The 58,038-nt window shown below is 44.2% G+C and overlaps 1 pseudogene; it reads right to left on the bottom strand.

The window, feature by feature from the left end:
• Positions 1-3,676: 3,676 nt before the first annotated feature.
• LOC127921789 (dynein axonemal assembly factor 9-like) lies at positions 3,677-57,971 on the bottom strand (annotated as a pseudogene).
• Positions 57,972-58,038: the final 67 nt, after the last annotated feature.

Below are 58,038 nucleotides of genomic sequence, written 5' to 3'. Positions count from 1 at the left end.
CTCTATGGTCTATTTATTGCCTTACCTCTCTAATCTTACTACAGTTGCACACACTGTACATAGATTATTCTATTGTGTTGTTGAATGTACGTTTGTTTATTCCATGTGTAACTCTGTTTTTGTTTGTGTCACACTGCTTTGCTTTATCTTGGCCAGGTCTCAGTTGTAAATGAGAAGTTGTTCTCACCTGGTCTAAATAAAGGTGAAATAAAATACAATAAATGAATAAAGAAGGCCCATCTCCCCCGATAGCTCAGTTTGGCTGTGTGGCCAGCTCTCGGTAGAGTCTTGGTGGCTCCATAGTGTTCTTGGGGACCTTCACTGCTGCAGACATTTTTTGGTACCTTTCCTCAGATCTGTGCCATGAAACAATCCTGTCTCGGTGCTCTACGGAGAATTCATGACCTCATGGTTTATGCTCTGACATGCACTGTCAACTGTGGGACCTTATATAGACAGGTGTGTGCCATTCCATATCATGTCAATCAATTGAAATTAGCACAGGTGGTTTCCATCAAGTTGTAGACATCTCAAGGATGATCAGTACCTCCCCAGTGGAGTAGCGGTCTGAGGTTTGGCCGCCCGGGATGTCCTTGTCCATCGTCGCTAGCGACCCCTGTGGCGGGCAGGCGCATGCATGCTGACTTCGGTCGCCAGCTGTACAGTGGTTTTTCCCCGACACATTGGTGCGGCTGGCTTCCGGGTTAAAGCAAGCAGTGTGTCTAGAAGAAGTGCGACTTAGCAGGGTCGTGATTTGGAGGATGCATGGCTCTCGACCTTAGCCTCTCCCGAGTCCGCAGGGGAGTTGCAGCGATGGGACAAGACTGTAACTAATAATTGAATACCATTAAATTGGGGAGAAAAAGGGGTAACCCCCCCCGTAAAAAACAAGGATGATCAAATCATGTCCAATCAATTGTATTTACAGGTGGACTCCAATCAAGTCATAGAAGCATCTCAAGGATGACCAATGGAAACAGGAAGCACCTGAGCTCAATATTGAGTCGCATAGCAAAGGGTCTGAATACTTATGTAAATACATTTTTTAATTTTTTTTATTTTTTATTACATTTTGAAAAACCTGTTTTCGCTTTGTCATTATGGGGTATTGTGTGTAGATAGATGTGGAAAAAATAATTGTTTAAATTTTAGAATAAGGCTGTAATGTACATTTTTCAGAAAAAGTCAAGGGGTCTGAATACTTTCCAAATGCCTGTATATATTGTATTATACAGGGCACTTTTGAAAACAGACCTAGATCGCAATATGTCTACAGTGCTTTGCAACAGTATTCACCCCTATTTTGTTGCATTACTACCCGTCATTTAAATGGATATTTATTGTTATTTAATGTAATGGACATACACAAAATAGTCCAAATTGGTGAAGTGAAATGAAAAAAAATGACTTGTTTCAAAAAAATTATAAAATTACAAACAATAAAAAAACAGAAAAGTGGTGGGTACATATGTATTCACCCCCTTTACTATGAAGCCCCTAACTAAGATCTGGTGCAACCAATTACCTTCAGAAGACACATAATTAGATAAATAAAAAGTCCACCTGTGTACAATCTAAGTGTCACACGATCTGTCACAGGATCTCAGTAAATATATCTATATCTATAAATATATTCAAACACACACCTATTCTGGAAGGCCCCAGAGTCTGCAACACCACTAAGCAAGGGGCACCACCAAGCAAGCGGCACCATGAAGACCAAGGAGCTCTCCAAACAGGTCAGGGACAAAGTTGTGGAGAAGTACAGATCAGTGTTGGGTTATAAAAAAATATCCAAAACTTTGAACATCCCACGGAGCACTCTGGGCTAGGGGGCAGTATTTTGAAGTTTGCATGACAAGCGTGCCCAAAGTAAACTGCCTGTTACTCAGGCCCAGAAGCTAGAATATGCATATGCATGTAGTATTGGATAGAAAACACTCTAAAGTTTCTAAAACTGTTAAAATAGTGTCTGTGAGTATAACAGAACTGATATGGCAGGCGAAACCCAGAGGACAAACCATAAAAATAAAATCAGCCTACCACTGTTTCCAATGGCTGTCATGTTTATTATGAGGCAAAATCCTCCCAGATTGCAGTTCCTAGGGCTTCCACTAGATGTCAACAGTCTTTAGAAAGAGTTTCAGGCTTGTTTTTGGAAAAATTAGCTAGAATTTGTAGTTTTTCTAAGTGGCTCCCATTTAGGCTGTAGTGTTTTCATGCGCGTGGACGAGAGTGCGTTCTTTGTTGTTTATCAATGGTAAGGCAATAACGATTCTCAGTCTTAAATTTGATCATTTATTTACGTTTTAGGGTTTGATTATTAACGTTGTTTGACTTGTTTGGAGAAGTTTATTGGTAACGTTTGGGATTCATTTTGTATGCATTTTGGAGGAGGGAAACCGGTGGATTATTGAATGAAGCGTGCCAGTTAACTGATTTTTGGTGATATAAAGAAGGACACTAGATGTGCCAAGCTTATAGAGACATACCCCAAGAGACTTGCAGCTGTAATTGTTGCAAAAGGTGGCTCTACAAAGTATTGACTTGGGGGTGAATAGTTATGCACGCTCAAGTTTTCTGTATTTTTGGTATTATTTCATGTTTGTTTCACATTAAAACATATTTTGCATCTTTAAAGTGGTAGGCATGTTGTGTAAATCAAATGATACAAACCCCACAAAATGTTTTATTCCAGGTTGTAGGATAACAAAATAGGAAAAATGCCAAGGGGGTGAATCCTTTCACAAGCCACTGTAGATCACATAAATATAAAACACATAAATGGAGGGGAGATGGAGAGGAGAGAGAGAGGTGGAAGAGAGGGAGAGGAGAGAAGGAGAGGAGAGAGAGGTGGAAGAGAGGGAGAGGAGAGAAGGAGAGGAGAGAGAGGTGGAAGAGAGGGAGAGGAGAGAAGGAGAGGAGAGAGAGGTGGAAGAGAGGGAGAGGAGAGAAGGAGAGGAGAGAGAGGTGGAAGAGAGGGAGATGGAGAGAAGGAGAGGAGAGAGAGTGGTGGAAGAGAGGGAGAGGAGAGAAGGAGAGGAGAGAGAGGTGGAAGAGAGGGAGAGGAGGGAAGGAGAGGAGAGAGAGGCGGAAGAGAGGGAGAGGAGAGAGAGGAGAGGAGAGAGAGGTGGAAGAGAGGGAGAGGAGAGAAGGAGAGGAGAGAGAAGTGGAAGAGAGGGAGAGGAGAGAAGGAGAGGAGAGAGAGGTGGAAGAGAGGGAGAGGAGAGAAGGAGAGGAGAGAGAGGCGGAAGAGAGGGAGAGGAGAGAGAAGGAGAGGAGAGAGAGGTGGAAGAGAGGGAGAGGAGAGAAGGAGAGGAGAGAGAAGTGGAAGAGAGGGAGAGGAGAGAAGGAGAGGAGAGAGAGGTGGAAGAGAGGGAGAGGAGAGAAGGAGAGGAGAGAGAGGTGGAAGAGAGGGAGAGGAGAGAAGGAGAGGAGGAGAGAGGCGGAAGAGAGGGAGAGGAGAGAAGGAGAGGAGAGAGAGGTGGAAGAGAGGGAGAGGAGAGAAGGAGAGGAGAGAGAAGTGGAAGAGAGGGAGAGGAGAGAAGGAGAGGAGAGAGAGAGAGTGGAAGAGGGGAGAGGAGAGAAGGAGAGGAGAAATCAAGGGGAAGGAGAGAGAGGGGAAGGAGCGAGAGATAGAGGTGGAGAGGGAGAGGAGAAGAAGAGATCATCTTACCAGCCAGGGGTAGAGCAGGTAGCGTGCTCTCATCATCTGCGCCTCAGAGAAGCTGCTCTCAGACAAAATCATCTTCACATCCTCATTCCTATAGAAGGGAATGATGCATTGTTACGCAAGGAACCAAGAGAATTACTGAAAGATTAAGACAGAAATGAGTTTAGACTTCATTAGGCTAATCTACCTGGTAACGGCTCCTCTCTCTGCCAGGATGAAGACAGCGTTGGGATTGGCTGACCGGATCAGCTGCTGTACGGTTTGGAGGAGAGGGTTCTTCTGTTCTGCTGCCGGTCCAGTGAAGACGACCGTACTCACTATCCCTTGGCTGCACTGCTCCACCAGCTTCGGGAAGACAAATCTATAAGGTACAATCAGATATACACTCACAACGGCTACCTCACTTTAATATTATCAGTTATGGCACAGAGTGGTTTAGCTCAGAGAGTGGGGGCCCACAGTCCCTGTTAGTGGGCCACGTCGGTGGCACTGTATTATCCTCAAAGCGGGCAAAGAAGGTGTTTAGTTAGTCTGATTTTATTTTTGTAGTCCGTAATTGCCTGTAGACACTGCCACATAAGTCTCTTGTCTGAGCCGTTGAATTACAACTCCACTTTGACCCTATAATGACATTTCGCTTGTTTGATTGCTTGCGGATCGGTTATAAGAAATGATAGCGGATTCATTCAGTTAAATAATAATTGGGTTGGAGTCATGCAGTACGGCGCTATCTTTTATACATTTAAGGAATGAATCTGAGCCTCACGCTTATCACCTGTGGAAGGAGGTGCTTCCAGCGAGGAAGGAGGGGCTTCCACCTCACCTGGCCTAGGCCATAGGCCTATATGTTTTGATAAGGTTTGTATCACAACTAAAGTAGCCAAATAACTTCTTAAAATGAAGCACATTAATCTGCTTTACAAGGGGTGTAGAGCCTAACTACATACATAAACACCGTGTGAGTTTCAAGTTTGGGGAAGATAATGTTCACCATAGAAATGCACCTTTATAATAAAAGCATTACATGCATAACCGCATTTGTGGTTACTTTTGATAATGGTGTTTTCCGCTAATGGAACATTTGCGCTTATAGCCTACTACCATGTGCAAATCACTGTGGTTATAATGTGAAGAAATAGCCTAATACATTATTCACGTTTTCAGCTAAACGTTCTGATCTGTTGCGTCAGCCACATTGCGGAATTTTTCATTTATTTTTATTCTAGTGGTTGTATTAATTTGGGATCTATCGCATCCCACAACTGTCCCAGACTATGTCTGGAATATTTATTTCTCGCACAGAATAGGTCAACTTTTGTACAATGGGGATAGTAGATTGACATAGTTAGTGCTTTTGCTGTTCGTTAGGACTACGCATCTTGTTGGCTGACGAAAAGTAAATGTGGACAGTTCTTCCGATATCTTACGTCACTTCCGGGTTGGAGCGCGGTCGCATTCGCACTTCGCTCTGCAGGTTGTATAACTTTTTCATTACATTTCATTATAGTACAACGGTTTGATTTGTCTAATCTTAGCAATTCTTCTTAGCTAGCTACATAGCCGTCCTTGTATCAGAGATAATTGCATAATTATCGTATTTCGATCGCCCTACCGTAGCCTTCACTGCTATTCGCCCAGGAGCTAGCTAACGCTAGCTAACGCCCACAGATTAGCATCACTGTAGTGCTATTCACTCAACGACTTGATTAGTTTAGTGTTAGCTAGCTACACAGCTGTCTTTGTTTCCAAGATAATTGTGTAGTTTAGAGTGTGTAGTCTTGGAGTGATTATCTTAATTCACTGAGGTTCGCTAGCCAGCTATTTGTCGTCCTTAACGTAGGAGACTCTGCTAGCTAGCCAACAGCTAACAGCTAGCCAACGTCACCACACACACGTTACTGAATCGAATTCAACAACCCGGTCAGGTAGTATCACATTTTCATTTCATTTCATTACAGTACAACGGTTTGATTTGTTTGATCGTAGCTAGCTACATAGCTAGTTACATAGCCGTCTTTGTTTCAAAGATAATTGTGTAGTCTAGAGCGATTTCCTAGGTTAGCTAGCCAGCTATTGTCGTTCTTTTAACGCAACGTAACGTAAACAACACTGCTAGCTAGCCAGCTAGCCCCGAATAGTAGCACTGTAGAAACTATTACACTCAACGGAACGACTTGATTAGTGTAGTGTCAACAACGCAGCTACTGCCAGCTAGCCTACTTCAGCAGTACTGTATCATTTTAATCATTTTAGTCAATAAGATTCTTGCTATGTAAGCTTAACTTTCTGAACATTCGAGACGTGTAGTCCACTTGTCATTCAATCTCCTTGCATTAGCGTAGCCTTTTCTGTAGCCTGTCAACTATGTGTCTGTCTATCCCTGTTCTCTCCTCTCTGCACAGATCATACAAACGCTCCACACCGCGTGGCCGCGTCACCCTAATCTGGTGGTCCCAGCGCGTGACCCACGTGGAGTTCCAGGTCTCCGGTAGCCTCTGGAACTGCCGATCTGCGGCCAACAAGGCAGAGTTCATCTCAGCCTATGCCTCCATCCAGTCCCTCGACTTCTTGGCACTGACGGAAACATGGATCACCACAGATAACACTGCTACTCCTACTGCTCTCTCCTCGTCCGCCCACGTGTTCCTCGCACACCCCGAGAGCTTCTGGTCAGCGGGGTGGTGGCACCGGGATCCTCATCTCTCCCAAGTGGTCTTTCTCTCTTTCTCCCCTTACCCATCTGTCTATCGCCTCCTTTGAATTCCATGCTGTCACAGTTACCAGCCCTTTCAAGCTTAACATCCTTATCATTTATCGCCCTCCAGGTTCCCTTGGAGAGTTCATCAATGAGCTTGATGCCTTGATAAGCTCCTTTCCTGAGGACGGCTCACCTCTCACAGTTCTGGGCGACTTTAACCTCCCCACGTCTACCTTTGACTCATTCCTCTCTGCCTCCTTTCCACTCCTCTCCTCTTTTGACCTCACCCTCTCACCTTCCCCCTACTCACAAGGCAGGCAATACGCTTGACCTCATCTTTACTAGATGCTGCTCTTCTACTAACCTCATTGCAACTCCCCTCCAAGTCTCCGACCACTACCTTGTATCCTTTTCCCTCTCGCTCTCATCCAACACTTCCCACACTGCCCCTACTCGGGTGGTATCGCGCCGTCCCAAACTTCGCTCTCTGTCCCCCGCTACTCTCTCCTCTTCCATCCTATCATCTCTTCCCTCTGCTCAAACTTTCTCCAACCTATCTCCTGATTCTGCCTCCTCAACCCTCCTCTCCTCCCTTTCTGCATCCTTTGACTCTCTATGTCCCCTATCCTCCAGGCCGGCTCGGTCCTCCCCTCCCGCTCCGTGGCTCGACGACTCATTGAGAGCTCACAGAACAGGGCTCCGGGCAGCCGAGCGGAAATGGAGGAAAACTCGCCTCCCTGCGGACCTGGCATCCTTTCACTCCCTCCTCTCTACATTTTCCTCCTCTGTCTCTGCTGCTAAAGCCACTTTCTACCATTCTAAATTCCAAGCATCTGCCTCTAACCCTAGGGAAGCTCTTTGCCACCTTCTCCTCCCTCCTGAATCCTCCCCCCTCCTCCTCCCTCTCTGCAGATGACTTCGTCAACCATTTTGAAAAGAAGGTCGACGACATCCGATCCTCGTTTGCTAAGTCAAACGACACCGCTGGTTCTGCTCACACTGCCCTACCCTATGCTCTGACCTCTCTCTCCTCTCTCTCCAGATGAAATCTCGCGTCTTGTGACGGCCGGCCGCCCAACAACCTGCCCGCTTGACCCTATCCCCTCCTCTCTTCTCAGACCATTTCCGGAGACCTTCTCCCTTACCTCACCTCGCTCATCAACTCATCCCTGACCGCTGGCTACGTCCCTCCCGTCTTCAAGAGAGCGAGAGTTGCACCCCTTCTGAAAAAACCTACACTCGATCCCTCCGATGTCAACAACTACAGACCAGTATCCCTTCTCTCTTTTCTCTCCAAAACTCTTGAGCGTGCCGTCCTTGGCCAGCTCTACCGCTATCTCTCTCAGAATGACCTTCTTGATCCAAATCAGTCAGGTTTCAAGACTAGTCATTCAACTGAGACTGCTCTTCTCTGTATCACGGAGGCGCTCCGCACTGCTAAAGCTAACTCTCTCTCCTCTGCTCTCATCCTTCTAGACCTATCGGCTGCCTTCGATACTGTGAACCATCAGATCCTCCTCTCCACCCTCTCCGAGTTGGGCATCTCCGGCGCGGCCCACGCTTGGATTGCGTCCTACCTGACAGGTCGCTCCTACCAGGTGGCGTGGCGAGAATCTGTCTCCTCACCACGCTCTCACCACTGGTGTCCCCCAGGGCTCTGTTCTAGGCCCTCTCTTATTCTCGCTATACACCAAGTCACTTGGCTCTGTCATAACCTCACATGGTCTCTCCTATCATTGCTATGCAGACGACACACAATTAATCTTCTCCTTTCCCCCTTCTGATGACCAGGTGGCGAATCGCATCTCTGCATGTCTGGCAGACATATCAGTGTGGATGACGGATCACCACCTCAAGCTGAACCTCAGCAAGACGGAGCTCCTCTTCCTCCCGGGGAAGGACTGCCCGTTCCATGATCTCGCCATCACGGTTGACAACTCCATTGTGTCCTCCTCCCAGAGCGCTAAGAACTTTGGCGTGATCCTGGACAACACCCTGTCGTTCTCAACTAACATCAAGGCGGTGTCCCGTTCCTGTAGGTTCATGCTCTACAACATCCGCAGAGTACGACCCTGCCTCACACAGGAAGCGGCGCAGGTCCTAATCCAGGCACTTGTCATCTCCCGTCTTGACTACTGCAACTCGCTGTTGGCTGGGCTCCCTGCCTGTGCCATTAAACCCCTACAACTCATCCAGAACGCCGCAGCCCGTCTGGTGTTCAACCTTCCCAAGTTCTCTCACGTCACCCCGCTCCTCCGCTCTCTCCACTGGCTTCCAGTTGAAGCTCGCATCCGCTACAAGACCATGGTGCTTGCCTACGGAGCTGTGAGGGGAACGGCACCTCAGTACCTCCAGGCTCTGATCAGGCCCTACACCCAAACAAGGGCACTGCGTTCATCCACCTCTGGCCTGCTCGCCTCCCTACCACTGAGGAAGTACAGTTCCCGCTCAGCCCAGTCAAAACTGTTCGCTGCTCTGGCCCCCCAATGGTGGAACAAACTCCCTCACGACGCCAGGACAGCGGAGTCAATCACCACCTTCCGGAGACACCTGAAACCCCACCTCTTCAAGGAATACCTAGGATAGGGTAAGTAATCCTTCTCACCCCCCCCCTAAAAAGATTTAGATGCACTATTGTAAGTGGCTGTTCCACTGGATGTCATAAGGTGTATGCACCAATTTGTAAGTCGCTCTGGATAAGAGCGTCTGCTAAATGACTTAAATGTAAATGTAAATGTAATCTTCAATATGCACCTTGGAATTGGATAAGGAGGTGTGCAGTTGCGTCCCTGATGTGTCGGTCTTCACTTGTAGCCTGTGAGAAAGACCCGATCACATGATGGAGAGCCGTGTGAGTGAGAGGTGCTTCGAAGTGCTCAGGGAGAAGGGCACAGCAGCCACTAGCCACAAAGTAATGTCTTTTTTTTAGGGTGCATTACGGTCGGTCCCAAAGGGGATGCCACCGTGAAATTCGAGGCATAATCAAGTGCTTGTCAAACTATGACTGATGTAGTATGTACAGCTTGGCAAAATAACTAAGCAGAGCTCATGCATTTCAAGCAACTTTTTTCAAATCATCATTAGAGTCCCATCATGTAGCCTTACAATGTATTAAACATCTAAACATATGGCCCAACTTTTGTAGAACAACTGAAGTTACATTAATGACTCTAAATTAAGCATCTAGCAGGACCTGTTTCTTTGTTGACCTATCAACACAGAATAGCCACCTATTATCGTTTTTGATAATGTATCCTTTCTATTTTATTAAGCTTTGTTCAATGGTAGTATTTAAACTATAAACCATAAATAACGGCACGACATTCTAAGTAAATCTTGCCTGCTAAATGAACTAGTGTAGCCCACAGCCATATGTCACAGCCAGATCAGGACCTAACATAAGGACAACTCAGAGTAAACTATTCTGTTCTTCTGAAAAAAAAAAACGACATTTCCTTTATATCATGTTTCTTTAGACCTGTATAAAATAAATAATGGATTTATTGTGAAGGTGTAGGATATATTAAATGGATTTATTGTAAAGGTGTAGGATATATTACATGGATTTATTGTGAAGGTGTAGGATATATTAAATGTATTTATTGTGAAGGTGTAGGATATATTAAATGGATTTATTGTAAAGGTGTAGGATATATTAAATGGATTTATTGTGAAGGTGTAGGATATATTAAATGGATTTATTGTAAAGGTGTAGGATATATTAAATGGATTTATTGTAAAGGTGTAGGATATATTAAATGGATTTATTGTAAAGGTGTAGGATATATTAAATGGATTTATTGTAAAGGTGTAGTATATATTAAATGGATTTATTGTAAAGGTGTAGGATATATTAAATGGATTTATTGTGAAGGTGTAGGATATATTACATGGATTTATTGTGAAGGTGTAGGATATATTAAATGGATTTATTGTGAAGGTGTAGGATATATTAAATGGATTTATTGTGAAGGTGTAGGATATATTACATAGATGTATTGTGAAGGTGTAGGATATATTACATGGATTTATTGTGAAGGTGTAGGATATATTACATGGATTTATTGTGAAGGTGTAGGATATATTACATGGATTTATTGTGAAGGTGTAGGATATATTAAATGGATTTATTGTGAAGGTGTAGGATATATTACATGGATTTATTGTGAAGGTGTAGGATATATTAAATGGATTTATTGTGAAGGTGTAGGATATATTACATGGATTTATTGTGAAGGTGTAGGATATATTACATGGATTTATTGTGAAGGTGTAGGATATATTACATGGATTTATTGTGAAGGTGTAGGATATATTACATGGATTTATTGTGAAGGTGTAGGATATATTACATGGATTTATTGTGAAGGTGTAGGATATATTAAATTGATTTAAAAAAAATTTAAATGTAGATGTTTCAAAGGTCTGCATCAGTGGCTTGTAGGCTAAATTATTTTACGTTAATTAACGGTCAATTACCGTGAGAACGGCAGTTATTTGCTTGACAATCACTGTCTTGATCAAATTTCCGCCACAGCCTCATGTGTGACCAGTGGAAAGTGTGCTGACCTGTGTTCCATGTATGAGCTGAGAGGGTCCACACAGGCTGTGACCGCCCCGATGGTGAAACAGGCCTGGACCACAGCATCTGGATGGGACAGGACCGCCTGGACCACGTCTAATACATCTGTACATCTAGAGACAGAGAGATAGTCAGGGTTAAGCCATCTAGAGATAGAGATAATCTACACAGACACAGGAAAGAGATTTAAACAGTGGATTATAAACAGAAAGATCATCAGTGACACCAGCAGCTAATGGAGGATATATCTGTCTGGTTGACTTCTTTAAGCTACATGCTACTATAACAGAGCTAATGGAGGGTATATCTGTCTGGTTGACTTCTTTAAGCAACATGCTACTATAACAGATGATCTTAGAGACCGGTACACAGCTTAATGTGTACATACCCAGGGGTGAGCAGCAGTAGTCGGGGCTTCCCTCCAGGTGCTCTCTGTGTTTCCAGGAAGCAGGACAGGTAGCGCTGGAAGTGGGAGGTGGAGAAACAATCACTGCAGTCTGGTCCTGGACGGTAGACAACCCACCTACACATCAACACACACAGGGGAAACACTTCAGTTAGACACAATCACTGCAGTCTGGTCACCACAGTGGGGAACACCACAGTTAGGAACACCACAGTTAGGAACACCACAGTTAGGAACACCACAGTGGGGAACACCACAGTGGGGAACACCACAGTGGGGAACACCACAGTGGGGAACACCACAGTTGGGAACACCACAGTGGGGAACACCACAGTGGGGAACACCACAGTGGGGAACACCACAGTTGGGAACACCACAGTTGGGAACACCACAGTGGGGAACACCACAGTGGGGAACACCACAGTTAGGAACACCACAGTTGGGAACACCACAGTTGGGAACACCACAGTTAGGAACACCACAGTGGGGAACACCACAGTTAGGAACACCACAGTGGGAACACCACAGTGGGGAACACCACAGTGGGGAACACCACAGTGGGGAACACCACAGTGGGAACACCACAGTGGGGAACACCACAGTGGGGAACACCACAGTGGGGAACACCACAGTGGGGAACACCACAGGGGGAACACCACAGGGGGAACACCACAGTTAGGAACACCACAGTTAGGAACACCACAGTTAGGAACACCACAGTTAGGAACACCACAGTTGGGAACACCACAGTGGGGAACACCACAGGGGGAACACCACAGGGGGAACACCACAGGGGGAACACCACAGGGGGAACACCACAGTTAGGAACACCACAGTTAGGAACACCACAGTGGGGAACACCACAGTGGGGAACACCACAGTTAGGAACACCACAGTTAGGAACACCACAGGGGGAACACCACAGGGGGGAACACCACAGGGGGAACACCACAGGGGAACACCACAGGGGGAACACCACAGTTAGGAACACCACAGTGGGGAACACCACAGTGGGGAACACCACAGTTAGGAACACCACAGTGGGGAACACCACAGTTAGGAACACCACAGGGGGAACACCACAGGGGGAACACCACAGGGGGAACACCACAGGGGGAACACCACAGTTAGGAACACCACAGTTAGAAACACCACAGTGGGGAACACCACAGGGGGAACACCACAGGGGGAACACCACAGTTAGGAACACCACAGTGGGGAACACCACAGTTAGGAACACCACAGGGGGAACACCACAGGGGGAACACCACAGGGGAACACCACAGGGGGAACACCACAGGGGGAACACCACAGTGGGGAACACCACAGGGGAACACCACAGTTAGGAACACCACAGGGGGAACACCACAGGGGGAACACCTGAGTTAGGAACACCACAGTTAGGAACACCACAGTGGGGAACACCACAGTTAGGAACACCACAGTTAGGAACACCACAGTGGGGAACACCACAGTGGGGAACACCACAGTTAGGAACACCACAGTTAGGAACACCACAGGGGGAACACCACAGGGGGAACACCACAGGGGGGAACACCACAGGGGGAACACCACAGTTAGGAACACCACAGTTAGAAACACCACAGTTAGAAACACCACAGTGGGGAACACCACAGTGGGGAACACCACAGTGGGGAACACCACAGTGGGGAACACCACAGTGGGGAAACACCACAGGGGGAAACACCACAGGGGAAACACCACAGTGGGGAACACCACAGTGGGGAACACCACAGTGGGGAACACCACAGTTAGGAACACCACAGTGGGGAACACCACAGTTAGGAACACCACAGTGGGGAACACCACAGTTAGGAACACCACAGTGGGGAACACCACAGTGGGGAACACCACAGTTAGGAACACCACAGTTAGGAACACCACAGTTAGGAACACCACAGTTAGGAACACCACAGTTAGGAACACCACAGTTAGGAACACCACAGTGGGGAACACCACAGTGGGGAACACCACAGTGGGGAACACCACAGTGAGGAACACCACAGTGGGGAACACCACAGTGGGGAACACCACAGTGGGGAACACCACAGTTAGGAACACCACAGGGGGAACACCACAGGGGGAACACCACAGGGGGAACACCACAGGGGAACACCACAGGGGAACACCACAGGGGGAACACCACAGTTAGGAACACCACAGTGGGGAACACCACAGTGGGGAACACCACAGTTAGGAACACCACAGTTAGGAACACCACAGTTAGGAACACCACAGTGGGGAACACCACAGTGGGGAACACCACAGTTAGGAACACCACAGTTAGGAACACCACAGGGGGAACACCACAGGGGGAACACCACAGGGGAACACCACAGGGGGAACACCACAGGGGGAACACCACAGTTAGGAACACCACAGTGGGGAACACCACAGGGGGAACACCACAGTTAGGAACACCACAGTGGGGAACACCACAGGGGGAACACCACAGGGGGAACACCACAGGGGGAACACCACAGGGGGAACACCACAGGGGGAACACCACAGGGGAACACCACAGGGGGAACACCACAGGGGGAACACCACAGTGGGGAACACCACAGTTAGGAACACCACAGTGGGGAACACCACAGTTAGGAACACCACAGTTAGGAACACCACAGTGGGGAACACCACAGTGGGGAACACCACAGTGGGGAACACCACAGTTAGGAACACCACAGTTAGGAACACCACAGGGGGAACACCACAGGGGGAACACCACAGGGGGAACACCACAGGGGAACACCACAGTTAGGAACACCACAGTTAGAAACACCACAGTTAGAAACACCACAGTTAGAAACACCACAGTGGGGAACACCACAGTGGGGAACACCACAGTGGGGAACACCACAGTGGGGAAACACCACAGGGGGAAACACCACAGGGGAAACACCACAGTGGGGAACACCACAGTGGGGAACACCACAGTTAGGAACACCACAGTGGGGAACACCACAGTGGGGAACACCACAGTGGGGAACACCACAGTGGGGAACACCACAGTTAGGAACACCACAGTGGGGAACACCACAGTGGGGAACACCACAGTTAGGAACACCACAGTTAGGAACACCACAGTTAGGAACACCACAGTTAGGAACACCACAGTTGGGAACACCACAGGGGGGAACACCACAGGGGGAACACCACAGTGGGGAACACCACAGGGGAACACCACAGGGGGAACACCACAGGGGGAACACCACAGGGGGAACACCACAGTTGGGAACACCACAGGGGAACACCACAGTTAGGAACACCACAGGGGGAACACCACAGTTAGGAACACCACAGGGGGGAACACCACAGGGGGAACACCACAGTTAGGAACACCACAGTTAGGAACACCACAGTTAGGAACACCACAGGGGGGAACACCACAGGGGGGAACACCACAGGGGGGAACACCACAGGGGGAACACCACAGGGGGAACACCACAGGGGGGGAACACCACAGGGGGAACACCACAGGGGGAACACCACAGTGGGGAACACCACAGTGGGGAACACCACAGTGGGGAACACCACAGTTAGGAACACCACAGTGGGGAACACCACAGTGGGGAACACCACAGTTAGGAACACCACAGTGGGGAACACCACAGTGGGGAACACCACAGTGGGGAACACCACAGTGGGGAACACCACAGTGGGGAACACCACAGTGGGGAACACCACAGTTGGGAACACCACAGTGGGGAACACCACAGTTAGGAACACCACAGTTAGGAACACCACAGTGGGGAACACCACAGTGGGGAACACCACAGTTAGGAACACCACAGTGGGGAACACCACAGTGGGGAACACCACAGTGGGGAACACCACAGTGGGGAACACCACAGTTGGGAACACCACAGTTGGGAACACCACAGTTAGGAACACCACAGTGGGGAACACCACAGTGGGGAACACCACAGTTAGGAACACCACAGTTAGGAACACCACAGTGGGGAACACCACAGTGGGGAACACCACAGTTAGGAACACCACAGTTAGGAACACCACAGTTGGGAACACCACAGTGGGGAACACCACAGTGGGGAACACCACAGTGGGGAACACCACAGTGGGGAACACCACAGTGGGGAACACCACAGGGGGAACACCACAGGGGGAACACCACAGTTAGGAACACCACAGTCAGGAACACCACAGGGGGGAACACCACAGTTAGGAACACCACAGTGAGGAACACCACAGTGGGGAACACCACAGTGGGGAACACCACAGTTAGGAACACCACAGTGGGGAACACCACAGTTAGGAACACCACAGTGGGGAACACCACAGTCAGGAACACCACAGTGGGGAACACCACAGTGGGGAACACCACAGTTAGGAACACCACAGTTAGGAACACCACAGTTAGGAACACCACAGTGGGGAACACCACAGTGGGGAACACCACAGTCAGGAACACCACAGTGGGGAACACCACAGTTAGGAACACCACAGTCAGGAACACCACAGTGGGGAACACCACAGTGGGGAACACCACAGTCAGGAACACCACAGTGGGGAACACCACAGTGGGGAACACCACAGTGGGGAACACCACAGGGGGAACACCACAGTTAGGAACACCACAGTTAGGAACACCACAGTGGAGAACACCACAGTGGAGAACACCACAGTTAGGAACACCACAGTTAGGAACACCACAGTTAGGAACACCACAGTTAGGAACACCACAGTGGGGAACACCACAGTGGGGAACACCACAGTGGGGAACACCACAGTGGGGAACACCACAGTCAGACACATACTGTACTGTGGGTCAGAGTTATAGTTCTTATTGTCTCACCTTCCTCCTTCTCTATTCAGCTGGACCAGGAAGTTAACCAGTCTGTTCTTGTGGCTGCCCGGTAGTCCAGAGATGATGGTTATAACCACCTGTTATCATACAAACACACAGGTACATCAGACTCCTGGACAATCAACAACATGTGGTAAGTAGTGGGAGCTGGGAAGACAGAATAGTCATCTGTATTAGTCACCTTGTCAGTCTGTCCTGTGAGAGGGTTGGTTACCTTGTTAGTCAACTGTCCTGTGAGAGGTTGGTTACCTTGTCAGTCTGTCCTGTGAGACGGTTGGTTACCTTGTTAGTCAACTGTCCTGTGAGAGGGTTGGTTACCTTGTCAGTCTGTCCTGTGAGACGGTTGGTTACCTTGTTAGTCAGTCTGTCCTGTGAGACGGTTGGTTACCTTGTTAGTCAACTGTCCTGTGAGAGGGTTGGTTACCTTGTCAACTGTCCTGTGAGAGGGTTGGTTACCTTGTCAGTCTGTCCTGTGAGAGGGTTGGTTACCTTGTCAACTGTCCTGTGAGAGGGTTGGTTACCTTGTCAACTGTCCTGTGAGAGGGTTGGTTACCTTGTCAGTCTGTCCTGTGAGAGGGTTGGTTACCTTGTCAGTCTGTCCTGTGAGAGGGTTGGTTACCTTGTCAGTCTGTCCTGTGAGAGGGTTGGTTACCTTGTCAGTCTGTCCTGTGAGAGGGTTGGTTACCTTGTCAGTCTGTCCTGTGAGAGGGTTGGTTACCTTGTCAGTGCGTCCTGCCAGAGGGTTCCTGGTGTCTGGCGTGGAGAACAGTGCCCCCAGGTGGTCATCCTGGATGGGCTCCTGACCCACACTGCTCAGAGCAAAGTGCTGCAGGAACCTGTTGGAACACAGCAGCATTAGGAAGCATGTTGTGGTGGTTCAATGGGAGAACACTTGGGCTATTGGCAGGCAGGGTGGGACATCTACACATATACACTACTGGTCAAAAGATTGAGGTCACTTAGAAATGTCCTTGTTTTTTAAAGAAAATCTCATTTTTTTGTCCATTGCAATAACATCAAATTGATCAGAAATATACTGTAGACATTGTTAATGTGGTAAATTACTATTGTAGCTACATGTAGCTACATCTACATAGGTGTACAGTGGCCTGTTATCAGCAACCATCACTCATGTGTCCCAATGGCACGTTGTGTTAGCTAATCCAAGTTTATCATTTTAAAAGTCTTAGAAAACCCTTTTGAAATTATGTTAGCACAGCTAAAAACCGTCGTCCAGATTAAAGAAGCAATAAAACTGGCCTTCTTTAGACTAGTTGAGTATCTGGAGCATCAGAATTTGTGGGTTCGATTACAGGCTCAAAATGTCCAGAAACAAAGAACTTTATTCTGAAACTCGTCAGTCTATTCTTGTTCTGAAAAATGAAGGCTATTCCATGAGAGAAATTGCCAAGAAACTGAAGACCTCGTACAACGTTGTGTGCTACTCCCTTCACAGAACAGCGCAAACTGGCTCTAACCATAATAGAAAGAGGAGTGGGAGGCCCTGGTGTACAACTGAGCAAGAGGACAAGTACATTAGCGCCTCACAAGTCCTCAAATGGCTGCTTCATTAAATAGTACCCGCAAACACCAGTCTCAACGTCAACAGTGAAGAGGTGACTGAAGGATGCTGGCCTTCTAGGCAGAGTTCCTCTGTCCAGTCTCAACGTCAACAGTGAAGAAAGAGGTGACTGAAGGATGCTGGCCTTCCAGGCAGAGTTCCTCTGTCCAGTCTCAACGTCAACAGTGAAGAAAGAGGTGACTGAAGGATGCTGGCCTTCCAGGCAGAGTTCTTCTGTCCAGTCTCAACGTCAACAGTGAAGAGGTGACTGAAGGATGCTGGCCTTCTAGGCAGAGTTCCTCTGTCCAGTCTCAACGTCAACAGTGAAGAGGTGACTCCAGGATGCTGGCCTTCTAGGCAGAGTTCCTCTGTCCAGTCTCAACGTCAACAGTGAAGAGGAGACTCCAGGATGCTGGCCTTCTAGGCAGAGTTCCTCTGTCCAGTCTCAACGTCAACAGTGAAGAGGAGACTCCAGGATGCTGGCCTTCTAGGCAGAGTTCCTCTGTCCAGTCTCAACGTCAACAGTGAAGAGGCGACTGAAGGATGCTGGCCTTCTAGGCAGAGTTCCTCTGTCCAGTCTCAACGTCAACAGTGAAGAGGCGACTGAAGGATGCTGGCCTTCTAGGCAGAGTTCCTCTGTCCAGTCTCAACGTCAACAGTGAAGAGGTGACTGAAGGATGCTGGCCTTCTAGGCAGAGTTCCTCTGTCCAGTCTCAACGTCAACAGTGAAGAGGAGACTCCGGGATGCTGGCCTTCTAGGCAGAGTTCCTCTGTCCAGTCTCAACGTCGACAGTGAAGAGGCGACTGAAGGATGCTGGCCTTCTTGGCAGAGTTCCTCTGTCCAGTCTCAACGTCAACAGTGAAGAGGAGACTCCGGGATGCTGGCCTTCTAGGCAGAGTTCCTCTGTCCAGTCTCAACAGTGAAGAGGTGACTGAAGGATGCTGCCCTTCTAGGCAGAGTTCCTCTGTCCAGTCTCAACGTCAACAGTGAAGAGGTGACTGAAGGATGCTGGCCTTCTAGGCAGAGTTCCTCTGTCCAGTCTCAACGTCAACAGTGAAGAGGTGACTGAAGGATGCTGGCCTTCTAGGCAGAGTTCCTCTGTCCAGTCTCAATGTCAACAGTGAAGAGGTGACTGAAGGATGCTGGCCTTCTAGGCAGAGTTCCTCTGTCCAGTCTCAACGTCAACAGTGAAGAGGTGACTGAAGGATGCTGGCCTTCTAGGCAGAGTTCTTCTGTCCAGTCTCAACGTCAACAGTGAAGAGGTGACTGAAGGATGCTGGCCTTCTAGGCAGAGTTCCTCTGTCCAGTCTCAACGTCAACAGTGAAGAGGTGACTGAAGGATGCTGGCCTTCTAGGCAGAGTTCTTCTGTCCAGTCTCAATGTCAACAGTGAAGAGGTGACTGAAGGATGCTGGCCTTCTAGGCAGAGTTCCTCTGTCCAGTCTCAACGTCAACAGTTAAGAGGCGACTCCGGGATGCTGGCCTTCTAGGCAGAGTTCCTCTGTCCAGTCTCAACGTCAACAGTGAAGAGGAGACTCCGGGATGCTGGCCTTCTAGGCAGAGTTCCTCTGTCCAGTCTCAACGTCAACAGTGAAGAGGTGACTGAAGGATGCTGGCCTTCTAGGCAGAGTTCTTCTGTCCAGTCTCAACATCAACAGTGAAAAGGCGACTGAAGGATGCTGGTCTTCTAGGCAGAGTTTCTCTGTCCAGTGTCTGTGTTCTTTGCCCATCTTAATATTTTATTTTTATTGGCCAGTCTGAGATATGGCTTTTTCTTTGCAACTCTGCCTAGAAGGCCAGCATCCCGGAGTCAGTCGCCTCTTCACTGTTGACGTCGAGACTGATAAACTGAGAATGATAAACTTGCATTAGCTAACACAACATGCCATTGGAACATAGGAGTGATGGTTGCTGATAATGGGCCTCTGTACACATATGTAGATATTCCATAAAAAATCTGCCATTTCCAAGTACAATAGCCATTTACAACATTAACAATGTCTACACTGTATTTCTGATCAATTTGAAGTCATTTTAATGAACAGAAAATGTGCTCTTCTTTCATCAACATGGACATTTCTAAGTGATCTCAAACTTTTGAGCGGTAGTGTGTGTATATATATATATATATATATATATATTAGAGGTCGACCGATTAATCGGAATGGCCGATTAATTAGGTCCGATTTCAAGTTTTCATAACAATCTGCATTTTTGGACACCGATTATGGCCGATTACATTGCACTCCATGAGGAGACTGTATGGCAGACTGACTACCTGTTATGCGAGTGCAGCAAGGAGCCAAGGTAAGTTGCTAGCTAGCATTAAACTTATCTTGACATAATCACTTGTTAACTACACATGGTTGATGATATTACTAGTTTAACTAGCTTGTCCTGCTTTGAATATAATCAATGCGGTGTCTGTTAATTGATAAATCACAGCCTACTTCGCCAAACGGGTGATGATTTAACAAGCACATTCGTGAAAAAAGAACTGTGGTTGCACCAATGTGTACCTAACCATAAACATCAATGCCTTTCTTAAGATCAATACACAAGCACATTTTTTTAAACCTGCGTATTTAGTTAATATTGCCTGCTAACATGAATTTATTTTAACTAGGGTAATTGCGTTCTGTGCAAGCAGAGTCAAGGTATTATGCAGCAGATTGGGCCGCCTGGCTCGTTGCGAACTGCGTGAAGACCAATTCTTCCTAACAAAGACCAAAATTAATTTGCCAGAATTGTACATAATTATGACATAACATTGAAGGTTGTGCACTGTAACAGCAATATTTAGACTTAGGGTTGCCGCCCGTTAGATAAAATACGTAACGGTTCCATATTTCACTTCCAGCATGAGTGAAGGATGCTTTGTTGCGAAATAGGAAGCCAATTCTAGATTTAACTTTGGATTGGAGGTTTGACGCAAGTCTGGAAGGAGAGTTTACAGTCTAACCAGACACCCAGGTATTTATAGTTGTCCACATATTTTAAGTCAGAACCATCCAGAGTAGTGATGCTGGACGGGCGGGCAGATTCAGGCAGCGATCAGGTTGAAGAGCATGCATTTAATTTTACTTGTATTTAAGAGCACTTGGAGGCCACAGAAGGAGAGTTGTATGGCATTGAAGCTCGTCTAGGGGGTTGTTATCACAGTGTCCAAAGAAGGGCCAGAAGTATACAGAATGGTGTCGTCTGCGTAGAGGTGGATCAGAGACTCACCAGCAGCAAGAGCGACATCATTGATGTATACAGAGAACAGAGTATTTTTAAAAATGTTTTATATATATGTCCATGTCCTGTTCTGGTAGCTGGGAGTATGAGGCCTTCAGGCTGCCTCTATGTGGTAGGTAGTGTATACTAAGTAGTGTATACTAGGTCATGTATACTAGGTAGTGTATACTAAGTAGTGTATACTAGGTCATGTATACTAGGTAGTGTATACTAAGTAGTGTATACTAGGTCATGTATACTAGGTAGTGTATACTAGGTAGTGTATACTAAGTAGTGTATACTAGGTAGTGTATACTAGGTAGTGTATACTAGGTAGTGTATACATACATCTCCTGTTCTGGTAGCTGGGAGTATGAGGCCTTCAGGCTGCCTCTATGTGGTAGGTAGTGTATACTAGGTAGTGTATACTCGGTAGTGTATACTAGGTAGTGTATACATACATCTCCTGTTCTGGTAGCTGGGAGTATGAGGCCTTCAGGCTGCCTCTGCGTTTGGCCACAGGGGGCGTGGCAGTCATGCAACCACTGCAGTCTGGAGTGCCTTGAGGGACAACATGGATCAACAACATTACTCCTAATATTGAAATTTCTGACAGATCAAAGTCAGATCACTTTACGTAGAAGTTGTAGACTAAGTGCCAGTTCGTTACTGTGACTCACATGTTCCTCTGATCCCAGGTCAGCTGTTCTCTGTCCACCAGCTGCAGAGAGAGTCCAGAGTCTGACCCCTGCCACACTGGTAACACCTGCAACAACAATACAACACCTAAACAACCACAATACAACCACAATACAACACCTAAACAACCACAATACAACACCTAAACAACCACAATACAACACCTAAACAACCACAATACAACACCTAAACAACCACAATACAACACCTAAACAACCACAATACAACACCTAAACAACCACAATACAACACATAAACAACCACAATACAACACATAAACAACCACAATACAACACATAAACAACCACAATACAATACAACCACAATACAACACCTAAACAACCACAATACAACACCTAAACAACCACAATACAACACAACCACAATACAACACAACCACAATACAACACCTAAACAACCACAATACAATACATAAACAACCACAATACAACACCTAAACAACCACAATACAACACCTAAACAACCACAATACAATACAATCACAATACAACACATAAACAACCACAATACAATACAATACAACCACAATACAACACATAAACAACCACAATACAACACAAACAACCACAATACAACACAAACAACCACAATACAACACCTAAACAACCCCAATACAATACAACACAACCACAATACAATACATAAACAACCACAATACAACACAAACAACCACAATACAACACATAAACAACCACAATACAACACATAAACAACCACAATACAACACCTAAACAACCACAATACAATACATAAACAACCACAATACAATACAACACAACCACAATACAGCACATAAACAACCACAATACAACATAAACAACCACAATACAACACAAACAACCACAATACAATACATAAACAACCACAATACAACACAACCACAATACAATACATAAACAACCACAATACAACACAACCACAATACAATACATAAACAACCACAATACAACACCTAAACAACCACAATACAGCACATAAACAACCACAATACAACACAAACAACCACAATACAACACCTAAACAACCACAATACAACCACAATACAACACAACCACAATACAACACAACCACAATACAACACCTAAACAACCACAATACAACACAACCACAATACAACACCTAAACAACCACAATACAACACCTAAACAACCACAATACAACACAACCACAATACAATACCTAAACAACCACAATACAACACAACCACAATACAACACAACCACAATACAACACCTAAACAACCACAATACAACACAACCACAATACAACACAACCACAATACAACACCTAAACAACCACAATACAACACCTAAACAACCACAATACAACACAACCACAATACAACCACAATACAACACCTAAACAACCACAATACAACACCTAAACAACCACAATACAACACCTAAACAACCACAATACAACACCTAAACAACCACAATACAACACCCAAACAACCACAATACAACACCTAAACAACCACAATACAACACAACCACAATACAACACAACCACAATACAACACAACCACAATACAACACAACCACAATACAACACAACCACAATACAACACAACCACAATACAACACAACCACAATACAACACAACCACAATACAACACAACCACAATACAACACAACCACAATACAACACCTAAACAACCACAATACAACACCTAAACAACCACAATACAGCACATAAACAACCACAATACAACACAAACAACCACAATACAACACCTAAACAACCACAATACAACCACAATACAACACAACCACAATACAACACAACCACAATAAAACACCTAAACAACCACAATACAACACAACCACAATACAACACCTAAACAACCACAATACAACACCTAAACAACCACAATACAACACAACCACAATACAATACCTAAACAACCACAATACAACACAACCACAATACAACACAACCACAATACAACACCTAAACAACCACAATACAACACAACCACAATACAACACAACCACAATACAACACCTAAACAACCACAATACAACACCTAAACAACCACAATACAACACAACCACAATACAACCACAATACAACACCTAAACAACCACAATACAACACCTAAACAACCACAATACAACACCTAAACAACCACAATACAACACCCAAACAACCACAATACAACACCCAAACAACCACAATACAACACCTAAACAACCACAATACAACACCTAAACAACCACAATACAACACAACCACAATACAACACAACCACAATACAACACAACCACAATACAACACAACCACAATACAACACAACCACAATACAACACAACCACAATACAACACAACCACAATACAACACAACCACAATACAACACCTAAACAACCACAATACAACACCTAAACAACCACAATACAACACAACCACAATACAACACAACCACAATACAACACCTAAACAACCACAATACAATACATAAACAACCACAATACAACACCTAAACAACCACAATACAACACCTAAACAACCACAATACAACCACAATACAATACAATCACAATACAACACATAAACAACCACAATACAATACAATACAACCACAATACAACACATAAACAACCACAATACAACACAAACAACCACAATACAACACCTAAACAACCCCAATACAATACAACACAACCACAATACAATACATAAACAACCACAATACAACACCTAAACAACCACAATACAACACCTAAACAACCACAATACAACACATAAACAACCACAATACAACACCTAAACAACCACAATACAATACATAAACAACCACAATACAATACAACACAACCACAATACAGCACATAAACAACCACAATACAACACAAACAACCACAATACAACACAACCACAATACAATACATAAACAACCACAATACAACACAACCACAATACAATACATAAACAACCACAATACAACACAACCACAATACAATACATAAACAACCACAATACAACACCTAAACAACCACAATACAGCACATAAACAACCACAATACAACACAAACAACCACAATACAACACCTAAACAACCACAATACAACACCTAAACAACCACAATACAACCACAATACAACACAACCACAATACAACACAACCACAATACAACACCTAAACAACCACAATACAACACAACCACAATACAACACCTAAACAACCACAATACAACACCTAAACAACCACAATACAACACAACCACAATACAATACCTAAACAACCACAATACAACACAACCACAATACAACACAACCACAATACAACACCTAAACAACCACAATACAACACAACCACAATACAACACAACCACAATACAACACCTAAACAACCACAATACAACACCTAAACAACCACAATACAACACAACCACAATACAACCACAATACAACACCTAAACAACCACAATACAACACCTAAACAACCACAATACAACACCTAAACAACCACAATACAACACAAACAACCACAATACAACACCTAAACAACCACAATACAACACCTAAACAACCACAATACAACACAACCACAATACAACACAACCACAATACAACACAACCACAATACAACACAACCACAATACAACACAACCACAATACAACACAACCACAATACAACACAACCACAATACAACACCTAAACAACCACAATACAACACCTAAACAACCACAATACAACACCTAAACAACCACAATACAACACCTAAACAACCACAATACAACACCTAAACAACCACAATACAACACCTAAACAACCACAATACAACACCTAAACAACCACAATACAACACCTAAACAACCACAATACAACACCTAAACAACCACAATACAATACAACCACAATACAATACAACCACAATACAATACAACCACAATACAACACCTAAACAACCACAATACAACACAAACAACCACAATACAACACCTAAACAACCACAATACAATACAACCACAATACAACACCTAAACAACCACAATACAACACAAACAACCACAATACAACACAAACAACCACAATACAATACCTAAACAACCACAATACAACACAAACAACCACAATACAACACAAACAACCACAATACAACACAACCACAATACAACACAACCACAATACAACACAAACAACCACAATACAACACCTAAACAACCACAATACAACACAACCACAATACAACACATAAACAACCACAATACAACACAACCACAATACAACACAACCACAATACAACACAACCACAATACAACACATAAACAACCACAATACAACACCTAAACAACCACAATACAACACCTAAACAACCACAATACAACACCTAAACAACCACAATACAACACAACCACAATACAACACAACCACAATACAACACCTAAACAACCACAATACAACATTAAAACTGCTACAGCTCCCTGTAAGTAGAAGGCTCTGTGACTGACTGACCTGTTAGTAGAAGGTTCTGTGACTGACCTGTGAGTAGAAGGCTCTGTGACTGACTGACCTGTTAGTAGAAGGTTCTGTGACTGACTGACTGACCTGTTAGTAGAAGGCTCTGTGACTGACTGACCTGTTAGTAGAAGGTTCTGTGACTGACCGACCTGTTAGTAGAAGGTTCTGTGACTGACCTGTGAGTAGAAGGCTCTGTGACTGACTGACCTGTTAGTAGAAGGTTCTGTGACTGACCTGTTAGTAGAAGGTTCTGTGACTGACTGACCTGTTAGTGTTGGAGCAAACCATTGAGAGGCTGAAGTAGCAAGCACATGCACATTAAGAGAAGATGATATCCAGGCCATATGACACCCAGACCATACTCTATTTATGTAGGAATACATTAACCAAGACCATACGTGCATTCATGACAGCTGAACATGCTGTGGTCAGCAGGGTGCAGGAATAAAGATGTAGGCAGGATGACTGATGACTAACATGTAAAACATAGGCATGCAGTATATACATTATTTTTAGAACATGGAAAGAGTTCTGCCATCGTTGTGACCAAAAGCAGATACTAAGGGGAGTGACTTTGTGTACATATGTGATGTACACCAATACTATGTATGTATAAAAGCAGAGCCAGTGCTAGAAGCGGCGGCTTTCCCGCGGACCAGCACGGCTTTAATAACTTGCATTAAAGTCTACATTGAATTCAACAGTTTCTTCTGAGAGTATTATATTTCTATAGACAGTATTATATTTCTGTAACGATTATCTACGACATATTTGGCGAGCTTTTCCAGGAGATCAAAGGGGCCTGGGACGTTCCAGGCTGGTGACAGTGTCTTTGGACAAAATTACAAACGGGTGGCCACCCAGCTATTTGAAAAGGTAAGCTTGGTCTTACATAGTTGATTGTTTGTATAAATTGGTTCAGAGATACTGTCCCAGCAAGAGGGGCGTCAAGTAGGTCTCTATTTAAATTTCCTAAAAACCCAGTAAATGCTAAGGGCTTGTTGAATTCAATGAACTGCATGCATGTGTGATTTTGGGGGTTGTTAAAAGTGAATTTATGTATGCATGTGTAGTGACTAATTGGGGGCGGTGATCCTTGCCGGTGCCGGGTGTTTAGCGGAGGGGGCTTGCACCTGTTCTGGTCGGATGACTGGTGCGGCTGTTCGCTCTCTCTGGCTGAACTGCCTGGCCTGGTGAGGGCTGCTGCTGTCTACCCATATGGTCAAAATAGATCAATAAGTAGGTAGAAAAGTCCACGAATACCGCCCTTAAGGTGAAAAAGGGGTCTGCTTAGGTGGCATTCATGGTTACCGCCCCAATAGATTAGAAAGGGGTCTGCTCGGATGAATAGAGTGCAGAAAAACGTTGACCCGATTTGGCAAGGTTAAACTGCAAAACAAATCCTGCGAGTAGAACGCTCCGTCTGTCTGAACGGAGGTCTCTAAATGAGCAGGTCACGCCATAATACAGCTCTGAGAAAAAATATATATAAAATAAATAAATAAAAACAACAGAGGTCTGCGTTGGATGGGTGAAAAGGGTAGGAAGACACGCTGATCCGATTTGACAGTAGTAGTGTCATACCCTGAGAAAACCTATAGGATATAAACCGGTTTAAGAGGCCATAGGTCGTTTTAGGTAAAACGGAGTGTGTGAATGAACAAATGTGAATTCAACGTCTGAATGGAAGTAAGAACGTGTGTGTGTGTGTGCCAACTGATCAGGGAAAGGAATGCGCAAGCCCCTCTGTGACAGTTGACTGAGTGTAATTTCAGAAGGAGAGTGCATTTAACTCACTGAGAGGGGGATAGAATCAATGGATATTGGAAAAATAAGGATAAGATAGAAACTACGTAAAGATAGATATATATATATATATACACTGACATAATAAATGTGTTAATAACTATTCTGGAACGTGTTAAAAAGTATTAAACGGTTATAACGGTCTGTGAAGTAGAGAGAAAGAACACACAGGTAAAGCACAAATTATACTATATGGTAAAAATTCACCTAGACTGTCTCGAAGAAATAGTAAAAACAAACACATAAAGTAAGGGATATGGCCTAGGTATATACATTACAGCACCGTGAAGGACGGTAGGAGGAAGCAGGGCTCTGCACCAGGAGAGCCTGCAGGATAATAATAGCCTGAAGGAAAGGCAGAGGTGTCAGGTTACAGGAGCCAGAAGAGAGTGGGATTGGATAAGATTATCAAAATAGTATAAATTAGGAATAAAAACAATAAGAAACAGTAGAATAGAATATAATAAGTAAGAACCAATAAGTAAAAAGTGTAGATATTATAAATAATTAATTTAAAAGGAAAAGTATCAGATAGGATTAAAAACACCTGGTAAAGTTAAGAGACAGAGTAGACAACTGAAAAAATGAATAGAACACCAGTAGAGATCTTAGGGGTGAGGCACCTCCCGAGAAAAAATAAATAAATAGTGGCATGAAAACAAACAGACTGTTTCTCCCTGGAATATAGAGAGCCAAATTTAATAAATCCACGGAGTCCCTGAAAGAAGAGCACGTTAATTCTAACAATTCGGCTTTAATATGAAAGAGCAAACTGGATAATGTAGGGCAACATTACCCGGTAAACAGGATAAATAAAATAAACAATTAAGGGAGGCAATTATGAATTTAAACGATCACATAAAACCATAATAACAAGCTCAATTTAATAATAATAATAATATATGCCATTTAGCAGACGCTTTTGTCCAGAGCGACTTGCAGTCATGTGTGCATACATTCTACGTGTGGGTGGTCCCGGGAATCGAGCCCACTGCCCTGGCGTTACAAGCGCCATGCTCTACCAACTGTGCTACAGAAGGGGTAATTTACCAGCGTTTTGATGTTAACATTCTACCATCAGAAAATACATTACGATGGGGGACAGATATGAATCTGCTTGCCCTCGCAGACGTGCGAGTGGTCAGCAGAGCTAGAGAATATCTCAGCGTAAGAAATAGCTCCCTGTTTTAGATGAGGAGCTAATGGGTATGGGAAGAATGAGTGTGAGGTGACCCTGAAACTTAGTAGAGCAGAGAATACAGCTACACAGGAGTTTGCATCTTTTTTAAAAAAGCAACAACTAATCGTTTTGAGTAAGAATTACATTTTCATCAAGCGGTGTATAAGTCTTTGATCAATCAATAAGTGGTTCATGGAAATTACAGTTGATATGTGATGAAATACGTACTAGATCACGTTTACCTAACCTTAAGTAATATACCGATGGGATTTACTAACGGTCTCACTTGGAATCATGTTGCATTGAAACAATAGTCTCAGGGGTGATAAAATACGTGGTGGATTTGTTATTAGCGTCAAAAGACGGGGAAATAAACGTATATGAAAAATCACCACCTTGGTAAAATTAGCTGGAGGAAAAGAAAAATGTAACATATTTGGTGTTTTTCAATTTCTAAGGGAAAAAAAACCTGGGATCAGGAAGAAACTATGCATTCTGTGCATGGCTAAACTAATCTCGCATGTTCAGAAAAACGTAAGGGGTTTTCAGTTTTGATAGACATTCTATACCGTCATTCTCTGAAACTGCTAATACGCTTATAGAATTAAATAATTGTATAAGTAATACTATTGGCTTGCTGATTAAAAGGTAACATTGTGAATGCTAATGAAATGTACACTTTCTTTTCCAGAAAAAGGGGTTTCATTTTCTCTGGTCAAAATGCCCTTGGAGACTGCGATACTGAGGAAAGCAGTTAGTAATAGTCAGCCGCTTTAAAAGTAAACGTATCTGGATACGGCTATAAATGGAGTTCCGGATAAGTGAGGCTAGTTCCCATGTGTTCTTAACCTATGGTTCACTCTAGTAGGTGCACGCACACCTTATACCGCGAACAATATGTGTTAGTGGATTTAATTTGAAAGGGTCATTTTCAATTCAGTTTCAAATTGGGTGAGCAGAAGGATTGAAATATTTATTTTTCTGAAAATGTTTTAAAACGTTTCTTAAGAAAAAGGGAGTGTCAAATGCCCTTGAACCCTAAGAATTTCCCGTGAAGACTGATCAACTTCACTGGAAATTGTTGGAACAGGTGGGATGTCATTATAAAATGACTAAGAAACACCAGTCTCTACTCAAAGTGTACAATTACTTTGAGACTCTATTATTTCCTTAGGAAAATTATGAAGGGATGTAATCTTAAATTGACTAGTTACTCAAATAGGGTTATTTTTATTTAACATGTGGTCATAGGCAAAATTATCAGTTCCCTGGGGTTATGGTCTTTGGGTAAATACACACATGTGCTTTGTTCATTCTGCATATAGAAGGGAAGTATATGTTAACAGGGGATGACAGTTACTCCAAATGGTTTATGATATAGGTACTGGGATAATTTCATTTTGGGTTTCAACACAAAATTTGCAACATTGGAATATTGGAGTGTGGGTGTCTGCTAGGGTTATGTTGATAATTACATAATCTGAAACTCGTCTGAGAGATTGCCAGTAGAATAAGGAAGTTATCATGGAAGGTGACGTCAGAATGCTTTAATGCATGGGAGAGATATTTTTATCACAACAAGTGTGTGAGATGCTCAAACGCACCCTACTGGCTGAAAAGTGAGGGATAACTGTGTCTGATGGCCTGTGAACTATATCTGAAATAGACATGCTGGAATGATGTGTGTTGAATTAAGAAGATGGAATTTGAGTTAAAGTAAGCAATAGGGACTGTTATTCTGAATTTGGGTTGGACAATTTATACAACTTTTTAGTTATGATTTGGATATAGAACTGTTTAAATTTACTAGGCCTAGGAAAGCTCTGGAAACTAATCCTGAGACAGGGAGGTTGACAGAATTGACAGAATATTAGATTAAGGGTTTTGTTTATTTTGTTTATTATGTCATTAGAACTTTAATGTTAAGTTGTATTGATATAATTAATTGAAAAGGTTTATAGTCTGTTTCGCGATAACACCAAGGATGGAGAAGAGACCAGGTTTAATTACATTAGGAGCAGTGGTAATTTTTTGCAATTATGCAGTTATCATTTATTTATTTGTATTTATTTATTTAAAAAAAAAAATATATATATATATATCAATCTCTTGGTTGGTCAATTTATTTTTGTTTTGAGGAACATAAATGTATATTGTTCCTAAGGAGGGATATAGATATAAATTGACTAAAATTGAGTTGAGAATGTTTTAGGAAATTAGAGTAGTAACTTATATGACATGGGAACTGCATTGGGGATCTGAGGGGGATCATAAATTAAGGTTATGATAGTGGAGGGGTGTTATTTCTAGAAACGATGTATATTATTAGAGAAGATACCTCACAGAAAAGGAAGGACAGCTGGCTGTGAAAAATGTAGAAATATAAAATATAGAGACAATTCTAAAAGAAAATGTAACATTATACAGATTATGGTAAAAGTAATAAGTGATGGAATTCTGAACATTATAGCAAAAGTTTAAGAAACTTATAACTGAGTTTTGTTAGGATTGGATATTCTTCCAACTGGAAGAGACTTGACTGATTACATGTTATTCTTACAGCAGTTGCTGTAGGGACCATAATTTGGCTATCATTATGTATAACTATATCAATGGCAGGAGGCAGGGTATTTGAGACAGAATGTTTACTACAGAGGGCTGTTATTTAGATATTACAAATCCGTGATCTTGCTATAAGAAGAAGGTCTGTTGTCAGGAAATAACCCATGTGTTAGTGTGTATGTCCTCAGAAAAAGAAAACAGCACTCAAGAGGCCAGATGGAAGGGCATGGGCTGAATTCTGGAGACTGAGTGTACACAAAGATACACCAGGCTGGAGGTATACCATACAGCACCTGCAATGGTACAGATCGCTATATGGCTCTCTTCGGTGGGTGAATAATTCTCACAAAAAGTAAGGTCCAGCTGAATAATGGGTGAGCTTGAAAACACCATGACAGAGGAACCAAGTTAGAGAGAAAGACTAGATTCCACTGTAAACATACTGGGTTTGGTTTGGGAGCTACTTGTTTTATTTGTTAATGCATCATGATGTGAAAAAGGATAGATGTTAGGGTACTCTAGACAACATGTTGAAGTCATTGATGTGAAAGCATATACAGAGTTAAATGACTTCAAAAAGAGAAATTATTGATTAAGGATATGCATATGCTTATCAGTTGAAATGGAGCAGATGGAAACAAAATAAAAAAAATAAATAAATAAAATAAAAATGACATGATTTGGGAACACCTCTCAGAACCTGGGGCCGAAAGAGGAAGACTGGGTAAAAGCAAGAGGAAGCTTATTAGAGCTTTTATTTTTGTGGAGTCCAGCAGAAAAGCATCCTGGAGGCATAGAGTCAGGTGAAGAGAGAGTGGGAATTGTCATGGTCTCAGATTTCGCTATTCGTGAATATATTTATGCAAAACACATAACATTGTCAATACTGTTATGTTTTGTACTTTGCCTTCCAAGTCGTATGTTTAGGAACCTGAACCAGGACGAGAGGTTCCACGTCTGATGATCCAAGGGGACCAGAGGGGCCTTGTCCAGGTGATACCAGGAGATCTGGTCTACATTTGAGTGTTCCGGAAAAAGTGGGATCAGCCAAGGAGAAAAGGACCCAACGAAGTGGCCAGAGCAACAAGAACGACCGTCCAAGTGAAAGGAAGTCCGACGTGGTACCATCTGAACCACTGCACCAGAGTCCCATCAGAAACAAGGAGACAACCGCACAGCGATAAGAACACAGAGGATGCTGATTCAACAGGCGGGAGCCCGGAAGGAGCAGGAGCAGCAGAGGAGATTGAGACGCCGGGGAGGAGCCGAGAAACCAGCAGACCAAGTGGAAGCCAGGATACGACAAATGCACTGTCTGCTGCACTCAGAAAAGGACGAAGAAGAGACAACACTGGAGAAAAAGCCTGCAAACAATCAATATTCTCTACAGTGGGGCCAGAGAGTCCAGGGTTGGGGGAAAATAACAGGCCTGCTACTCCTAATGACATACATGTTGAGGCAGACCTCCCTGACAGAAGCCCTCCACAGTGGGACCCCCCGAAATACCACCTACAGAATGGGAACAACTCTTCCCTGAAATCGATGCCTATCCAGATGGAAGCCCAGTCCAGTCAAAGGAGGGAGCTCCAGGGGAAGGAACAGAAAGGGAGACCCCACAAGAAGGAGGAGAAGGAAGAGTCTCGCAGGCTGAAGAAGAGGATTTCCCCACAATTGACTTTTCAAATCTTGAATGGTCCCCGTAACAGACAATTGAAGATAGAACAACAAAGAATAATGACATTGCCATGACAAGAGCAACAGTAAACACTGGTACAGGAACAACAGACTCACGCACAATTAAGCAGTATGGTGAAAACAGGAAAAGAAGAGAGGAACCCGCTGAACAATCAAAGAAGACTGACAAGGTTAGCATTTCTGTTCCACCTCAAATCATAACAGAAACAGGAGAACAGAAGTCAATCTCAATCAAGAGGATCAAACCTCTGCCTGAGACTACATTCTGTGGATGGACACATCATCAGACAAAGGGAGAAGTCATCTGGGACCCGAAAGGATGTGACCTGACGGTAACCAAAAAAGAAGATGAGTGGTTGCTTACCTTGAATAAGATCGAACATGTTGAAGGTGAAGAATTTATAGTTGAAATAGCAAGAACAAGGTTAACTGAAGGAAGTAGTGTAACTGTTATTAGAATTGGTCCTACGCCAATACCTGAACAGGAGGAGCCTGTGACAACCAGAACAATGACAACAACAGTGGCAGCTGTTACAAAGACTACGGTAGTCACCACTAGGCTAATGTCTACTGCTCTTACCAAGCAGTCCACTGTACCCACAAAGAAACCCAAGCATCAGGGTCAGGAGGTTTTTACTGACATTTGGAACTTTCTAGCAAACTCTAACAATCTACCTCGAAAAGGACATTGCGATTCCAACTGAGACTGTAACTCCAACTGATACTTTAACCCTAGAACTGCACAAGGAAAGATATTAGTAAAAAATGAATGGTATGAATGGGCTCAATATACAGCATTAAAATTAAAACTGACAAATTGCTTATTATGTGCACCCTCTCCGCTGACAGAATTAGTGGTGGTACCTAATCCTTATGATTATAGGGACTGTGCTGACTTTAATAAGAACTTTTGTCATTTGAGTAGATCAGAAAGGCCGTATTGTCCAGCTGAATGTTTGTCATATTTGGGTAATCCATCCTATCAAAGATATTACAAGCAAGCTGGCTGGGGAAAATGGTGTCAAGAATTGGATATACGGGTAGAACCACAAAAGTTAGAGGCCCCATATAAATATCAAATAGATTATCAACAACCGTATGAATGTTTTAACAGCACGAAAGGACAGAATGACATGGGAAAGTTTAAAGGTAAATGTGGGATCACATGGCACTTAACTAAGGACACCAATTGGAATGCAGACACTCCAGAAAGGGCTATTTATCAAGCAGCTGGTAGTTGGGAGGGAAAAGTATTTGTTCATTTGTCAAAATCAAACTCTAGCGCTACCATTAATTGCACCGTATGAAGAACAGACTATGGTAGTGGCAAAGGTTAAGGGCAACATTACCAAATGGATGGACAGGCCTTTGTACAAGAGTTAGGTTGATTCAACAGATAAGTGTCACTGAATGGGATCCTGGTGAGTCTAAGCAAAATACAAAAAATAGAGTAAGGAGGGAATATAAATCTGACCCCGAGGTCTATTTAGATGCAATAGGACCTCTAGACTGTTCCTTTGGTAATCCTAATTGTCTATATGGGGTTACTCCAGGGGGTGGTTATGCTTGCCATGGGTTGTGAAAAATATAAATAAAAGAGCACGTAGTCATCACGCTGTTCCTTTGTTGTGCTATGTAGCAGAAAGGGGAGTCTATTGTCTGTTAGGAAGCCAAATGTTTTGTGTTGTTTTGTGTTTATTTTTAATAAATATATATCCTTTTGTTTAATAAAAGTTAGGTTTGCCTTCTACAATAAGGATCATTGTTAACATGTTAGGTAACAGAGGGATTCCGGTTACAAGTGTCTACGGACCATGTCCTTAATCTTCTAACAGGTCTGGTTATCTTTGATAATAGTTGTTAGAGAGGTGTCTGCAAGGGAGGATCATGTTAAGATGTTTTATTTTAGAATGATGTCATATTGCATTTATTTTTACAAACTGCAGGAAGTTTATTTTAACAGAACCATATTCATTGTATTATTTTCTCTCAATTCTACATAACTGAGATAACCTCAGCCAAGGCTATGTACTACATGCTCATTGCTTTTTCACAGTATATTCATTTATTGAAAGTGTTTTATTTTTGTTTCCAACTGTATCTTTTACTCCTATTTGTGTTATTGATTGGAGAAGTTTGGTCCAGTTGGGATGTGACATATTCATATTCATTTCATCTTCTATTTGTATGTATATAGTTGATGTTAGTTTTGCCTTCATCCTTCTTGGTGTTCTTTAAAGGGTTTTTATGTGAGACTGTTCAGTCTCAGAGGGGGAATTATGTTGGAGCAAACCATTGAGAGGCTGAAGTAGCAAGCACATGCACATTAAGAGAATATGATATCCAGGCCATATGACACCCAGACCATACTCTATTTATGTAGGAATACATTAACCAAGGCCATACGTGCATTCATGACAGCTGAACATGCTGTGGTCAGCAGGGTGCAGGAATGAAGATGTAGGCAGGATGACTGATGACTAACATGTAAAACATGGGCATGCAGTATATACATTATTTTTAGAACATGGAAAGAGTTCTGCCATCGTTGTGACCAAAAGCAGATACTAAGGGGAGTGACTTTGTGTACATATGTGATGTACACCAATACTATGTATGTATAAAAGCAGAGCCAGTGCTAAGAAGCGGCGGCTTTCCCGCGGACCAGCACGGCTTTAATAACTTGCATTAAAGTCTACATTGAATTCAACAGTTTCTTCTGAGAGTATTATATTTCTATAGACAGTATTATATTTCTGTAACGATTATCTACGACATTAGTAGAAGGTTCTGTGACTGACTGGCCTGTTAGTAGAAGGTTCTGTGACTGACCTGTGAGTAGAAGGCTCTGTGACTGACTGACCTGTTAGTAGAAGGTTCTGTGACTGACTGACCTATTAGTAGAAGGCGCTGTGACTGACTGACCTGTGAGTAGTAGAAGGCTCTGTGACTGACTGATATTTTAGTAGGTTCTGTGACTGACCTGTGAGTAGAAGGCTCTGTGACTGACTGACCAGTGAGTAGAAGGCTCTGTGACTGACTGGCCTGTTAGTAGAAGGCTCTGTGACTGACTGACTGATATTTTAGTAGGTTCTGTGACTGACTGACTGGCCTGTTATAGTAGAAGGCTCTGTGACTGACTGACTGATATTTTAGTAGGTTCTGTGACTGACTGACTGACATGTGAGTAAAAGGCTCTGTGAATGACTGACATGTTAGTAGAAGGCTCTGTGACTGACTAACCTGTGAGAAGAAGCCTCTGTGACAGACTGAATGACCTGTGAGTAGAAGGCTCTGTGACTGACTGACCTGTGAGTAGAAGGCTCTGTGACTGACTGAATGACCTGTGAGTAGAAGGCTCTGTGACTGACTGACCTGTGAGTAGAAGGCTCTGTGACTGACTGACCTGTGAGTAGAAGGCTCTGTGACTGAATGACCTGTGAGTAGAAGGCTCTGTGACTGACTGACATGTTAGTAGAAGGCTCTGTGACTGACTGACATTTTAGTAGGTTCTGTGACTGACTGACCTGTGTGTAGAAGGTTCCGTGACGAACTGACATTTTAGTAGGTTCTGTGACTGACTGACCTGTGTGTAGAAGGTTCTGTGACTGACTGACCTGTGAGTAGAAGGCTCTGTGACTGACTGACCTGTGAGTAGAAGGCTCTGTGACTGACTGACCTGTGAGTAGAAGGCTCTGTGACTGACTGACCTGTGAGTAGAAGGCTCTGTGACTGACTGACCTGTGAGTAGAAGGCTCTGTGACTGACTGACCTGTGAGTAGAAGGCTCTGTGACTGACTGACCTGTGAGTAGAAGGCTCTGTGACTGACTGACCTGTTAGTAGAAGGCTCTGTGACTGACTGACCTGTTAGTAGAAGGCTCTGTGACTGACTGACCTGTTAGTAGAAGGCTCTGTGACTGACTGACCTGTGAGTAGAAGGCTCTGTGACTGACTGACCTGTTAGTAGAAGGCTCTGTGACTGACTGACCTGTGAGTAGAAGGCTCTGTGACTGACTGACCTGTTAGTAGAAGGCTCTGTGACTGACTGACCTGTGAGTAGAAGGCTCTGTGACTGACTGACCTGTTAGTAGAAGGCTCTGTGACTGACTGACTGACCTGTTAGTAGAAGGCTCTGTGACTGACTGACTGACCTGTTAGTAGAAGGCTCTGTGACTGACTGACCTGTTAGTAGAAGGCTCTGTGACTGACTGACCTGTTAGTAGAAGGCTCTGTGACTGACTGACCTGTTAGTAGAAGGCTCTGTGACTGACTGACCTGTTAGTAGAAGGCTCTGTGACTGACTGACCTGTTAGTAGAAGGCTCTGTGACTGACTGACCTGTTAGTAGAAGGCTCTGTGACTGACTGACCTGTTAGTAGAAGGCTCGGTGACTGACTGACCTGTGAGTAGAAGGCTCGGTGACTCTGTGAGCGTGGCTGGAGGCTGAAGACCAAACAGTGGTCGTCACTGTGGAGAGGGAAGGGCAGGTGGGACAGCAGAGCAGCTTCATACTGTACAAACAGAGCTGCCACCACGCTCGACGAGTCCTGGCGGACACAGAGAGATATGGGGGACAGTGGTGGAATTTATAACAACCCCACAGACAGAAAAGGCACAGTAACAATAACAGAACCATGGTTGGTCCGACACCCTATTCTCACACAACACCCACACACATACGCTTATGAACAAAACACACACGCACACGCACACACACACACACACACACACACCTGCTACTCTGTTCTTTATTTTAATATTATTATTATCTATCCTGATGCCTAGTCTCTTTACCCTGCCTTCATGTACATATCTACCTCAAATACCTTATTATTATCTATCCTGATGTCACTTTACCCTGCCTTCATGTACATATCTACCTCTAATACCTTATTATTATCTATCCTGATGTCACTTTACCCTGCCTTCGTGTACATATATACAGTGCCTTGCGAAAGTATTCGGCCCCCTTGAACTTTGCGACCTTTTGCCACATTTCAGGCTTCAAACATAAAGATACAAAACTGTATTTTTTTGTGAAGAATCAAAAACAAGTGGGACACAATCATGAAGTGGAACGACATTTATTGGATATTTCAAACTTTTTAACAAATCAAAAACTGAAAAATTGGGCGTGCAAAATTATTCAGCCCCTGAAGTTAATACTTTGTAGCGCCACCTTTGCTGCGATTACAGCTGTAAGTCACTTGGGGTATGTCTCTATCAGTTTTGCACATCGAGAGACTGAAATTTTTTTCCCATTCCTCCTTGCAAAACAGCTCGAGCTCAGTGAGGTTGGATGGAGAGCATTTGTGAACAGCAGTTTTCAGTTCTTTCCACAGATTCTCGATTGGATTCAAGTCTGGACTTTGACTTGACCATTCTAACACCTGGATATGTTTATTTTTGAACCACTCCATTGTAGATTTTGCTTTATGTTTTGGATCATTGTCTTGTTGGAAGACAAATCTCCGTCCCAGTCTCAGGTCTTTTGCAGACTCCATCAGGTTTTCTTCCAGAATGGTCCTGTATTTGGCTCCATCCATCTTCCCATCAATTTTAACCATCTTAACGGCAGCTCAAAAATAATTGAACCAACACCAATCTATTATTGGGACTACCGGGACCTACCATGTGGTCTTGAAGTATTGAAACCAAACGATCTGAACGAGAAGTATTTTAATAACCAACATGAAAAGGTGACTGTAAAGAAGCGCTTATTTGAAATAGGCTACATGTCATATTAAACAGCATATTAACACTAAATAGGTCAGGAACCAGACAGGAAGCCTAATGTATTATTCAGGCTGTTATTCCACAAAGGAATACATTATGAAGCATTTGCGAGAGTGACGCAACAGACGGGTAGGGACATAAAGCGCTCAGCATTTAAACAACATTTTGTTCTTTTAAATCGTTATAGTCTAGAAATTGCACATATAGGCTGTGACTTACTTAGAATAAAATACAAATTAAACCAAATTGCCTTGTTTGGCTCAGTCTACAGTGTCCTTGAATTCATTTTTAGAAACACGAGTTTGGCCAGAGACTGGCTTCAGGTTCATGTAATGGTACTTGGAGAGCAGGGCAGTAAGAGGAAAATACCCTCTTGGCGCTTGCAGAGCCACTGGGGATGCTAAACACCCTTCAGTCCACTCTTGCCAGGCTGGGCAGGGATGCAGAGGTGTTTTCGCATTATTCTATGGGTAGGCCGAAAGGATTTTACTTCATGACTGTAAGTCGCTTTGGATAAAAGCGTCTGCTAAATGGCATATATTATTATATATTATTATTTAGGCAAAATAATCATATCAAAACGGAAAGCTCCTTGAAAGAGGTAATATGTCAGGCCTACTGGGCCAAAATCTATTGTATAGATAATATAACTTTTAATATATCTGGTTTTTAGTTTATAAATACTTTTGCAACAATGACACACTTAGTTATCTGTTAGCATATGTACATAGTAAGTACTCCATCACGAGTCTTTAGTTGTAGACATTACATCACCACACTCCCTCTTGCTTTTGGTCCTCTTCCTCTTGTCTAAGTCCCCTTCCTTTAGAACCTATGTGTGTAATCGGTTTCTTTATGAACAGATCTATCCCACTCCATGACAGTAGCTAAAGCAAGGGGCTATAGCAGCACACAAGAAGGCTACAAATGCATGCTGGGCTAAGCATGCCCTGAGCTCACTGTGCATTTTGGATGGAATCAAGGCATGGACATGTACCAAAAGGCATCAGAATGTACCAGAGGCATGGACATGTACCAAAAGGCATCAGAATGTACCAGAGGCATGGACATGTACCAAATGGCATCAGAATGTACCAGAGGCATGGACATGTACCAAAAGGCATCAGAATGTACCAGAGGCATGGACATGTACCAAAAGACATCAGAATGTACCAGAGGCATGGACATGTACCAAAAGGCATCAGAATGTACCAGAGGCATGGACATGTACCAAAAGGCATCAGAATGTACCAGAGGCATCGGAATGTACCAGAGGCATCAGAATGTACCAAAGGCATCAGAATGTACCAGAGGCATCAGAATGTACCAGAGACATCGGAATGTACCAGAGGCATCGGAATGTACCAGAGGCATCGGAATGTACCAGAGGCATTGGAATGTACCAGAGGCATTGGAATGTACCAGAGGCATTGGAATGTACCAGAGGCATCAGAATGTACCAAAGGCATCAGAATGTACCAGAGACATCGGAATGTACCAGAGGCATCAGAATGTACCAAAGGCATCAGAAATGTACCAGAGGCATCAGAATGTACCAGAGACATCAGAATGTACCAGAGGCATCGGAATGTACCAGAGGCATCGGAATGTACCAGAGGCATCGGAATGTACCAGAGGCATCGGAATGTACCAGAGGCATCAGAATGTACCAGAGGCATCAGAATGTACCAGAGGCATCGGAATGTACCAGAGGCATGGAAATGTACCAGAGGCATCAGAATGTACCAGAGGCATCGGAATGTACCAGAGGCATCGGAATGTACCAGAGGCATCGGAATGTACCAGAGGCATCGGAATGTACCAGAGGCATCAGAATGTACCAGAGGCATCGGAATGTACCAGAGGCATTGGAATGTACCAGAGGCATGGAAATGTACCAAAAGGCATCAGAAATGTACCAAAGGCATCAGAATGTACCAGAGGCATCAGAATGTACCAGAGGCATGGACATGTACCAAAATGCATCAGAATGTACCAGAGGCATCAGAATGTACCAGAGGCATCAGAATGTACCAGAGGGATCAGAATGTACCAGAGGCATCAGAATGTACCAGAGGCATCAGAATGTACCAGAGGCATCAGAATGTACCAGAGGCATCAGAATGTACCAGAGGCATCGGAATGTACCAGAGGCATCAGAATGTACCAGAGGCATCAGAATGTACCAGAGACATCAGAATGTACCAGAGGCATCAGAATGTACCAGAGGCATCAGAATGTACCAGAGGCATCAGAATGTACCAGAGGCATCAGAATGTACCAGAGACATCGGAATGTACCAGAGGCATCGGAATGTACCAGAGGCATTGGAATGTACCAGAGGCATCGGAATGTACCAGAGGCATCAGAATGTACCAGAGACATCAGAATGTACCAGAGGCATGGAAATGTACCAAAAGGCATCAGAAATGTACCAGAGGCATCAGAATGTACCAGAGGCATCAGAATGTACCAGAGGCATCAGAATGTACCAGAGGCATCAGAATGTACCAGAGGCATCAGAATGTACCAGAGACATCGGAATGTACCAGAGGCATCAGAATGTACCAGAGGGATCAGAATGTACCAGAGGGATCAGAATGTACCAGAGGCATCAGAATGTACCAGAGGCATCAGAATGTACCAGAGGCATCAGAATGTACCAGAGGCATCAGAATGTACCAGAGGCATCAGAATGTACCAGAGGCATGGAAATGTACCAAAAGGCATCAGAAATGTACCAAAGGCATCAGAATGTACCAGAGGCATCAGAATGTACCAGAGGCATGGACATGTACCAAAAGGCATCAGAATGTACCAGAGGCATCAGAATGTACCAGAGGCATCAGAATGTACCAGAGGGATCAGAATGTACCAGAGGCATCAGAATGTACCAGAGGCATCAGAATGTACCAGAGGCATCAGAATGTACCAGAGGCATCGGAATGTACCAGAGGCATTGGAATGTACCAGAGGCATCGGAATGTACCAGAGGCATCAGAATGTACCAGAGACATCAGAATGTGCCAGAGGCATGGAAATGTACCAAAAGGCATCAGAAATGTACCAGAGGCATCAGAATGTACCAGAGGCATCAGAATGTATCAGAATGTACCAGAGGCATCAGAATGTACCAGAGGCATCAGAATGTACCAGAGGCATCAGAATGTACCAGAGACATCGGAATGTACCAGAGGCATCAGAATGTACCAGAGGGATCAGAATGTACCAGAGGGATCAGAATGTACCAGAGGCATCAGAATGTACCAGAGGCATCAGAATGTACCAGAGACATCGGAATGTACCAGAGGCATCGGAATGTACCAGAGGCATCAGAATGTACCAGAGGCATCAGAATGTACCAGAGGCATCAGAATGTACCAGAGGCATCAGAATGTACCAGAGGCATCGGAATGTACCAGAGGCATCGGAATGTACCAGAGGCATTGGAATGTACCAAAAGGCATCAGAATGTACCAGAGGCATCAGAATGTACCAGAGGCATCGGAATGTACCAGAGGCATCAGAATGTACCAGAGGCATCAGAATGTACCAGAGGCATCAGAATGTACCAGAGGCATCGGAATGTACCAGAGGCATCGGAATGTACCAGAGGCATCGGAATGTACCAGAGGCATCGGAATGTACCAGAGGCATCGGAATGTACCAGAGGCATCGGAATGTACCAGAGGCATCGGAATGTACCAGAGGCATCGGAATGTACCAGAGGCATTGGAATGTACCAAAAGGCATCAGAATGTACCAGAGGCATCGGAATGTACCAGAGGCATTTGAATGTACCAGAGGCATCAGAATGTACCAGAGGCATCAGAATGTACCTGAGGCAACTAAAACAGGCCCCAACCCAGGGGAGAGTGGCTGGATGGAATCAAGTAATTAGAATGTACCAGAGACATCAGAATGTACCAGAGGCATCAGAATGTACCAGAGGCATTAGAATGTACCAGAGGCATTAGAATGTACCAGAAGCATTGGAATGTACCAGAGGCTTTAGGATGTACCAGAAGCATTGGAATGTACCAGAAGCATTGGAATGTACCAGAGGCATCAGAATGTACCAGAAACATTGGAATGTACCAGAGGCTTTAGGATGTACCAGAAGCATTGGAATGTACCAGAGGCTTTAGAATGTACCAGAAGCATTGGAATGTACCAGAGGCTTTAGGATGTACCAGAAGCATTGGAATGTACCAGAGGCATCAGAATGTACCAGAAACATTGGAATGTACCAGAAACATTGGAATGTACCAGAGGCTTTAGGATGTACCAGAGGCAACTAAAATAGGCCCCAACCCAGGGACACGTGGCTGGCTACTCCGTGTACTTGTGGAAAACACTTTCGGCATGTGACAAATAACATTTGATTTGCTCCCAGGGCCCTGGTCAACAGTAGTGCACTATAGGGAACAGGGTGCCCTCTGGGAGACAGCCCATGTAACTGCCTGTGTTCTGGTAGAGAAACGTACCAGGTCATACAACTTGATCCTGCTGATGAGGCTCCTGGGTAGAGTGATGGTGCCGTACTGAGGATGGAGGAACAGGATGCCCTCTGTGAAGAAGCTCATCTTACCTGAAACCCACAGACACAGGAGGTTAAAGGGACATCATTCACATTAACTACAGACTAACTCATTAACTCATTAAATAACTGACACACTGACTGGCTGGCTGGGTGGCTGACTGACTGGCTGAGTGGGTGGCTGACTGACTGACTGGCTGGGTGGGTGGCTGACTGGCTGGGTGGGTGACTGACTGACTGACTGGCTGGCTGAGTGACTGACTGACTGGCTGGCTGGGTGACTGACTGACTGGCTGGCTGGGTGACTGACTGACTGGCTGGCTGGGTGGCTGACTGACTGGCTGAGTGGGTGGCTGACTGACTGGCTGAGTGGGTGGCTGACTGACTGGCTGAGTGGGTGGCTGACTGACTGGCTGAGTGGGTGGCTGACTGACTGGCTGAGTGGGTGGCTGACTGACTGGCTGGGTGGCTGACTGGCTGGCTGACTGACTGGCTGGGTGCGTTCGAGTGGATCACTATTTAATAGCCGTTGTTCCTGTTCCCAAGAAAGCTAAGGTACCTGAACTAAATGACTACTTCTGTCATCATAAAGTGCTTTGAGAGACGAGTCAAGGATCACATCACCTCCACCTTACCGCCCCAATAGGTCCACAGACGACGCAATCGCAACCACACTGCCCTAACCCATCTGGACAAGAGGAATACCTATGTGAGAATGCTGTTCATTGACTACAGCTCGGCATTCAACACCATAGTACCCTCCAAACTCGTCATCAAGCTCGAGACCCTGGGACTCGACCCCGCCCTGTGCAACTGGGTACTGGACTTCCTGACGGGCCGCCCCAGGTGGTGAGGGTAGGAAACAACATCTCCACCCCGCTGATCCTCAACACTGGGGCCCCACAAGGGTGCGTTCTCAGCCCTCTCCTGTACTCCTGTTCACCCACGACTGCGTGGGCATGTACGCCTCCAACTCAATCATCAAGTATGGGACGACACAACAGTGGTAGGCTTGATTACCAACAACGACGAGACGGCCTACAGGGAGGAGGTGAGGGCCCTGGAGTGTGGTGTCAGGAAAATAACCTCACACTCAACGTCAACAAAACAAAGGAGATGATCATGGATTTCAGGAAACAGCAGAGGGATCAGCCCTCTATCCACATCGACGGGACAGTAGTGGAGAAGGTGGAAAGTTAAGTTCTTCGCGTACACGGACATACTGAAATGGTCCACCTACACAGACAGTGTGGTGAAGAAGGTGCAACAGCGCCTCTTCAACCTCAGGAGGCTGAAGAAATTTGGCTTGAATAATGTTTACATACCCTACATTACTCACCTCATATGTATATACTGTACACACAGTACCAGTCAAAAGTTAGGACACACCTACTCATTCCAGGGTTTTTCTTTATTTGAACTATTTTCTACATTGTAGAATAATAGTGAAGACATCAAAACTATGAAATAACACACTTGGAATCATGTAGTAACCAAAAAGGTTTTAAACAAATGAAAATATATTTTATATTCTTCAAAGTAGCCACCCTTTGCCTTGATAACAGCCTTGCACACTCTTGGCAAAGCTGTCCACCACCATGTTGCACTGAGCCTTGCAGTTGGAAACCAGTAGCACCGACTTCCGGCTGTCGCAGATGCACCTCCCACAACATAACTTGTCTATAGCGGTTGCTTTCGCCTTAATAATCTAACAAGACCACCAACTGACTGACTGACTGGTCGTGTTCCAGAGCATCAAAACAACTGCAGGCGACTGATCTACAAATCACCTGGGATCATAAATAACTACTCATTTTAGATCCTCTCGAACACGGCCACTGGCTGGACTGACAGACTGGCTGAACTGGACAAACTAGCTGGCTGGCTGGCTGACTGGACTAGAGGTCGACCGATGAATCGGAATGGACGATTAATTAGGGCCGGTTTCAGACAATTCATAACAATCGGAAATCGGTATTTTTCGGCGCCGTTTTTTTAAATATATTTTTTTATACCTTTATCTAACTAGGCAAGTCAGTTAAGAACACATTCTTATTTTCAATGACGGCCTAAGAACGATGGGTTAACTGCCTCGTTCAGGGGCAGAACAACAGATTTTTACCTTGTCAGCTCGGGGACCCAATCTTGCAACCTTACAGTTAACTAGTCCAACGCTCTAAACACCTGCCTCTCATTGCACTCCACAAGGAGACTGCCTGTTACGCGAATGCAGTAAGCCAAGGTAAGTTGCTAGCTAGCATTAAACTTATCTTATAAAAGTTGTGTCACTTCTCTTGCGTTCATTGCACGCAGAGTCAGGGTATATGCAACAGTTTGAGCCGCCTGGCTCTTTGCGAACTAATTTGCCAGAATTTTACGTAATTATGACATAACATTGAAGGTTGTGCAATGTAACAGGAATATGTAGACTCATGGATACCACCCGTTAGATAAAATACGGAACGGAATAAACGTTTTGTTTTCGAGGTGATAGTTTTCCGGATTTGACCTAAGGCTCGTATTTCTGTGTGTTTATTATAGTTAAGTTTATGATTTGATATTTGATAGAGCAGTCTGACTGAGGGGTGGTAGGCAGCAGGAGGCTCGTAATAGTCAAAGGTATATGGTTTAGAGACGCGTTATAATTCCTGTAATAACTTGCGGCTGAACTTGAAAGAGGTTCCTTCGTTATTTTACCGTTCATGTCTTCCATAGAGAATGTCTTGATCTACTTCCAATAAGGTCTGTGTTTCGTGCTTAAACCGCCTCTGTTCATGTCTTCCATAGAGAATGTCTTGATCTACTTCCAATAAGGTCTGTGTTTCGTTCAGGCTTAAACTGCCTCTGCGTTTTGATACCCGTGTAAATCTCACTAGGATAAGGTAACGTTTGTCAACATATTTTCATAAATCCACTCTACAAAAAAAATGATCTTGGCTTATATTTAGCCAATATTGATCAGAGGTACCTTGTCCTATGGATATCTACACAGTTATAAAATTGGCAAGGTGGTGTAAGCCTACACGAAACACAGACCTTTTCTCAGTGAATCTAAAAATATCCTATGGAATAAATGAATGAACCGCTTTTCAGATGTTGCTAGAAGGTGTCATGTGAATTATGACTCGCACTTTGGTAGTCAATTCTTACCATGTCCATTATTAAAATAGGATTTCCTGCATATAGAAATTACAGTTTTTGTTTTCAACATTCATCACAGGTAACTTAAGCTCTATTTTTATTCAAACAGTTGAGAGTATTTGTCTCTAAGCAGACTCTTCAGTATCATTGTCACTTCAGAGCTGTGTGTGTGTTTTACAGATGGCAGAGAAAAGCAGAGCACCAGTGTGGGACTATTACATGGAATTGGCACCAGGGAAAGCAAGGTGTCTTATTTGTGATAAAGATGTAAGCATGGGGTCAGCATAAGAACACCCATCCAAAAGCCCATAATATGTATTATATTAAGTTAAAATAAAAGTGTTCATTGTTCATTCAGTATTGTAGCAATTGTCATTATTACAAAAGTGTGTGTGTGTGTATATATATATTTATTGGCCGATTAATCGGTATCTGCCTTTTATTGTCCTCCAATAATCGGTATCGGCGTTGAAAAATCATAATCGGTCGACCTCTAGACTAAACTGACCAGCTGACTGGCTGGTTGACTACAGAGAGAGCATTAAAGTATGTGTCACCTTCCTCTGGAGTGGAGAGCAGGCTGTTGGAGAACACATGAGCTGTGTCTGCTGTAGTCAAAGAGGTGCCCAGGCAGGTACCCTCCTCCTCCTGGGGATTAAACACACACAATACACATCAACACACTGACCAGCATTTCTCAATGTAATAACGGCAACATGAGCGGTTGTTGTCTGACCTTCAGCAGGACCTGGGCCTTCTCAGAATGCTTCACATCAGACTCCACCTAAAGCCATTAGGACACACAGTTAACAAGCACTGTGAATGAAAGGATCAAATCCACAATGCATCATGGATAAATTGTGACTGACTGATCTACAAATAATAAGTCATTTTGAAGCCCTTGAACCCTGCCATTTTGTTGAAAGTGACTTGATCCCTGGATGAATGGAGAGAGAGGAGAGAGGAAAGGAGAGAGGATTGAGGGGAGGAGAGATGAGAAGAGAGGAGAGATGAGGAGAGAGGGTAACATACCAGCCAGCAGACGTATCGAGGCAGAGCTGTCGTCAGGATGGTGTAGCAGCTGTCTGAGGAAACACTTCCATCTACAGGACAGACTCAACATTACAGTTCAACAGGAGGAACACCATGACTCACAGACACACAGTTTATAATAATAGGGAGGAGGCATCGGTCAGGCCTAACAGTATGTGTCTCTCTTACCTTTCTGTTGGATGTTGATGCTGGACACCAAGAAGGACTCAGAGAAGACTACAGAGCCCAGGTCTCCTTTCCCCCACTGGAGATCTGGGATGTCGTACACTGACATGGACGCCTGGGACACACAACCACCACTATAAAGTATAACCCTTAAACTCTGACCCCTAACCCCACTGGAGGTCTGGGCTGTCATACACTGACATGGACGCCTGGGACACACAACCACCACTATAAAGTATAACCCTTAAACCCTGACCCCTAACCCCACTGGAGGTCTGGGCTGTCATACACTGACATGGACGTTTGGGACACACAACCACCACTATAAAGTATAACCCTTAAACCCTGACCCCTAACCCCACTGGAGGTCTGGGATGTCGTACACTGACATGGACGCCTGGGACACACAACCACCACTATAAAGTATAACCCTTAAACCCTGACCCCTAACCCCACTGGAGGTCTGGGATGTCGTACACTGACATGGACGCCTGGGACACACAACCACCACTATAAAGTATAACCCTTAAACCCTGACCCCTAACCCCACTGGAGGTCTGGGATGTCGTACACTGACATGGACGCCTGGGACACACAACCACCACTATAAAGTATAACCCTTAAACCCTGACCCCTAACCCCACTGGAGGTCTGGGATGTCGTACACTGACATGGACGCCTGGGACACACAACCACCACTATAAAGTATAACCCTTAAACCCTGACCCCTAACCCCACTGGAGGTCTGGGCTGTCATACACTGACATGGACGTTTGGGAGTGATGGACAGAAAACGCACATTGTAATTCATTCAAATTTAATCAATCAATCAAACACAGTGACATGCCTACCGCAAATGTTTTGGAACAATTATCAGGTTGGAAGAATTGACTTACAGTTTTCACCAAGAAGCAGCTCCCTTCTTCACTCAGAGGAACAATTCTGAAAAGGAAAACAAGACAGACGGAACATTCAGGAAAACAATGAGTCAATAAAAAGCCAGCTAACAACATTGAATCATAGTGTGATTAAACACTTTCTTTATAACAATCAGAACCCACCTGCCCTGGTTGTTCACAGCTTGGATGTGGAAAACACTTTTAGATCTGAGAGAGAAAACATCAGGTAGAACACTTTATACTAGATCAGCTAACGTCGTCATTCAGAGGACACTAATGAAACAACAGGTAGAACACTTTATACTAGATCAGCTAACGTCGTCATTCAGAGGACACTAATGAAACAACAGGTAGAACACTTTATACTAGATCAGCTAACGTCGTCATTCAGAGGACACCAATGAAACAACAGGTAGAACACTTTATACTAGATCAGCTAACGTCGTCATTCAGAGGACACCAATGAAACAACAGGTAGAACACTTTATACTAGATCAGCTAACGTCGTCATTCAGAGGACACTAATGAAACAACAGGTAGAACACTTTATACTAGATCAGCTAACGTCGTCATTCAGAGGACACTAATGAAACAACAGGTAGAACACTTTTATACTAGATCAGCTAACGTCATCATTCAGAGGACACCAATGACATTAAATAACTTTTTCCTTCTATTGGAATACAAAGGTAGAGTTGTTATCTATTGTGACAGGTGTGCTGGTACCTGAGAGCAGTTCTGTACTGAGGCAGGTGGACCGAGTCCAGTGCCAGATGGAAGGTATGCTCTGCTACGTCCTTCGCCTGGAAATATACACAAGTTTCAGTCAGTAACGAAACACTCGTTTCATCCAACGCCTACAGCATACCGCCGTGCCTAGCTAGTTACAGCATACCGCCGTGCCTAGTAAGTTACAGCATACCGCCGTGCCTAGCTAGTTACAGCATACCGCCGTGCCTGGCTAGTTACAGCATACCGCCGTGCCAAGCTAGTTACAGCATACCGCCGTGCCTAGCTAGTTACAGCATACCGCCGTGCCTAGCTAGTTACAGCATACCGCCGTGCCTAGCTAGTTACAGCATACCGCCGTGCCTAGCTAGTTACAGCATACCGCCGTGCCTAGCTAGTTACAGCATACCGCCGTGCCTAGCTAGTTACAGCATACCGCCGTGCCTAGCTAGTTACAGCATACCGCCGTGCCTAGCTAGTTACAGCATACCGCCGTGCCTAGCTAGTTACAGCATACCGCCGTGCCTAGCTAGTTACAGCATACCGCCGTGCCTAGCTAGTTACAGCATACCGCCGTGCCTAGCTAGTTACAGCATACCGCCGTGCCTAGCTAGTTACAGCATACCGCCGTGCCTAGCTAGTTACAGCATACCGCCGTGCCTAGTAAGTTACAGCATACCGCCGTGCCTAGTAAGTTACAGCATACCGCCGTGCCTAGCTAGTTACAGCATACCGCCGTGCCTAGCTAGTTACAGCATACCGCCGTGCCTAGTAAGTTACAGCATACCGCCGTGCCTAGCAAGTTACAGCATACCGCCGTGCCTAGCTAGTTACAGCATACCGCCGTGCCTAGCTAGTTACAGCATACCGCCGTGCCTAGTTAGTTACAGCATACCGCCGTGCCTAGTTAGTTACAGCATACCGCCGTGCCTAGTTAGTTACAGCATACCGCCGTGCCTAGCTAGTTACAGCATACCGCCGTGCCTAGTTAGTTACAGCATACCGCCGAGCCTAGCTAGTTACAGCATACGCCGTGCCTAGCTAGTTACAGCATACCGCCGTGCCTAGCTAGTTACAGCATACCGCCGTGCCTAGCTAGTTACAGCATACCGCCGTGCCTAGCTAGTTACAGCATACCGCCGTGCCTAGCTAGTTACAGCATACCGCCGTGCCTAGCTAGTTACAGCATACCGCCGTGCCTAGCTAGTTACAGCATACCGCCGTGCCTAGCTAGTTACAGCATACCGCCGTGCCTAGCTAGTTACAGCATACCGCCGTGCCTAGCTAGTTACAGCATACCGCCGTGCCTAGCTAGTTACAGCATACCGCCGTGCCTAGCTAGTTACAGCATACCGTGCCTAGCTAGTTACAGCATACCGCCGTGCCTAGCTAGTTACAGCATACCGCCGTGCCTAGCTAGTTACAGCATACCGCCGTGCCTAGTTAGTTACAGCATACCGCCGTGCCTAGCTAGTTACAGCATACCGCCGTGCCTAGCTAGTTACAGCATACCGCCGTGCCTAGCTAGTTACAGCATACCGCCGTGCCTAGTTAGTTACAGCATACCGCCGTGCCTAGTTAGTTACAGCATACCGCCGTGCCTAGCTAGTTACAGCATACCGCCGTGCCTAGCTAGTTACAGCATACCGCCGTGCCTAGCTAGTTACAGCATACCGCCGTGCCTAGCTAGTTCATGTATAGCTAGTTACAGTATAGCATGTATAGCTAGTTACAGTATAGCATGTATAGCTAGTTACAGTATACCATGTATAGCTAGTTACAGTATACCATGTATAGCTAGTTACAGTATACCATGTATAGCTAGTTACAGTATACCATGTATAGCTAGTTACAGTATACCATGTATAGCTAGTTACAGTATACCATGTATAGCTAGTTACAGTATACCATGTATAGCTAGTTACAGCATACCATGCATAGCTAGTTACAGCATACCATGCATAGCTAGTTACAGCATACCATGCATAGCTAGTTACAGCATACCATGCATAGCTAGTTACAGCATACCATGCATAGCTAGTTACAGCATACCATGCATAGCTAGTTACAGCATACCATGCATAGCTAGTTACAGCATACCATGCATAGCTAGTTACAGCATACCATGCATAGCTAGTTACAGCATACCATGCATAGCTAGTTACAGCATACCATGCATAGCTAGTTACAGCATACCATGCATAGCTAGTTACAGCATACCATGCATAGCTAGTTACAGCATACCATGCATAGCTAGTTACAGCATACCATGCATAGCTAGTTACAGCATACCATGCATAGCTAGTTACAGCATACCATGCATAGCTAGTTACAGCATACCATGCATAGCTAGTTACAGCATACCATGCATAGCTAGTTACAGCATACCATGCATAGCTAGTTACAGCATACCATGCATAGCTAGTTACAGCATACCATGCATAGCTAGTTACAGCATACCATGCATAGCTAGTTACAGCATACCATGCATAGCTAGTTACAGCATACCATGCATAGCTAGTTACAGCATACCATGCATAGCTAGTTACAGTATACCATGCATAGCTAGTTACAGCATACCATGCATAGCTAGTTACAGTATACCATGTATAGCTAGTTACAGCATAGCATGTATAGCTAGTTACAGCAAATGTGTGTATTGCTAGTTAGGTAGTGGGTAGAGTGGGTAGAGCGTTGAGCCAACAATGGAACGTTTGCTGGATGGAATCACCGAGCTGAAAAGCTAAAAATGTGTTGTTCTGCCCCTGACCAAGGCATTTAACCCAGTGTTCCCGGGCAGCGAAGACGTGGATTATGGCAGCCCCCCTCTCTGATTCAGAGCGGTGCACATGTCAGTTGAATGCATTCAGTTGAACCATTGACTAGGTATCCCCCTTTCCCTTTCAGTACACCATCTATAGCTGGTTACAACAAATTTGTATAGCCAGTTATAGTACCCCATTAGTTATAGTATACCATGTAAAGCTAGTTACAGCAAACGTGTAGCTAGTTATATCATTAAAACTTGTTTTTCAACCACTCCACAAATGTTTTGTTAACACACTATAGTTTTGGCAAGTCGGTTAGGACATCTACTTTGTGCTTGACACAAGTCATTTTTCCAACAGTTGTTTACAGACAGATTATTTCACTTATAATTCACTGTATCACAATTCAAGTGGATCAGAAGTTTACATACACTAAGTTGACTGTGCCTTTAAACAGCTTGGAAAATTTTAGAATATTATGTCATGACTTTAGAAGCTTCTGATAGGCTAATTGACATCATTTGAGTCAACTGTACCTGTGGATGTATTTAAAGGCCTACCTTCAAACTCAGTGCCACTTTGCGTTACATCATGGGAAAATCTAAAGAAATCAGCCAAGACCTCAGAAAAAATATAGTAGACCTCCACAAGTCTGGTTCATCCTTTGGGAGCAATTTCCAAACACCTGAAGGTACCATGTTAATCTGTACAAACAATAGTACGCAAGTATAAACACCATGGGACCACACAGCCGTCATACCCGCTCAGGAAGGAGACGCGTTCTGTCTCCTAGAGATTAACGTACTTTGGTGTGAAAAGTGCAACTCAATCCCAGAACAACAGCAAAGGACCTTGTCAAGATGCTGGAGGAAACAGGTACAAAAGTATCTATATCCACAGTAAAACGAGTCCTATATCGACATAACCTGAAAGGCCGCTCAGCAAGGAAGAAGCCACTGCTCCAAAACCTACATAAAAAAGCCAGACTACGGTTTGCAACTGCACATGGGGACAAAGATTGTACTTTTTGGAGATATGTCCTCTGGTCTGATGAAACAGATGTTTGGAGGAAAAAGGGGGAGGCTTGCAAGCCGAAGAACACCATCCCAACCGTGAAGCAGGGGGTGGCAGCAACATGTTGTGGGGGTGCTTTGCTGGAGGAGGTGCACTTCACAAAATATATGCCATCATGAGGAAGGGGAATTATGTGGATATATTGAAGCAACATCTCAAGACATCAGTCAGGAAGTTAAAGCTTGGTCGCAAATAGATCTTCCAAATGTTCAATGACCCCAAGCATACTTCCAACGTTGTGGCAAAATGGCTGAAGGACAACAAAGTCAAGGTATTGGAGGGGGCCATCGCAAAGCCCTGACCTCAATCCTATAGAACATTTGTGGACAGAACTGAAAAAGCGTGTGCGAGCAAGGAGGCCTACAAACCTGACTCAGTTATACCAGCTTTGTCAGGAGGAATGGGCAAACATTCACCCAACTTATTGTGGGAAGCTTGTGGAAGGCTACCCGAAACGTTTGACCCAAGTTAAACAATTTAAAGGCAATGCTACCAAATAATAATTGAGTGTATGTAAACTTCTGACCCACTGGGAATGTGATGAAAGAAATAAAAGCTGAAATAAATCATTCTCTACTATTATTCTGACATTTCACATTCTTAAAAATAAAGTGATGATCCTAACTGACCTAAAACAGGGAATATTTACTAGGATTAAAATGTCAGGAATTGTGAAAACTGAGTTTAAAAAGTGTATTTGTCTAAGGTGTAAGTAAACTTCAGACTGTAGCTAGTTGGAGAAATGACTACCGGTATCACCTTAGTAGCACTAGTGGTGTTGGAGTAGCATTTGATTCCAGCCAGGACCGACTGGACGGCTGCTGCATAGATCTGAGAGAGAAGACTGGAAGAGAGATAGATTTAACACCGTACATACACTACATGGACAGCTGCTCATCCAACATCTCATCTCACATTGGGCCATGTAGTGTAATATGTACATGTTCTACATAATATTCAGGCATCATCTTCTAGAGCAGGGGTTCCCAACAGGTTTCACTGAGGCCAAACTGGGTGGGGGGAGCGAGGACATACCTCACCCCCACCTGTCGTGTGCGCACGCCATGCCTATTCTACGGGCACAAGCACTGTTCAACTGTCCAGACCCCTCTTGTTGGCAGTGAGAACATTATACAGGTTTAAAGCAAAACTGTCTAATGTGAATTCATATGTTATTTGAGTGAATCAAACATTACTACAAAATCTATGGACTAAAAAAAACGTACCTGGGCTAGTTGATCTGGACATTTCAGACAAGTTATAAATAGTTCTCTAAGGTCTGTAATGACTGATATGACAAGAGGAGCTGATGATGCACTAACCAAGATAGAAAAATCACCTTGTGCATTCTAATCAAATCAAATGTATTTATATAGCCCTTCGTACATCAGCTGATATCTCAAAGTGCTGTACAGAAACCCAGCCTAAAACCCCAAACAGCAAGCAATGCAGGTGTAGAAGCACTACTATTACAACTTCCAAGAGAAAGTTCAAAGCTGGTCTGAGTTCCTTAAAACTCCACAGTTTGGTAACCACTGTTCTAGAAGAGATATATTTAACACCTTATATAATATGTAGATCTAGAAGAGATATATTTAACACCTTATATACAGTATTATCATATGGGAGAGATGGGTTAACAGGTTTGGACATGTTGTCTTGGTGAACTTACAGGAGTTCTGTTTTCTTCTGTTGCATGTTGTCATTCCCTGCAAGGGAAACATCAGATATTAGGTCTACAGACAGTCAAATAGCTATGGTAGATCAACAAACAGTTTAGTGTATACATTATGGGCTATGTTTACCTAGGTAGGGGGATGTGAGTGGTTCCAAAGAAGTAAGTCCTGGAGCAGGCTAAAGATCCTTTAGGAGCCACACACTGGAGAACCTGACAGACAAGAACAGATTACAGAGTACTCTAGGAGACCAAGCCCAACATGGACTGCCAAGCCATCTCATTAAACATGCACACACAACACTAATAGTCTAATCTGGATAGGGTTAGGTAACAGTCTAATCTGGATAGGGGTTAGGTAACAGTCTAATCTAGATAGGGGTTAGGTAACAGTCTAATCTGGATAGGGGTTAGGTAACAGTCTAATCTGGATAGGGGTTAGGTAACAGTCTAATCTGGATAGGGGTTAGGTAACAGTCTAATCTGGATAGGGGTTAGGTAACAGTCTAATCTGGATAGGGTTTAGGTAACAGTCTAATCTGGATAGGGGTTAGGTAACAGTAGAGGAACAGTCTAATCTGGATAGGGGTTAGGTAACAGTCTAATCTGGATAGGGGTTAGGTAACAGTAGAGGAACAGTCTAATCTGGATAGGGGTTAGGGAACAGTCTAATCTGGATAGGGGTTAGGTAACATGCTAATCTGGATAGGGGTTAGGTAACAGTCTAATCTGGATAGGGGTTAGGTAACAGTCTAATCTGGATAGGGGTTAGGTAACAGTCTAATCTGGATAGGGGTTAGGTAACAGTCTAATCTAGACAGGGGTTAGGTAACATGCTAATCTGGATAGGGGTTAGGTAACAGTCTAATCTGGATAGGGGTTAGGTAACAGTTTAATCTAGATAGGGTTAGGTAACAGTCTAATCTGGATAGGGGTTAGGTAACAGTTTAATCTAGATAGGGGTTAGGTAACAGTCTAATCTGGATAGGGGTTAGGTAACATGCTAATCTGGATAGGGGTTAGGTAACAGTCTAATCTGGATAGGGTTAGGTAACAGTTTAATCTGGATAGGGGTTAGGTAACAGTCTAATCTAGATAGGGGTTAGGTAACAGTCTAATCTGGATAGGGGTTAGGTAACAGTCTAATCTAGTCTAATCTGGATAGGGGTTAGGGAACAGTCTAATCTAGATAGGGGTTAGGCAACAGTCTAATCTGGATAGGGGTTAGGTAACAGTTTAATCTGGATAGGGGTTAGGTAACAGTCTAATCTGGATAGGGGTTAGGTAACATGTCTAATCTGGATAGGGGTTAGGTAACAGTCTAATCTGGATAGGGGTTAGGAAACAGTCTAATCTGGATAGGGGTTAGGTAACAGTCTAATCTAGATAGGGGTTAGGTAACAGTCTAATCTGGATAGGGGTTAGGTAACAGTCTAATCTGGATAGGGATAGGTAACAGTCTAATCTGGATAGGGTTAGGTAACAGTAATCTGGATAGGGGTTAAACAGTCTAATCTGGATAGGGGTTAGGTAACAGTTAGGGAACAGTCTAATCTAGATAGGGGTTAGGTAACAGTCTAAATCTGGATAGGGTTTAGGTAACAGTCTAATCTGGATAGGGGTTAGGTAACAGTTTAATCTGGATAGGGGTTAGGTAACAGTCTAATCTGGATAGGGGTTAGGGAACAGTCTAATCTGGATAGGGGTTAGGTAACAGTCTAATCTAGACAGGGGTTAGGTAACAGTCTAATCTAGATAGGGGTTAGGGAACAGTCTAATCCGGATAGGGGTTAGGTAACAGTAGAGGAACAGTCTAATCTGGATAGGGGTTAGGTAACAGTAGAGGAACAGTCTAATCTGGATAGGGGTTAGGGAACAGTCTAATCTGGATAGGGGTTAGGTAACAGTAGAGGAACAGTCTAATCTGGATAGGGGTTAGGTAACAGTCTAATCTGGATAGGGGTTAGGTAACAGTCTAATCTGGATAGGGGTTAGGTAACATGCTAATCTGGATAGGGGTTAGGTAACAGTCACAATCTGGATGAGGTTAGGTAACAGTCTAATCCGATAGGGGGTTAGGTAACAGTCTAATCTAGATAGGGGTTAGGTAACAGTCTAATCTGGATAGGGTTTTAGGTAACAGTCTAATCTGGATAGGGTTAGGTAACAGTAAGGAACAGTCTAATCTGGATAGGGTTTAGGTGCACTCACCATGTGTTTGGTTAGATAGGGGTTAGGGTTTAGGTGCCTCACCATGTGTTTGGGTTGATAGGGGTTAGGTTTAGGGTGCTCTCACCATGTGTTTGGTTAGATAGGGTTAGGGTGCTCTCACCATGCTTGGTTAGATAGGGTTAGGGTGCTCTCACCATGTGTTTGGTTAGATAGGGGTTAGGGTGCTCTCACCATGTGTTTGGTTAGATAGGGGTTAGGTGCTCTCACCATGTGTTTGGTTAGATAGGGTTTAGGGTGCTCTCACCATGTGTTTGGTTAGATAGGGTTTAGGGTGCTCTCACCATGTGTTTGGTTAGATAGGGTTTAGGGTGCTCTCACCATGTGTTTGGTTAGATAGGGGTCGGGTGCTCTCACCATGTGTTTGGTTAGATAGGGGTTAGGTGCTCTCACCATGTGTTTGGCTGGGGTCCCTGGGGTCCGGTGTTGCGGACCTGGTGTCCATCAGAAGGGAAGTTGAAGGAGTAGCTGTGGAGGTTCTCCATGGAGGAGTGGCTCCCAAACAGAACCAAGGGCTGCCGTCTCCTGCTGCTGTCAACGATGTTACTGGAGATCAGGCCATGAGAGAAATAACTCCGAACGCCTGGGGATTTAACAGACAGACAGTCAATGG

Source organism: Oncorhynchus keta, unplaced genomic scaffold (genome assembly GCF_023373465.1).
Source record: "Oncorhynchus keta strain PuntledgeMale-10-30-2019 unplaced genomic scaffold, Oket_V2 Un_contig_23558_pilon_pilon, whole genome shotgun sequence".
In the NCBI taxonomy this organism is placed as follows: domain Eukaryota; kingdom Metazoa; phylum Chordata; class Actinopteri; order Salmoniformes; family Salmonidae; genus Oncorhynchus; species Oncorhynchus keta.
Note: the sequence above shows the minus strand (reverse complement) of the source record. Positions and strands in the feature narration are given on the sequence as shown.